The sequence below is a fragment of the Bos taurus genome, chromosome 24, assembly GCF_002263795.3.
Source record: "Bos taurus isolate L1 Dominette 01449 registration number 42190680 breed Hereford chromosome 24, ARS-UCD2.0, whole genome shotgun sequence".
Taxonomy (NCBI): Eukaryota; Metazoa; Chordata; class Mammalia; order Artiodactyla; family Bovidae; genus Bos; species Bos taurus.
The window spans coordinates 41642248-41703195 of NC_037351.1; the positions used below are offsets into that span (position 1 = coordinate 41642248).

Here is a 60948-nt window from a genome sequence, read left to right on the forward strand (position 1 = left end):
AGCAAGGTGACAGTAGCAGATATTAAAGGGAAATACAGAAGTTTACCTTAAAAGTTAGTGCTTGTAATGTTTAGAAGACTGGGTTTTGTTAAGTGAGTCAGTTATTCTGGTAACAGAAAATTTTTGCTGTCCACACAGATTACTTAAAAGGTAAAACAAACACAAACTCTTTCTTTACAATATCTTATAAAGAACAGAAAAATAATTGAAGAGAACTTCTTATCCTTTTAACAGAGGGAAAATCAAATTCTTAATTTTGCACCAGTGAATTTTACTGATAAAACTAATTTTTTTAGAAAAACTTTAGTCCATTTCAGTCTTAGCCTGCTTGACCACATACATTCTGCAGCCTGTGCTGTCCATCCAGGCTCTGTCCCAGATTTTCTCCTCTTTTCTCATCTTGGGACTGCCATTTTACTTCCCTTATCTACTTTCATACTGAGCAGTTACCATCACTGACTTAGTGATTAGAGTTCGTAACCCTTAGAATCCTTAATTCTTAGTGAGCACTACCTTAGCACTAGCATTCTGTGGACTGGCTAGTTAATAATTTTATAATTTCTAGAAGCATATTTATCCTCGTTAAATTTTCCAATGTGGCACAAAACTTGTTTACAGAGAAACCCAAATATCTTTAAAACCAAAAGTGGATAAAAATTTGTTCAGTAATTAATGTGTCAGAATTTTTATCTTATTTGGAAATGATCTAGATATTCAGTGATATCTAATGAATGTCCATCACTTAACTTCTCTCAGTATAACTTTAAGGTTTCAAGTTACCAAAAAGATTTTGGAAATTATTTTTAAGTAGACATACCGGTAAAGTATAAAACTATTGTTGGAAAGTTGATTTATAAACGTTTATCTTACCTCTATTTAATTCACTTGTTCTCAACAATTACGTTCCAGTCATGAAAATTTCACAGGATGTTAAACAGCTAATCATTTTAAGTTATCTTTCTTGCTGACAAATTCTGTAACAGATAACAGCTTATTTTTTAGTAAACCTAGGTAGAATAAAAATACTATATTTTATGCCAATAACTTTAACGACATGCCTGTTTTACTTAAACCAACAGACTTAAACTAGCTTTTATTTACTGAATATTATCCTAGATCATATGAACCTGAAAAACATTTAGGTTAATTTCCATATTTTTGAGAATATGATTTATGTCACACCTGTCTATATAACCTAAATAGAGCTCTTTACAAATTAACTCTGGCAATACCATTTGGAGGTAGACATAAGGAGATACATTGTAAAATTTCTAGAAGAGAACAGAGAGAAAACATTCTCTGACATAAAATCATACCAATGTTTTCTTAGGTCAGTCTTCCAAGGGAATAGAAATAAAAATAGACAAATGGGACTTAGTCTAATTTACAAGCTTCTGCACAGCAAAGGAAACCAATAAACAAAATGAAAAGACAACCTACAAAATGGGAGAAAATATTTGCAAATGATGTGGTCAACAAGGGCTTAATTTCCAAAAGTGTATAATCAGCTCATACAACTCAACAAAAAAACACAAATAATCCTATCCAACAATGGGCAGAAGATCTAAAACAACATTTCTCCAAAGAAGAAACAGATGGGCACTAGGCACATGAGGAGATAGCTCATCATTGTTAACTATGAGAGAAACGGAAATCAAAACTACAGTGAGGTACCTCCTCACAGCAGTCAGAATGGCCATGGTTAACAAGTCTAAAAATGCTGGAGAAGGTGTGGAGAGAAGGGAACCCTCCTACACTGTTGGTAGGGATATAAACTGTCCAGGCACTGTGGAAAACAGTATGGTGGTTCCTTAAAAACTAAAAATATAATTACCATATGATCTAGCAGTCCACTCTTGGGCATATATCCAGACAAAACTGTGATTCAAAAAGATACATACACCTCTATGTTCATAGCAGCACTATTTACAATAGCTAAGACATGACAAGCTAAATGTCCATCAAGAAGAATGGATAAAGATGTGGTACACATATACAATAGAAAATTATTCTGCCATGAAAAGTGAAAGTCGCTCAGTCGTGTCTGACTCTTTGCAACCCCATGGACTACAGAGTCCATGGAATTCTCCAGGCCAGAGTACTGGAGTGGGTAACCGTTCCCTTCTCCAGAGGATCTTCCCAACCCAGGGATCAAACCCAGGTCTCCTTCATTGCAGGTGCGTTCTTTACCACCTGAGCCACAAGGGAAGCCCAAGAATACCGGAATGAATAGACCTATCCCTTCTCCAGCAGATCTTCTCGAACCGGCGTCTCCTGCATTGCAGGCAGATTCTTCACCGAGCTATGAGGAAAGCCCATTAAAACACAAAATAATGCCATTTGCAGCAACATGGATGCAATTAGAGATTATTATAGTAAGTAAGAAAGACAAATATGTTACCACTTACACATATAATCTAAAATATGACACAAATGAATTTATCTATGAAACAGAACAGACATGGTTTCCAAGGGGGAGGGAGCAATTGGGAGGCTGGGATTAGCAGGTGCAAATATTACATACAGGATGGATAAACAAGGTCCTGTGTACAACACAGGGACCTGTATTCAATGTGATAAACCACAGTGGAAAAGAATATTTAAAAGATGAATATATAACTGAATCACTGCTATACAGTAGAGTGTAACAGCCCTAGTCTTCAGAAGCCTCTCCTCTGATGAGAGCTGCTTAGAGAAAGCAGGGAGAGCACTTACAGCCCAGAGGCACAGAGAAAGAATGCAAGTCCCACCGGGGAAGGACTTCCGCTCCCTAAGTCCCTGTCTTTTTGATGTCTGCACGCCTTCTGGGGCGAACAGGGAGGTTTGAGGGCTGGAGAAAAAGCACAGGTGGAGGTTTGGTTTGTTTCTAGAGCCACATTAGTGTTCTTGGGAAGACTCGGTTTGTAAGACAAGTGCAGTTGTTAAATTCTTCCAAGAGATGGGTAATGGTACCAAGGTGCTGCCCACCCTCCCAACTGCATCATCTTCCGTTGGCTTCTTCATATCAGCGAGAAGGTCAGGGTCAGTCAAGATGAAAATCAAAAGCTCCCATGTGCTAGGTTTAGAGCTGTGTATCTTTGCAGAAGGACTTACTAAAACATTCTAAAGGCTTCAGAATGTTTTTCTTTCCCTGTGGGTATACAGTTTCATTCCAGCTTTGGAGAGAAGGCTTACAAAAAGTTCATATTAGGCTATGAATATGAGCTTCTAATTTGGCCAACTTCTGACCATAGAGCTACCTAGAGAAAAAAAACTTTCACATATCTTGTTCAGGTTCGGTAAGTATTCCAACAACCCCATGAATGCAAGGGGTGTCCCCAAAGAGGGTGCAACAGATGCCCCCAAAATCCAGAGCAACCCCTAAAGGGCCCAAAGGAAGAGCTCTTTAGATGATTCCCGAGAGCTGGCGAGTCAGTAGGACCCGAGCAGCAACTGGGGTGCGGCCCTCACTTCTGTCTGATCTCCATCCTGATGGCAACTAAGCCAAGTTCTCAGGACACAAAATGAGACCAGTAAGAAGGTAACATCTGTTCCAGGGAGAGAAAAGATCACCAAGCAGTGGGTGCCTGAAAGCACAGTCACATATCACAGTTAACCACTCAAGTATCACAAGTACTGTCTGCCTGCTGGTCTGGATCTGGAAAGCAGGTGATAACAGAACACTCCCTCCCTCCCCACCAGGTGCTGCGGCGGACGCGGGCGGAGCTGGCTTTGGCAGGATTCTCACCCTGCTGGCTTCTCCAGGTTCCCCAGGGTTCCTTCTGCAGGCCCTGGGACAAGTTGTGTCCGGGGGTGTCTTCCTGGTAAACGGATGCTGTGGAGGAGGAGACAGGAACTCCTTTACGTTACAAGCTCTCCTCTACAGACGCTGATTGAGCATTAACCTGCTTATTCATCCTCAGACCTTTACTCACCTGAGGCCTCAAGGACCCAGCTGAGCCGAAGTCAGACCCGGTTTAACCATGGATGTGGCTGGCTCACAAGTCAGACCCAGTCAAACCTGAACCCAGTCCTGTTTCCAGGTTGACCTAGTCTGACACCAGCTGATTTCCAGGACCCAGACCAGAAGAAGAGATGTTCAGATAGTCTGATAGCTCAGGATGCCAATGCTGTGGGGCCAGTGAGTACCTGTGCCGGGCAGTGTGCTGCTCGCGGAACCATCGCGGGCTCCTCTGGGCCCCACTTCTGATGCCATAACTGTTAAGAATTGGGGCCTAGAAAAACATTTTAAGTTGATTTGAATAAAAGTGACTTGAAGCAGGCGGCACGCACTCTAGCAGCTAAAAGGAGTTCCAAGGAGCAGGAACAGGAAGTGACCTTGGGCTAAAGGTGCGTGGGTTATCGTGAGGTCATCAGCAGACCTGGAGACGTGGTGGGTAAGGAGAATATTGCAATGAAACATGTCACAGGAGGGCTTTGGTTTCCCAGTGCTTATAAAAGTTACGTTTACATTACACTGTAGTCTGTTAAGTGTTCAATAGCATTTTGCATAAAACAACTTACATGCCTTAATTTTTAAAAGTTGCTATTGGATAGACTTGCTTGACTCAAGGTTGCCACAAACTTTCAGTTTGTTAAAGAAAAAAAACAAATTTGCTGAGCACAATGAAATGAGGTGTGTACTTACTTGCCTTTAGGAGATGTCGGGGGTTGTCAGGTGCTTCCTGATTGACTGGCTTGAAGATTCGTTTCTGGGAGAGCTGGCCAGGGCTGTACATAAACCTCTCTCCATCTGGGGCCCAAGTCGAGACTGAGGCACAGAGCCCCTGGGTGTAGCTGCCGGCACCGCACATACCCTGAGTCCGAGAGGGGATGAGCTGGCACCAGCCGACAAACAGGACCCCAACCTCCAACGAGATTGGAACAGCTGGGCGTGGGGGGAAGGGACAAGCATGGTGCTCATCTGAGCCGAGTGTCCCAGGCCTCACAGCTGCAGGCAGCGCTGCACGTCCAGGCTGCAAGTGGAGAAAGCAAGGGCTGCACTCGGGGTTGCAGGGTGGAGGGGGTATTGGCAGCCTTCTGAAGGAGGGCCCACCCCAAACTCCATTGCTTCTCACATGGGGATAAAAAAGTGTATCCTTTACTGCTGTAAGGCTTCAGACCAGGGGCGGCAGTGCGGAAGGGCCTGCGTGTTCTCTGGATGAAACCTTAGCTCAGCTGGTGGCGGGGTGCCCACAACACACACGGTCCACCCCCCTGGGGACAGAGGCCCCGAGCAGAGGTGTGGCTCCCAGTTAGACAACAGTTGACATCGGTTGGCCTTACCAGGAGGCAGCCATGTACACGGACGCCCTGTTACAGTGGAATTTCAGGTCAACCGTGACTAGTATTTGAATGTAAGGTTGTTCCACACTTCATTGGGTGTCCTGTTTTTTTTTCTTTTTTCCTGAGCCTTTTTGCCTAAAGCAGTGACCTCAAAAGCTGTCTTTACTGGCTCTCCTCTCCTTTTCTGTATGTTTATTTTCAGTCTGGCACGCCCTGCCTTACGGGTGCAGGTGGCACTGACGGTGAAGAGCCCGCCTGACAGTGCAGGAGACATTAAGAAATGGGTTCGATCCCTGGGCTGGGAAGATGCCCTGGAGAAGGGAATGGCAGTCCATCCCAGTATTCTTGCCTAGAGAATTCCATGCACAGGGGAGCCTGGCAGGATATGGTCACACAGAGTCGGACAAGACTAAAGCGACTTAGTTCAGTGCTGCCTTAGCGACTGGGCTGATGACCCTGATACAAAAGGGTAAACAGGTCCCTAGCGGTGTGCAGGTCAGAGCTGGCGATACCTGGGGGAGATGGGTTGGGGGAGGTGGGGGGACCCAGTGTAGTGAGTGCAGGAGAGCACGCATGGCCCGCTGACGGCTCGAGCAGGTGGGCCTGGGGGAGCAGAACGGATTATAACTGATTGGGTTTGGCTCTTGGCCTTGTGTGTAAAAGCGTGGGGACACCCACTGAGCAGGCGCACCAGGGCTGATGCTGCCGCCTGGGGGCTGTATTCAGGCACCAGAGAAGCCGCTTTAATAGCAGACATCCTTCCCCTCCGCTCTCACCCCCCGTGCCCGCCGGGCCTGCAGGAGGGCAGCCCTGGGAACCCCGGGCTCTGGGCTCGCCCACCTGCAGCTCACCTCTGCGCTGCCATCGCAGCTGCTGTGGCTGTGACCACCTGTCGCCTGTGGGCGTGACACCCAGAGCATCTCAAAGCACTGACTTGCAACTGAGGAAATAAAATGCAAATGCTGAGTGTGGAACAGTCATTTTGATTCTGTGCTGTTGGGGGTTAAGATAAAGTTATGGAAAGAGTGTTAATCTGGGTAAGGCAAGACCCCACAGCCATGGGGTCCCCCTGCTCTGGTAGGAGCGCTGGCCTCAGGCCCCACCTGGACCGGCTGGGTCACTGGCTGTATTTTCATGGGCTCCAGGGTGACTGAATGCACAGTGGTGTTTGAGCAGCACTGTCCTAAATCACCTACACAAGATACTTGAAAGCCAAAACACACTAAGAGTCCAGAAAAATCTCCAAATGAAGGACCATCAAAGACATGTCAGGTGGCAGCCTCACATGAGCATGTACACACCCACACACTTATACACACACAGCCCCGCATGTACACAGGCATGCACTCTCCACTGTCTTTTTTTCTGTTCTGTCTGAGCCACAGGAAATGCCCTCCGGGCCTGGCACTGCCCGCTGTGAGGCCGTCCTCCCCTGGGCGTCTGCCTGGGGACCAGTCCCCATATCACCCTTTGCCCACCCGCTCTCGCTGGGACACTCCGGGATGAGCCCAGTGCAGGAGCGGCTGATGGCCTCTGCCATGGAGCATCTGAAGACACCAGTCCCCCCAGGAGACGTCTGCAGCCAATCAACCACCACTGCTGACTCCTGAACACGAAACACAGCTGATGAGGGTGAAAGAATCACGTGGTTAGGCTAAAACTGTGTCCGATTTTGTCAAATTTAAACCAGCAAAATGTGCCCTCAAAAAGATTCAGCAGAAATCAAACTATAATAGTGCTGTAAAACGTTCCAGGGACTACAATCTGATCGCTTAGGGTTTTTCTAGGAAAAAAATTAAAAAGAAAATAACTGTCGTAAGATTGGACTAAAACTAGTCGGTTAGTCCTCTACGTAAACATTGTAGAATATTGACTTAGTAGTGTTCACAGAAGAGGCCTTCAACAAAAATGGGTCACAGTAGGAACTCTTGTGTTTATAAATAGTCAAAATGTCCTCAAGGTCAAATCTCCACCGGGTCAAAACCCTCACTTTCAAGCGGTCACAAAACCCCCAGTTTGGAGTTGCTGGTGGAAGGCGAGAGCTGGACCTCCCTCTCCACAGTCACCTACCCCACGTCCAGCTCCGACCTTAGCAGGTCATCGCCCCGCGGGGCTCGACACGTTCACAAAGGCGAAGGCGGGGAGCCTCAAAGGCCTGCTCCCCCACGTCTGCTCCCAGGCTCACCTGCTCTGGGCTGGAGGACCCCCACCATTCTGGAGGCAGGGGCTCGGCTCTGGGCTCCTGGGCGCCTCTGCTTTTTCCTCCTGCTGCCCACTGCTTCCATCTCCTGGAACCTCAGAGAGGGCAGTGCTGGCAGCTGGTGCCTGAGACACAGAGCTTTTCCTGTTGGGCTCAGTTTCACATTGGCTGCTCCCTATCTCCAACACACCACCCCTCGCCACCCCCCAGGGTCCTGGCGCCCATCCCCTGGGGACGGGCTGCCAGGAGCAGGCCCACCCAGTGCCACACAGGGGTGGGAGGGACCCTGTGGGCTGCGTCACCAGGCCAGCTCTGTGACTCAGCCCTCGCCAATTCAGGGTTCCAGCAAGTTCCAGAAAGACTGCAGGGGTCTGGCATCACAAGAGCCTCGGGGGCTTCAAGGGGAAGCTCACAGGCACAAAGGCAAACCCCAAGCCTCCAGGAGTCACAGAGGAGGGCTGGGGGCCTTGGGTGGTAGGTTTCGTTAAGGAGGGACACTCAGGCACTCGGGAGAGGCTCAAGGACGACTCCCCATCGGGGACACAGGGGACCTGGGAGCAGGCCTGGCCGGAGGGAGGCAGGCAACACGGGCTGCAGGAGGGGCGACAATCAAGGACACTGGCCAAGCAGGAGGCTCCAATTTGGAAAAAGCGTTTCCGGTTCACTCGAGTCACTCGGAGTCCCACAGCAGCACGGAATTACTCCCGCGAGGAGCCGCCCAACACTAAATGCCACCAGCACAGATCCTGTTCATTTCTTGTTGTGAAATTAATAGTTTGGGTACTTACCAGATTGTGGTCTCTTTTAGCCTCTGGGGGACCTGGAAGAAGCACGGAGGCGTCAATGTCTGAGTCCGCTGGGTTTCACTGCCCCTGGGGGCCAGTGTCCTCCTGTCCTCAGAGCCTCCACCTGCCGCTCCATTCACCCCTAAGGGTGACTAGAGAAAGCCGCGATCAGGAGCTGACGGGCCAACCTCGCCTTCTCTTGAGCACTGTCCAAGGTGTCCCACGCCGGGAGGCCTTGACCATCACTCAGTGGTGTCCTCCCCTGCCCGCTGTGTGGAGGCCCCTGGAATCCAGCTTAGGACCCTACAGTGAGGACATGGCCCAGTGCCACAGGAGGAGCTGGCTGATGCTCTAGCTGACCCTAAATCCAGGTTCTTTACCCCAAAATGGACTGTTACTCTTGCCACTGCTTAAAAAAAAATGCAGCTACTAGTAGTGTTGTTCAGTCGCTCAGTTATGTCTGCTTCTTTGCCATTACATGGACAGCAGCATGTCAGGCTTCCCTGTCCTTCACCATCTCCCAGAGCTTGCTCAAACTCATGTCCATTGAGTCGGTGATGCCACCCAACCACTTCATCCTCTGTCGTCCCCTTCTCCTCCTGCCTTCAATCTTTCCCAGCATCAGGGTCTTTTCCAATGAGTCAGTTCTTTGCATCAGGTGGCCGATGTATTGGAGCTGCGGTTTCAGCATCAGTCCTTCCAATGAATATTCAGAGTCGATTTCCTTTAGGACTGACTGGTTTGATCTAGTGTAGAATTCTAATTAATTTACGGAACTGAAATGGGGGGGAAGGGACAAAGTATATCTTTATAGCCTAATAGCAGAGAACATGCATCTCAGAAACTAGGCTGACATCAAGAGGCCTTACCTCCTTCCGTCTCTGCTCTTACACTGACTCACAGATGCGTTCCCCTAACGCCTGCCCACCACCCCCATCACTTTTTACTCTGTGGCTCTGCCCTTATTACCTGCGTCACACATTACCTGTGTGTTTACTTTTTTGTTCATCTCCGTGAATCTGTCCACACACGTTCCCAGAGCACAAACATCCGGTTATAATGGAGGAGGAGGAACCAGAGGCTCATCTGTAATGACAAGCGCAGGAAGCAGCCTGTGGATCCCTGAGGTCTGAGGTCACAGTGGGCTCATGACATGCCTGGGGAGTCCCCACCAGCTGAGAAGACAGAACCGAAACCACGGGAGTGCCGCAGCCACTTGAGTGAGCATCTCTCACAGCCTTCACGAAGCTTGTCCACGCGGCGTCTCACTTGCCAGACGCGGGGCGGGCAGGCTTCACCATCCCCTCGCACGCACAGACCTGGGCTCAGAGGCCTTTCCTGGGAGTGAAGACCCCCCCCCAGGTGGTGGGAGGGTGGGGACCGGGGTGCATACTCGCCTTCGGGGGGGAGGCCCCGCTACCAGCCCAGGATGTGCACAAGTTTCAAAGAAGTTACCAAACTAGTTAAAAGACAAATATTTTAATCCAGTTTTCCCATTTTATACTAAAATCATTAATACAGGTCACAAATTGCATTTATTCTAGAAAGCAGTCAGAAGTGTGTCCGTTTCTGTATAGATCTTAGTAATAAATTTTATTTGGACAAGAGAACTTGTGCACAACAGTCCAAGAGCATGATTACAGACTGCGGCCCTCCCCGGGGGCACGGGGTATACAGTATGTGAGACAAGTTGCACCTCAGAGCCGATCATGATCAAGTTAAAAACACCTGACATACAGAATACGTGCTAATAAATTTCCTCCGGGTCATGACCAGCATGAAGAAACCAGGACACAGACGCTCGGCAGACTCTGTGAGTGTGCACAGCAATATGCTGCATTTAAGAGTCACAATCAGCTCCACGTAGTGTTAGCATTGAGCCCTCAGGAGAAATCCAAAAAATATCTCCTCCCCGTTTATGCACGGCTAAACTAGTCACACTTTGGGCTGGACGGGGCGGCGGCCACAGCCCCTGCAGGGCCCTGCCCGGGTGGACACGGCGAGGCCTGGTGCTGGCAGTCTCCACCTTCTGGCTGCGCTTCCGTCTCTCGGAGGTGAGATCAACCAGCGGGAAGCAAAGAGGCCTCGGCGTCGCATCCCTTCCAAGGAGAACGCTGGGCAATTCAAGTTTCGTTCAGTCAGGAAGACGGAAGGATTTAAGGCTTCGGTGACGATTATAATCCTCTGAGAAAAGTGTTTTCCCTTCAAGTCAAGACGAAACAACGGCGTTGACTGTACTTTCTCTTGACTCTGAGAATCCCTGGAATCGGTGTAGGCAACTTGCACCTGCAGCCGAGTGTCGTGGGAGGACGGGCCCCAAGGCTGTCCCGGCCACGCGTGGGCGCCAGTGGGACCTCGGCTCCCTGGGAGCGGGAGGCCCCCGGGACCACGCCAACTAGTAGGTGGAGGAGGCCGTGCTCAGGGCGTCTTCGGAGATCCTGGTGCTGGCCGGGTGGGTGCTGGCGAAGTACTTGACGTCGCTGTCGCGGTCCATCTGCAGGGCCATGATGGTCTGCTCCACGGCTTCCTGGTGACAGCTGGCGGAGGTCAGGAAGTGCTCTGCAAACAGGAAGTGCAGACAATCAGAGTTAGCTTTGTTGGATGACCAACAGTGACCCAGACTGACTCAAGTTCTACGGAAGAAACCCGAATGTAAGAGAATCAAAAATTTACCTTGTTTTTGTAACAGACTAAATCTTTTGAGATCTAATGGCAGCAATGCTAATAAATATATTAAAACTGGTGCTTGTTACAGCCATTACTTGACTTAGGTAGAGGAAAAACTTTTCCAAATACAAACTACCTACACAAAGAGAACCAGAGTCTTCTCCAAGCAGTCAGCGATGAATTCCCAAGGAGAAACAGGGAGCAACGTACAGGCCCCTGTGTCCTATTTCAAAGTTTGTCTACGCAAAACTCTACCTGTCCCCGATCATGAATCCAAACGTTCAAGGGACAGTTATCAGGCCTTTAGGTGGGGGCAATCTAACAGCTTGAGTCTCGAAGGAGGAGCTTACAATCTGCAGCAAAGCAGACACTAAGGGCACGTCCTCCGCCTGACACACACGCGCCTCCAGCCCCGACGGTGAGATGGAAGTCAGGTGGGTGCCGAAGGCATGGTCCTCGCTGGCTACCCAACTGGCCACACTACTGAGTTCAAAGTATGAAGACAAAGTCACGTGGAACAAGCGGGTGAAAGTTCAGCGTCCCTCTCCTCGCCCCGACTCGGTGTCAGACTCTCCTACAGCCCCAGCCCTCCCGCTCAGGCTGCCGGCCCACCTTTCTCCAGCAGAGTCTGTCTCAGTGTCTTCGCGAGCAGCACGCGCACATTGGGAACCCTGTCATTCGCCAAGGTGAGCAGGTGTGGCATCAGCTGCACGGCGAACTGGTCCATGGGCAAGCAGTCGTCCTCGATGACGGTCTGGGGACAGAGACCTGTGTCAGCTGCTGGCTCCATCGACCAGGCCGGAATGTCAGCCGGAGAAGCCCTTCAGAAACCGCTGAAGTGCCTCATAGTCCTGCGACTACCTTTAAACTAATACCCCGGGCACTCAGGAACTCGGCGTGACACAGTAAGTCCCCGGGAGATGCACAGCAGAGGCCTGGCGACATGTTTACCTTCACAGACCCGGGAACTCCACGCACCAATGGCCGCTACTGGGAGCTCGGGGGACAGGGAGCCCAGATAGCAAAGCTCTGCCCTCAGGGACAGGGCGGGAGTAAAGGGGGCCCTCACCTGGCAGACGAAGACGAAGGCCTGCCGCCCGGACCACCGCGGACAGCGGCCGAAGCTCTCCACCAGCTCCTGGATGAGGTCCGCCCCGAAGGTGGGCGGTGCTGCCCGGTGCAGCTTGCGCACCATCTCGCTGACCTGGGGGGACACGCAGGTGAGCCACACCGCTGTCCGACCTCACCGAGGCCGCTGCTCCAGGGCTGTAATAACGCGACCACCTACCAGCTTGTAGGAGATCCAGCGCACGGAGGACACCTTGTCCGCACAGAGGTTCAGGGCAATGGGGCGCAGGTAGTCGTACACATCCCGGGGGCTGTACAGCTCTAGGAGCAAGATGAGTTGTCTGCAGAGTGATGAGAGAGACAAAAACGTAGTCACAACCCCTCAGCCAGCACGAAAGACGGCTGCTCGCCTGCAGCACACGCCGTCCTGCTGGAGTCTGAGAGTGGAACGCACGGTGGGTCATGTGTGCAGTCAGGTAAACAACAAAGTGGCACGCAGACCCCGGGAGAGGTGCCCTGCAGACCCTGTCCAGCCTGGGAGAGTGGAGGAGGCCATGCCCTCGTGAGCAGAAGCCTCAAGCCCCCAACTCCATGGAAAGGCAGCAAAGCCTGTCAGCACCCCACCTGGAAGCTGGCCTGGAAGGCCAGACGGAGCCTCCTGAGCCGAGACCCCTTGTTGATGCCAAGCAAGAGTCTCGTCCTGCTGGAGCGCGGTGGGGAGCACTGCCCAGATGGAGCACAGATCCAGGCAGTGACACGGCCCCAGGGAGGGTGAGGCCTCCCCAGGACTGAGGCCCAACCAAGGGGAGAGAGGGCCTCCCTTTGCCCCGCACTGGGCAGCCTCCACCACGTAGGTGGCAACCCCAGCCCAGGGCTGGGAGAGCTCCAGGTAGAGCCCTCAGCAAAACGCAACGGCAGCCCATGCTGTGTAAAGTGCCCCGGGCACAAAGTTGACATGGAGACACCACCTGATGTGGCGCTGCTGCCTGGACGGACGCCCCGCGTCACACCAGCTGCAGAGAAGGAGGCCGGTGGGACAGAGCCCGGGTCAGTGACCCTGGAATGCGCTGAAATAAATACCCCAACCCCACACCCAGGCAAAGGTGTCTTCTGAAAATGCAGGTGATGCCCAGAATCCAGAATATTTAATAAAGACCTCTGACAATGCCCAGTTGAAAAACAAGCAATGGACTTGAAGAGACATCTCTCCGGAGAACAGGTACAAGTGGCCAACAGCATGTGAGAAGGTGAGCATCACTAATCACTGCGGAAACACACACCAAGGCCTACGGTGCAACTCTACACCTGCTGCGAAACTGGCTACAAGTAGAAAAAGAGGGAAGCGTGGAGAAATGCCCCCCTAACCCGGGCACACCCGTCACTGGTGGGGGTGCAAGAGCCGGCACCCGCTGTGGAAACAGCCACGCGGCTCCTCGATCAAATGAACACACAATCACTGGATGGCCCAGCATGTCCACCTCAAAAAACTGAAACCACCTCCTACCCACAGGTGTTCACAGCAGCAGCGCCCGCACCAGCTGAAACGCAGAACCCACTCAGGTGCAACGGGCTGACCGGTGGTGTGTTCACCAGAGCAGTGCACACGCGTCACAAGGAAGGTCATTCCGACAGCTGCCCCGCGATGAGCACGACAGCACGGCTGTGTGAAGGGGCCGCACACGCGCCTGCGGCTCACGCGGTGCCCCCTGGAGGAGATGCTCTCGAATGTACGGACACGGCGGACTGACTGGGCTGCGGGCGGGCGGGCGGGCGGGCGGGCGGAGGGTGGCCGGGCGTCCTTCTCGGATGAAGAGACGCTCTAAACGGGACGGGGGGACACTGCGCCAGCGGCAAAGGTGCTTGAGTGTATTTTACCACAATTAAAAAACGAAGGTGACAGAGTCTTAAAAAAAAAATCTGTGAGAACCCACTGCCAGTCAGACCCCACATCACAAGCCGCATGAAAAGAGCTGGACACCAGACAGAAATGAAGATCCACGCGGTGACGAGGAAGTAAACCCACGGCAGGCAGAGGGGGAGCAACACCCCCACCCCCCAAACACCCCAAGGGTCGTTCAGTCGTGAGGACTCACTCGGCCAGCTCGGCTCGGAAGCGCCAGTTTCTACTGTTGTCAGTCACCAAGAACTCCTGAAGCTGATACAGATACTCTCTTCTTTTGTCGATGTGAAGAAGCTGAAGAAACAAAATAAGCGCGTTCACGAGGACGAGGCAGAGATAGTTTCCCTCACCTGCTGCTGAGCAACTGTAAACCATGTGCCAGTCCTGGAGGAGGACAGACGCCGTCTCCAGCGCTGGCTGAGGCCCACCTCCCCTGATACGCCACCCACCATCAGGAGGCAGTCTCTGCTGCCTGGCCCAGCGTATGGCCTCCTTTGGCCTCCGCTGCGCGGTGCCCCCACCCCGCCCCCACCCCAGGGCCACCCCGAGGAGGCACCGTGCTCCTGCTCACACATCTGTGCCCAGTGCATGGCACTGTAATGGCACACAGTAGGTGCTCATAAATACTTGAGTGAAAAAAATTAATTTATCCCAATAACTGTTCTGTAAATACTTGAAAGTAGCTTCATAGTCAATGAGGGGCAACCTCTAAAAGTTGATGTGTCTATTAGTCGTTCAGTTGTGCTCGACTCTTTGAGACCCCATGGACTGTAGCCCACCAGGCTCCTCTGTCCATGGGATTCTCCAGGCAAGAATGTTGGAGTGGGTTGTCATGCCCTCCTCCAGGGGATCTTCCTGACCCAGGGATCAAACCTGGGTCTCCTCCATTGCAGGCAGATTCTTTACCATCTGAGCCACAAAGAAACAGTCTAAGCTTAAACTCAGTATTCTGACTCTCTAGCTTCAGGGAGTACATTCTAACGACAGTGTGCTAAAGGAAGTCCTGACCACTATGTGGCTGGTTTCATGTTGACTTATTATTGGAGCAATTCTGAAACTTTTTCATTTGCTCAACTAAATTAGCAAATGACTAAATATGGTAATGATGCTAAAAAACAGAGTTTTTACCACAAGAAAAAGTGTGAAGAAAGGAGAGGAAATGGTACTGGACTGGAAGTGAAGACACCATATAAACTAAATGCCTTTTCAAACCCCCTCCCCAAGCTCTTGTCCCCTAAGAACGAGGGCCTGGAGCTCAGCTCCAGATGCCCAGGCTCCCCAGAAAGGACCAGGGCTGCTGGGTAGACAGGAGAAGCCGGGCCTGAAAGTGAGACGTGCCTGGACATGAAGGGCAGAAAGGACAGAGAAGGTGGCTTCAAGGGCTTTCAGTTGCCAAATTCATGCTTCAAACAAACAACAGAAATGGATTATGTTACACAGAATAAAAAGGTAATTCTGGAGCCCACACTGATACTATTTAAAAAAAAAAAAAAAAAAAACTTCCAAAAGGCAGAGGAAGAGAAGAAAAAGGTTATCTTTACAGGAAATACTAGTAAATACAGAAAGAGTTATAAAAATAGAACACTGGTATTTTACAATCCACACAGTCATAAGTGATTCGGGGGGAGCTGGGTACAGACGCACGAGTGCAGAAGCAGCGGGGAGAGACGCTCAGAGCCTGAACGCACTGCCCACTGAGGAGGCGCCGACCCATGACCAGGAGCCTGGACTCAGCACCACCGGGGCCCCAGGAGCCCACACCGTGTTACCCCTGAGAGGAGACCCGGGACCCATGCAGAGAGGCCGTGCCCCTGCCCGCACCACCTGTGAAACTAAATCTGACTAGTTGACAGCGCTCAGACATTTCAAACTGGGGACATTCGGCAAGATCACCGGCCCAGTCTCTTCAAACAGGCCCAGGCCACTGAAGGTGGGCGTAAGGGAGGCTGATCTGAAGAGACACTTCAATTCAACATGCGATTCCCCACTGGGGTCTGAGTCGAGGGAACAATCCAGGACAGTCTGAGAAACTGTGATTATAATTCTCCTGCACCTCAGACTTAGGACTACGGTAGCTGCCCAGGGCTAAACCATTTATGGTCAGCGCTCTCCTACTGGAGACCACGGTCCACATCAGAGGGTGAGGACAAGGGGGCCTCTCGGAGTTCCCACACACCACAGAAGGCTGAACGTCTACGGGATTTTCTGTGTTCAGTTCGGTAATGTTTGAGAAAAAAATGTACTAATGTTTGTAACCATGATCTAACATCATTTCCAAAGGAAACTCAGTGTGATTTTTAAATTAAACACTAAAGTGACACCAGCAAAACTGATCAGAGTGGGACTATTTTCTCAGTCACCTTTTGCCATCAAGCTCATGGCGACATTTCTCACGGAACACACGGGAACCTATCTTGATGGCAGCGTGGAGTCAAAACTCTAAATCTACAGTGGAAGTCCAGTGTTTTACTGTAAAAGGACTTAAAAGTTACCTTCAGAAAGTCGTGCAAGTGCTTCAGGACACCTATCCTGACTTCATCGAGGTCTTTTAAAAATCCATTAAAAATTGGGACCAGGTCTGCAGCTGTGAGCTGGTCTCCCAGGATGACGGCGAGCTCGTGGATGGAGAAGGCTAACGTTCTTCGAACCTTCCACTGCACGAGTGAAGACAACGGCATTAGTGAGCTGAACACAAAGTCCTGGTGCTTTAGCGTCCGGACAATACACGAAGGCTAATTTATATCTGAACAGTGTTATTAACCTCAAGTGAAATCAAAATAAGATAGTAATAATAGATACCCAGTTTAAAATGCTCACTTTCTATCAAAAACTGGCAGAATAACATCAAGTCCCTCAGAGTATGTATCATTCCCATTTTCACTGAGGAAGGAATACAACGCTTGGCGAGCTCAGTGGAGGGGACCCGACTTCTCAGTGGTGTCCCCCTCCTGACTCCACACGGTCTACCCTGGATTAAAAACAGCCCTAAAACATATTCTTAAGGAACTGGCCATTAAAGAAATACAAGATTGGGGAAATCTCTTGAAGGCAGCCCTGGAAAAGAACCACTGAACAGGAATGCCCTATAGGCAACTTTATGTCAAAAACTTATTTCTCTTCATGTGATCTTAACTTAAAAATTTACTTTGTTATTTTGCTTAAAACTTTACTTGCTGAGAAGCTGGTTAGGACAAGGGGTTTATCCCCATTCCCAAACACCAGGACCTCTTCCTGAGATAGAACGCTGTGCCCACAGCAATGTGCCCCCAAGGAGGAGGACGGGGTGCTCGGAGGAGCCCCCGCCCCGCTCAGAGCCATCCCGTCACTGTCACCACAGCCACTAGAGGCCGGGGAACAAAGGCGGAGAACCGCTCAGACAGGGCCACCAGCCTCTGCTACTGTTTCTGCGGGAAGGGCCTCACTTTCTTAAGAATTAATCTGCACATACATTTCAGACTACAGCGCCAGCACCTCTGTGAGTTGGGGACGTTGGCAGTTCAAATGGGAATCGGATTTTAGGGGTTTAGTCCAAAAGAAGGCGCGATGTGCGAGTGGAGGGAGAGCCTGGACCCGCAGGGAGACCCTCTGCACGCAGCCCCGCGCCCCGGCCCCCAGGTTTGGCCGGCGGCCCCACACCTGCATGTCCGAGGCCAGCGTCTCGTAGGTCTCGCGCAGGCAGTGCCAGTTCTGGCGGCCAAGCGTCAGCGCCACGCCCGGCAGGCTGTAGGCACAGTGCTTGGCAATCTCGGTGTCCACGGTCTGTGCCCGCGAGGGGTCGGTCATGGACAGGTACTGGTCGAGCAGGGCCTGGGGCACCACGTCCTACACGAGACAGGGTGAGACTTTGTAGATTAGGTACGCTCATGTTAAATATCTGGATTTAATGCAGCATCTCATACAGCAGGAAAAACCTGTCTCCACGTCTCTAATAACTGAAAGATGAGAAAACACGCAAAGGGAAATACATGTATCAATGAATAAAAGTACCTCTAGGACAAAGACGACAAACAAGACCTTAAAACAGGAAACAGCTTAGACGACGATGAGAACTGTTGACTAAATTTACAAGACGCCAGAAACAAGAGCAGGTGGTTCAGTGCTGGCAGAGATTACAGAGTCTGGAGTGACCCAGAGACCCAGAGGAAACGGGCCTGCTCCTGCGCCGTCACCAGCCAGCATCTTAAAGCCACCACCACCACCTCCAGAGGGGAGTTTTAGCAAGTATGGAATTGCTTGAAGTGTGGAAGCAATTGGAAACTTGAAGTGTGCACACCTCTAACAACCTGTATGGATGATCTTGGGTGATACAACTTGGCAAGGAGCTGTAAGATAAAGGCACAACTGCTGCCTTGGGTGAAAAACCAAGTGGGTGCTGGAGATAACTGTGAGGGAAGCTCAGTTCTGAACTTGGTAAACCTATTCTCTACTTTTAAAAATAAAGTGGAAATTCATGGAACCAATGAGACAGTCTGTATGTACTGGCTTGGAAAGCGTGCTTTAAAACACTGTGAATGTGGACTCCATTTTTAATCAACAGAACAAACAAAAATCAAGGATTTGCCCCCTCTGGCCCAGGCACCATCATGATGCATGGGCTTCACCTGTAATGTCATTGCACACCTGCACACCCGCCACAGCCCTGCCCACATTGGGGGGGCAGGGGGGTTGTTGTGCTGGGGTTGGGGCGGAGGTGGATCTGTGTTCCTGTGCAAAAGAGCTCAAAGACACGATGTTTTTAAAACGAAAAGAAAAAAAGGCACCACCACACCCCAGCGGTCCCACACTTGAAGCCTCTGCCGCAGGTCACCCTGTGGCCGACGGCACCTCATGGCGGCTCTGGCCCTGTGTCCACGTTCTCCTCTCTGAAACCCAGCTCCACCTTATAAGCCACACAACCCAGGCATGAAGACCAGGCGTGAAAGCCTGTCTGTCTCTGAAAGACAAAGGTGCGCACACATGTGCTCATGTGCCCGCAGACACGCTCTAAGGAAACAGGAGGAGGGTGGCTGTGGTCACCCTGGGGGAAAGGGGTCATGGTGTGAGACCTCTGTCTCTGCTTGTCCTCCACTCCACTGCTTGAATCTTCTCATCAAAAATATGACACACAAGCACTCCTTTCCAAAACATTATCAGAAGGGCAAAATTCGGGGAGAAGTGGGTTGAAAAGCAGAGTGAAAGTAACATGTTTGGGGTCACTGACCTGGACTTTAGCTCTCCTTTCTTCATCGGGGCTGAAGCCACTGCTGGTGCCCGAGTCCGAGTCATTGTGAATGTAGTGGAGGGCAGAGTCCATGGTCTGCTGGGAGAAAAGTCACTTAGACAGCCACCCCTGTCAGGCAGCTCCCTGCTCTTACACCATCTAAACTGCTCACCTTTCATGACCTCCAAAAGACAGGAATGCATATAAAGTCTTCATGCTTTTCAACGTTTATAAACAGATGTAAGACCTCCTAAGAGTTCTCCTGCCTCAAGTCAAAACTTGCAGAATACGCTACTTAAGGTTTAAAAATAAATTCCAGAAGAAATGTAATTGAAAAGCAAATTCAGAAGTAATTTTGAAAAGGCCCAAGTATCTAAAATTAGCAATCAATAAAAACAGTACTTAGACGTACTACAGTCGACTCTTCTACGGTATGTCATGTGCAGTTTTTCTTCTACTGTTTCTATTCCTGGCTATTTCTAATTTCACAAATATACCTTTTTTTCTTGTCACAGATGACACGGTAGCATGGGGAAAGCCAGTGCAGGACACAGGCTGGGGGCCAGCACAGCCCACACCCACTCCTGGCCTCAAGTCCCGATCTTCGCTCAACACCATGCTCGCTGCAGGGAGAGGCCGGTCAGAGACCCAGCGCCTCTCCAGAAAGACACGGGAGGAGTTCGTCACCCCAACAGAGAGCTCTGCCCCCTGCGGTGCCCTCACCTGGGCTGCGGTGGGCAGGTGGGGAGTACGGACCAACTGCTAACTCCAAGTACCAGCAGTGACCCTTGGGTGTCACAGAGATGGCACACGGTGACTTTATGAAGAAGGGGGGCACTAAGTGGCCGGGATGAGCCCCATGGCCACCCGCGAACATGTGCCCGCCCCGCAGCACCCTCACCTCCTCACTGATCAAAGGCCCTGCGGCGTCATGGTCGAGCCGGCAGCTGGGGAGCTCGTCCTGGGGGGCCCTCCGGGGGGCCTCGCCAGCCTCATCACCGGCGTCCAGGCTGGAGGCGCGCAGGGCAGCAGCCAAGACGTCCACCTGTGCTGTGGGCGGAAGGACAGCTGTGAGCAGGGCCGCTGTGCGGGACTCCCCCTGCGCGGACGCTGTTATGAGCTCAACGAGGCGCAGTGTTCTGGGGACACTACCCTCGAGAAGCTGGAGAGACCACTACTGTGGTCAATCATTAGTTTTCCCAGGGAAGAAGTAGAAAACTAATACGCTTTCATGAGATTAAAGTGTTTACCCACTACTGTGCATTATTCTGCGTTAGTATGAGAAGAGGTGCTATCTAGTCAATTTCAAGGTCAGTGAACTATGTTTTGGGGACCATGAGCGGGACTGGCTTACTTACTAAGCCACCTTAGCAGGAGAGCAGTCACACAGACCCTGCCAACATAAAACACGGGAATTACAAAGACGTCTGTGGCAGTCACATTTAAACATCTCACATCTTACTCTGGTTTATTTATATTTTCCTCTAATATTTTTAAGTGAAATCGGTGACTTGCCCCAAACACAGGGATCCCAAACAAGCACTGTCTTGCTCTCGGGAAAGCAAAACAACAGATCACCAAGCAGCAGTGCTCAAGTCTGATACATAGCATTGTCTACAACTTTTGAGTTACATCTTCTGTATAAAAGTTGTTGAAAGCGAAGATAAGCATTCTTCCTCCTCTGCCCCTAACAAATGAGGAATTTAGCAAAAAAAAAAAAAAAAAAAAATTTTTGTTTAGCATTAATTCAAGTAATAATCCACTTGGATGCTCAAAACATAGGAATTTATAAAGTTTAACTGCAAATTTACTTAGTACAAAGATGAGAAAGCGGGCTCCTGCTCTACTTAAAGATGATTAAAAAGCAATCAGCATTTTTTAAGATAGCCTATTACCATGCTACAGCATTTATAAAATTTACTATAAAGTTTCCTGTGAGTTACTGGCAGCAGAGACACAGGAAATGTACAGGATGACGAGCTGACTGAACACATTACACTGAGGTGTCCAATTGTGAAAGCTTACTCGTGGACTGTATCCCCACTCTTCCAGGAATCTCAGCGGCTATCTTTACTAATCCTTTAGTCACTTCTGCTCCCCTTTTAGAATCCTCTGAGTTCCCACAAGGAAACCACTGCAGTAATAAAGGAGGCCAACTGTCCGGTCCATGCTCTGGACTGGGCAAGTGCTCTGTCCCCGGTAGACACGGCAGGGGGGGTCTGTGTCCCTGACCCCCGATGACCCTGTCCCAGGAAGCCTTTCACAGAGCATACCTCACACAGGCAGCCTGCTCCGCAGGGCGCTCTGTACACGCCTGCTAGTCAGCCAATTCTCTAACACCTAATAAACATTAATGGGAATATTGAATATGCTACTTTAAATGCTTTTTAAACAAATAAGCTAAAAGTAATCTGTGTAGTTTGCTTTTTGAAAAGAGCTATACGGACATATGAGTTTCATATGTGTGTTTCCCATCGTCAAACAGTGACTAACACTGTTTGACTTAAAATTTACAGCCTGTAATTGAGATTTTGGTACCAATACTATATTACGATTTATTTATTTCTCTAATTCAGCTCTTAAACCTGCTACAATTTAAATGCGTCATGCCATTCTTTCTGTCCGCAATGCTGATGTTTGATAACAGTTGTTCATCGACTAAATCATCCAGCATCCCTTACCCAGCACCTTGCATGTGCCACGTGAGTCTTCCAGACAGTGACCATATAGTGACAACAGACGCCAAAGCCCAACGAAGACAACTGCTGACCTCACCTCCACTGGTGAAATTTCCCAAGTTTAAATGTAACTAGATTTTGTGTGTTTAGAAGGACACTGAAGGTATGGCTCTGTCTGCTGCAGGGATCTGCTAACACTGGGCAAACTGACAGTTTACAAAGAACAGAGAAGCCCACAGAAGATCTGGAGACTTGCAGCTTGGGGATTTTTCAAAACTGCTTTCTGTTTTACGGTGACATTCCAGATTGCCCTGATGGTTAGCGTGGTCAGGAACCCTGATGATGCTCTGATGTCACCGGCGTCAGATGCCCACGCTCAGACCGTAAACCACTCCCAGTACACACCCCCTGAATGGGGCAGCCTGGGCCCTCTCCCCACACCCCTATTCCACCATGTGAGAGCAGCTTGCTATTTTTACAGTCACACACAGCGACCTTCAAGGCTGCCTTTCACAATGGCAGAACCCAGGTGACACATGTGTAACCCACTGGGAACAAGGGCTGAACTGGGGCACGAAAACGCCAGGGTGACCCTCACCCATGAGCACCGCATCCTGCTTCACAGGAAGACGGGCATCTCATCCCCGCTAACAGGTCACGGGCCTTCCTACACAGTCCTCCTTCTGTAAAACAAAGCACTGTCTATTGAGACCCAGGGCAGATGAGTAGAGGCAGGACTCGAGGTTTAACCCGTAGACCAGTGAGTGTGTGTGAACACATCAGAGCGATCTGTGAACCAGGACACTGGAACCTGCTACATTCAGACAATGACAAGGTCCTCTAAAATTTACTCCCTAAAATGCAGACCAATCATACTCAAGATAAGAATGCATGATGACAATGGTTGATGGCAATTTTTAAAGGGTAATCTTTCTGGCAGAAAAAAATCAGAAAGTAACATTTCATCAGAACAAAGAACCAACTCCCTCCCATACCTTTCACGTCGGGGTCGTCAATGTGTGGCTCCAGGTTTTCTATCATCTCCTCCAGCTCCTTCCTGGTGGCCATGGTGATGCTGGCGGAGCCGGGGGCGGGCACTTCGGGCTCCACATCCAGCCCCTGTGGGCCAGGCTCGCTCCCGGAGCCCTGCTGCAGCTCCACGTCCAGGTCTATCTCAGGGAGAGGAGTCCTCCAGAAGTGGAAGGAGTTGTACAGCTCCTGGTCCAAGGGAGCTGAGTCCTGTGCACCGGTGCCCGCCTCTGGCTGGGACGCTAACCCGCAGGGGCAGGGCTCTTGCTCCTCCTCACTGCCAGCCGCGTCTGGGGGAGGCTCCGGGGACAACCGGAGAGGTGAGGAGCTCTCCGCGGGAGCGCTCAGTTCACCCGGCGGCTGCCTCAGGGTTTCAGCACCTTCCGCCAGTGTCTCTTCCAGGTGGACTCTGGAATCGCCCCCAGTGGGCCTGGCCTCTATGTCCTCTGGAGCATCTGCACCCCTGATCTTTTCACTGCTTCATTTGGGAAAAAGAGAGTCAAAGTATCAAGATAATTCCTGAAGAAAACCAATAAAAGATACTACTTAAAGCTTTTAGAGTTAAAATTAAATATTAAAGACTTTTATTTTTAAAAATATTAACTTTAAACATTAAATACTAAAGATTACAAATTATCCATACAAATTCAGCAGTTTGTGTATATCACTGATGATGCTTCTTTTTCCATCAGGTGTTCTGTGTTCAGAGAAGCAAACATCAGTTAAGTCTAGATATTAAACTACCAGGTATTAGTTGAAGAAGGTAATTAAGAACTGTGATGATACAATACCATGCTAATTTCAATAATAAACTAAAAAGGAACAGTAGGAAGATAAATTCCCACAGGGCATTTTAAGCTAAATACATCTTTTAAATTATCTGATTTTTAGGATTGTTCCAGTGACATACTGACAAGCTGAGAATTAAAACCGCCTTGCCCACACTGAAAAGAAACAAACCCCTCCATGCAGCACTAGAAAAGATCCTTATTTACTATCTTACAAAATACATTCAAGTCCACTTAAGTGTAAATACAGTTAATTCTACTTCTTCTGCACTTTCAGCTCTACTCCCAGATGTTTCCCCCAAGTAGGAGTCATGACCTAATTGGTAGAGAGATGGTACAAGCCACTAAACGTAAAGCTCATTAGTCACTACATCCATCACTGGAGTTAAGTTTATCCCCTAAAGTTTATTTGACTCAATTACATTTAACAAATGTGTACTGAGCACCTACTAGGAGCCAGGAGGTGACATTGTACTGAGGATCTGTGTGTGAATGAGACTCAGGTCCTGCTCCTGAGGTTGTAATTAGAGGCAAAGAGCAACAGAGCAGGTGACCACCGGCAAAGCAGTGCATACAGAAGCATACCCATGATCATAGGAGGTGGGGATGGGAGGAAGGCTTCAGTGGAAACAACAGGAATTGTGTCTGAAGAACAACCAGTCAGCGTTTGCGAGGCTTGAGGGGAAGCGAGCTCAGACGCTTTCATAAAACAGAAATGCGAATGTGATGGCTGAGAGAGGAGACTCTGCCGTCTGCATGGGCCGAGTTGGGATCTACATGCAGTTCCGGGTGGTGACGCCCTGGGAGAGTGGTCAGACCCTGAGCCAGACCAGAGGGGACTCAGGAGGATGAGCGTGGGCTGGGCCTGCGTGTCCACACACCAGGCGTGCAGAGTAACCAAGAGTGCGGCATTCCTCTCGTACAAAAGGGTGCGTGCGGCGCAGGGAGAAAAGTCTGAAGAGATGAAGAACTGGAGATGCAGGAGGCTGATGGAATAGCTGGCAAAGCCACGTCTTTCTCGGGAGGACAGACGGGGGCTGAGAACACAGGCGGGCAGATGAGACAGGTGATGAGACACCTCTCTCTAAGAACCATGACAGGGAGGTGAGGATGGACACATGTCAGGTGAGTGTGTGGGGGAAAATTAAAGGTGCTCCCCTGAAACTCAGACCCTTGAATATACAGAATAAAAGACATTACACAGGAGGCTCCCCGGCCTGCACCCTGGCAGGTGACGGCACCACCTACGTGATACCCTGGCCACCGTGCGTGGTCTCGGGAGGTCACCTCTTCCCGGATTAGGTTTTGTCTTGTAGGAATGTTTACACTGTTTTCAGAAACAATTTTCTGAAAACAGCATGATTATTTTACAAAGCGGTTTTAGATACAGATACAAACATTTTAAAAAGGCATCTGAAAACAGACCACACAGTGACAGCATTTAAAATTCTGGTGCTTCTCCTTCGTTCTGATAAACCATAAACCAGGCCACGTGTACATGCAAGCTGTGTGAGCGCGAGTCTCGCCCTGCACGCACACTGCGGGCTCCACGTGCACACCCTGCTCATAAGGCGAGGGGCTGGCTGTGAGGCCTACAGCACCTGGAGCTCCCCACCAGTCCTCCAAGCCAGTGCTCCCGTGTGTAACAAACGTCCTCCGTGTGCGTATGAATTGCATGACGTTTTTCCAACCATCTTCTCTATTAAAGATATTTTTTCTTTTGTTTTAAAAAATGATTGGGATAATTGGTAATATTTGAATGAAATCTCTAGATGACAGTATTGTATCTATTTTAACTTTTCAATTGTGGTAATGAGACTGTGGTTATGTGTTCACGTCTGTGTGTTTTGAGGAAATACAGAGTGAAATATTTAAGAAAGAATATCATGTCTAAAACTTATCTCAAAGAACTCAGAAAAATAATAAAGCAACTATGGTAAAATCTTAACATTTGAAGAAATCTAGAAGAAGGGTTTATGGGATTCTCTGTGCTATTTTACAGCTTTTTTGATATTATGCAAACTAAATTTTAAAAATCAAAGCAACAGAATGTTGCTTGGTGGGGGTGGGGAGCAAATGACTGAAACTTCAGACGTCATCTGTTATCTGAAGAACTTAATAAATTTCCATTTAAAATTCACAAACAGAACCCAATTCAAAGCCAATTAGTTTGGAAAACTATTCCAAGGGCCTGAAGCTCCTTTATCACTGCCCCATCTTGCATTAAAGTTAAATTTTAACATTCTCAGCAGGAAAAGCAGAGTCACCAGCCAAGTCACTCTATCTGCTAATGAAAAATTACTAATCTGTCCTGACTTCAAACTCCTGCTACAGTTTTCAAGAGAGAAAAACATCTTCCCTCACATGAAATTCTGCAAATTATTAAATTCTGTATGAATACCAGTTGACTCAAACTGTCAAAAATATAAATTCTCTAAATATGCTTTTTCCTGAAGCTGAGTAATAACCAGTGCACCATCAAGCTGCTGAAGATGGTCAGGATTCTGACCTTCCTAACAGTCTTGCAAACACTGCCATACATGCAAACGCCGTTCGGAGAAAGGAGGAGAGGGGTTGGCACAGTGAGCAGAGCACCCAGCTCCTCGGCGCCAGAGGGTCAGCCAGGAATGCGTCTCCACCAGCACCCACGTCCCCTCGGCATCTACACTGGCTGACAGTTAACATCCGTAGGGTCCAGGTGAGCCAAGACCCTGGCCTAGGAAAGTGACTGGGGAACCGCTGGTCCCAGAAGTGCATGGGCATGCGGGGCAACAGCAGACACGGAGTCCACGTGCTCACTTAATGGAGTCTCAACATCAGTGAAATACTTCCAGATTTAAACCAATAACAATCAATTTTACTTACACAAAGTTAGCTTTACACTAAAGGGACAAAGACTACCAAAAACGATTCAGTTACTTAAGGCTTTTGGGATAAAATCCATTACTTTCTTACATTAACTCATTTGAGATTTATCACGTGCTGAGCGCATGCCAGGGCTGGTGATGGTGTGAGAACACAAGATAAACCCAGGCTACTGCGCAGGGGACCTGCAGTCTGTGGATGTCGTGTGCGAGCACAGGATGAGGAGACAGGCCCACATCAGCGCTTGTTCTCCAGCGCTCAAGACAGGATGAAAACGCTCTGGGTTTCCTCCAAGACACTGAGGTCGTCCGTCCAGACAGCTCTCTGTTAAATGAGGTGTGGGCAGAAGAGGATGGCATCCCAGACAGGAAGAGGGAGACCCAAAAGGCAGCAGCATGTGCAGAGAGTAATGTGATATTAATACCTGGTTTAGCTAAATGGAAGACGGGGTGCTCATTTCAGATAACAGTGCAAATCTCAACACTTAACCACTCTGGAAGCACCTTTCTCAACACCTTCAAAGAAGCCCGATCCAGGGAGAGTGAGAGAGAAACCTGGCATTTTATAAAGTCAGGGGTTTATAATCAATACATGCTTCAAAGAGTAGTAAGTGATATTAAGTATCTCCAGGATCAGATGAAACAATACAAACAAAATAAACAGCAGTGGAAATACATTGCCAAAAACTTGTTTTGTAAGACATCTGCTTGAGAAATCTGAATTCTAGGAAACTCAGAGGACCCTGAGAACAAGAACCAAGTCCTGTGTATCTGGCTACAGTCACTGGTTCATAGTAGGTGTTCAATTAAGTTTTGCGAAATCAACCAATCAACCAACCTTAAAAAGCAAAACTAGACTTAAAGCAGCTCAACACGTATTTAAGAGTGGGCCATCCAGCTAATGGCTCTGAGATGAATAATACATGGAACTACATGACGGTTTACAATATCTTACAAAATTCTTTGCAGCCAGGAACTGCCTCCTCCCTCCACCAACGTCATTAACACAAGTCAACAAAGTCTAAAAATATAGCAGAAGTCCAATGCTACAATAGCACTGACCTGACACTAAGACAGACCTCATTACAATGGAAGGGGAGTTAAGGTTTGTAGCCAAAAGATAACTAACAGTCTTTAAACGGCTCTTCCAACAAGATCCTATAGAAGCAGTCCAGCAAAATCACCAGCCATGTTTGGCCACACCAATGTTTTTGTCAATAAAGTTTTATTGGAACACAGTTGAGCCCACACACCACGGACTGTCTGCAAAGACAAGGTGAGTAGTTCTGACAGAGACTTAAAGTATTTACTGCAGGTCTTTTACGGGAAGTCTACTCATCCTTGTCCTATACGATTCTCTGTAAATTTACATTATCATTTCCTAGACTTTTTCCAGATTCATAAATAAATAAAAGCTATGCAACAGTCTTTATACAATTAGTGCCACTAGCGAAAAGGTTGCTGATGTTAACACTGAAGAGTAGAAAACCCCCACCGCCCATCATCACTGAAAAACGTCCTGCAGCAATGGTTTTCAAAAGAAGTGACTTTCCTTGCTAGGAAGACAGCTTTAGGGTGATTCTTCTTCCTTCACAGAGAACAGTACCTTGGGTTTGTTTGACTATTTAGCAGGACAGGAGAAGAACGGGCAAAAAGGTAGAACAAGGCAGCAGAGAAGAAAGGAAGGAGTGCCAAGTCACAACATCAAGAGAGGAAATGCCACAGAACCAAGACCTACAGAAGAAAACGACCATTAGCATTGTGACAAGGGGGACGGGTGCCCAGGGAACTCGGCCCAAGGGCACACCTGTCAGAGTCTGTGTGTGTTTCCCGTGCACTAAGTTAAGTTAGGTCTGGGCTGTTTTCCCCCAAGGATATACTAAATCGTAAAAACTAAAACTCAATTTAAAATTAAATGCAAAAAAAAAAAAAAAACATTTTTAAGTAAAAATCAGAGGTGTCCTCTAAGCTTTAAAATTTGGTTGCCTTATTGTTGTCATTCAATCTCTAAGTCATGTCTGACTCTTTTCCATCCCATGGACTGCAGCATGCCAGGCTCTTCCCTGTCCTTCATCAACTCCCGGAGTTTGTCCAAACTCATGTCCATTGAGTTGGTGATGCCAGCCAACCGTCTCATCCTGTGTCCTCCCTTTCTCCTCCTGCCTTCAATCTTTCCCAGCATCAGGGTCTTTTCCAATCAGTCAGCTGTTTGCATCAGGTGGCCAAAGTACTGGAGTTTCAGCTTCAGCATCAGTTGTTTCAATGAATATTCAGGGTTGATTTCCTTTAAGATTGACTGGTTTGATCTCCTTGCTGTCCAAGGGACTCTCAAGAGTCTTCTCCAGCATGACCACTTGAAAGCATCAGTTCGGTGCTCAGCCTTCTTTAGGGTCCAACTCTCACATCCATACATGACTACTGGAAAAACCATAGCTCTGACTATATGGACCTTTGTCAGTAAAGTGGTGGTCTCTGCTTTTTAATATGCTGTCTAGATTTATCATAACTTCTGCTTCCAAGGAGCAAGCGTCTTTTAATTTCATGGCTGCAGTCACCGTTTGCAGTGATTTTAGAGCCCAAGAAAATAAAATCTGCCACTGTTTCCACTTTTTCCCTTTTATTTGCCATGAAGTGATGAGACCAGATGCCACGATCTTAGTTTTTTGTCTTATTAAATGCTCTTAAAAGTTGATATTTCAGTTAATAAGTACACCCGTGGTACGTGGTTTAGTGGCTAAGTCATGTCTGACTCATATGATCCCATGGACTGCAGCCTACCAGACTGCTTGTCTATGGGATTCTCCAGGCGAGAATACTGGAGTGGATTGCCATTTCCTTCTCCAGAGAATCTTCCCAACCCAGGAATCAAACCCAGGTCTCCTGCATTGCAGGCAGATTCTTTACTGACTGAACTATAAGGGAAGCCCCAGTAAGTACACCAACTTAGAGCTTATCATTAAAATATTTCCCCCTCAATTGACAAATAATTATGATTACTGACATAGTCATTATTCTGCAGACAGAGAATTGAAGATCCAAAAGGAAATTGACTAAAGAGGAAAATAACGGTAAGAAACTGTATAGTAACATATACTCCTAAATTAGGTTTTACTCCTTGAAAAACCAAACCCTTTAAATTGTATAACCATTACTTTATATTCTTTGTTAAGTGTTAACAGATGGTTTACTAGGTAAATTAATTATTAAATAAACTTACTCAAAAATTATCGACTATCACGACAGCTTTCTATGTGCCCAGCACCGAGCTAGTTGTTACATGCATCTTCATCTTCTCATTTCAATACACAATTAACCAAAGAGATGCTTAACAGATGTGTTTAAAATAAGATTCTATAAAAAATAGTTACGAACTTTTATAATGAAGAGAAATAATAAACTCTCCAAAAAGAACATAATAAAAGTAGTGAAAATGAAAAAATTGCTCACAAGCAGTAAAACTTGAAAGCAAAGTTTTTAAAGATCTTACCTATTTTTGTCTTCTACTGATGTATCTTCTGAGCTTTTGTTTTCTTCTTTAAAATACTGGCCCGAGCTAGATGGATTAGCGAACGTAGATATGAAAGGTCCCAGAGACTGGAAAGCTGCTTGCCGAACCTACAGAGGGAAGAAAGGACATGTGCAGACCCTTAGTCTATCCTCAGCTAGGAGTTACAATTCCCCTTCAGTCATTTTCTCCTTTTTACTTTTAAGCTTTTTAATCTTGGCTTGAATATCCAAACTGTGAGGATGTGAATATGAGACCCTACAAAATATTTGCATGGAATAGAAATTTTGTCCTGTTTAAAAAAAACAAAAGTTAATATAGTAGTCCATTGTCTACTCCCAGAAGTATCAGCAGTAACATAACTGATAAATTATTTCTTAAATTATGGGATTAAAATCGTATTTTCTATAACATGCACTGTTTTACAAAAATGATAATTAAACAAAGCCCTACCCAACGTGAAGGATCACTGATCAAATTAATAAAGAGCGCTGACAGTTTAGTCCGTCGAATCTCCTGACACGTGGCACATGAAACGGCCATGAAGCACTCCGCGCAGGCCTTGCGGACGCCCCACACGTTGTCCGAGCAGAGCTGGAAAAACCTGGGCAGCTGGGCGAGAGGGGCCCCGATCGTTAGGCAGACACACGCAGGTTTCAGTTGTTACTTTTACTTCATTTCTCACTTTCCCAGCATTTAAAACATTAGCTTTACAAAATTTAGAAGACTCATTTAATATTAGCTATTAGTAGCTTTAAATAAATCACACCCAATTCATTCCACTACTGACTGTGGAAAAGCAAAGACACTCCTGACAAATACAGCTCGAGTTTGTACTTAATGACTCTGCATAATAGGTGGTTTCCAAAACTCTTCGAGCACATTAACTTGTACTTTAAGCCCTTACATCCCATGAACTAACCATTTAAAAATCACCTGCTGTAAATCTAATTGGTCACTAAAATACTCTAGGATTGCAATAAAATGAAAGATTCATTTGAATAAGTAAGAACTGATTTTATAATAATGGAATTAAAAAGGGATTGATGGTTCTTAACATCTGCACTTTTAACAAACTGTCCTTAAACACAACACAATACAAACACCCAGGTTACAGAAACTTAAACTCTCAAAGTCATACTATCTTTCTGGAACTATGTTAATACAATTTGGGGGCCACTGTATGTATTTCAAACTTCAGGTGCTGCTCTGTGAAGCACTGCTTTCTCCTTGGTTTCTGTCTGCAGGCCTTACCAACATCTCCTCAGTAGCTTGCTGGCCGACGACGCTGCAAATATCTCCAAAATTGGCGGCACAGACCTGACAATGAAAGCATCATTGACATTTCAAAATATTACAGTGTTCTTTAAAAACAATCTTTTCAATTCCACAGATCATACAGTAGCCACGAGAAGAACCCCATATCCTACCACCGCCAGCACAGTACCTTTCGAACATGAAACATCCTGCAGTCACAGCACATCTCACAAAACCGAGGGAGGATCAAACGCTCCGTGATGTCCTTGCCAACCATGGGGGCCATTTTGCACATTATCTAAAATAAATGAGAGTGCAGACATACTGAATGCACCTTCACACCAAGACTTCTGCCAATTTATTAAAAGTATGTAACTTAAGGAAGTATAAAAAATGACATGATGTCCTTATACATCACAGAAAAATTCATCCTATTTGTCCAAGCTGAAGACAGAAAAACAGGTATTAACTACTACCAACAGAATCAGCCCAATGATTATTAAGGTACAATAAACCCAGAGAAAATCCTAAAAATTGCATTTTTACCTATAGTTTCAACCTTATTAATCATTTTGCCCAATAAAAGTAAAAAAAGAAAAGAACTACATTTCCCTGATAAGAGAATAAATGGTGATTGCTCAAAGGAAAGACTATCCATCCACAAGAAGGGTCTGGACGCAGGGCACCGTCACTGCTAAGGAAAGCCTGCACACAGCCAGCCCTCATTGTGCAAAGCACCCACTGTCTCTGAAACTCGCAAACGGGAAGACCACACACTTACTCTGCAACACCAGGGCTCCAGGAAGGCATGGACAGAGGTCTGAGATGCACAGGAATTGGATAACACCATTCCAGGCAAAGTGAGGACTGTTTGAAAACCAGCTCAATGCATTTGAATACCTTCCCCCCCAGAGTTAAAATATAAGGAAACCTGACGGTCTGTCGTCATTATATATTACGTCCACCCCCGGCCCAGGCAAATACTAGGAGGACAGGCAACTGACTGGATAGAAAGGGGACTCTACCCATATGTGCATGACTGTCTACAGACCACACAGCGAGGAACCTACCAAGAAGCCACTGCAACAAACAAGTGAGCTTAAGGAGGTTTGCAGGACATAGGACAGAATGAAAAAAAAAAATGTATTTCTATAAATTATCAATGAACAACCGAAAATGTATAACATTCACAATAATGAAAAACAAACAAACATGAAATTTAACACAGTACATACATGATCTATTGAAAACTACCAAACAATGAGGAGATGAGGGAAAGACCTAAACAAATGGCGAGATCTCTGTGCCCACAGTCAGTCAGGCTGGCCCATCCCTATCAGACCCACGACCCTCAGAGTGAGGGGGGGGGGGGGCGCACACTGACACCCCCCATCCCCTAAAGCAGCATGGTTTCTTGACTCCAGACTGTTTCCAGGCATCTCCAAGCCCGAGCTAATGATGCAAAGATACACAGCATCACCAATCTGGCATAATTAAATTCTTAGGATGAATTATTCCCAAAACAAAACAACCGGGAAGATAGGGAATGCAAAACATAACGGAATAAACGCAAACCACTTGTGAGAGGAGCACACGCTTCTCACTAGCACTGGGTGTAGCCCTGTTATAATTACAATGTTTTACTATTCCACAATCACATCAAAAATTACAACACAGCAAGTTAAACTCTGCTCAATATAAACCAACAGTTACACCAAAATCGATTTCTTTTTCTTGAGAAGTTTGTGAAATTAAAAAAAAAAAATCTATGATTTGGAACTTGACAGAGGTGATACAACACAATGAATGTACTAAATGCTTCTCAATTGTGAACTTTAACATGATTGATTTTATGTTATGTGAATTTCACTCCAATAAAAATGCAATTACTGGAAACTATCTAAATTCATTATTAACTGGTACCTAAGTATCTAAAAATAAAATAATGGAACTTCCAATGAAAGGCACTAGAGAGAAAATATAATTTGTCCTACAAAAGACCCAGAAGCACTATTAAATTATTTCTAGTGTAATTTTATTTCATATCAACACAAACGCCATTGTATTAGGTTTAAACAGCAAATTCTCACTACCTAAATAATTTAAATTAGTTTTCAGATGGATTGATCACTTTTCTATTTTAAGAATTCTTACTTTCTAAACTGAGGAACCACAGATGTGAATGATAAACTGAGGAAACACAGATGTGAATGACAACATACTACCCATGTAACTCAAGCCCAACTTGAGATGGCTCTCAAGTAATCAAACTATTTGCTAACCATGTCCAAAAACCAGAAAACTCACCATATTTGACTTTATTATGTGCATGACGACTTAATCTGTGTGTTTTTCTAGTAATTGTAACATATCATATATTCCTCCCTGCAAAGAGCATGCCATCAAGGACAGGAGCAACAGGCAGCATCACTCTCTTTTCTTACTGCGCACTCACAGTGCCTAGAAAAGTGCTCAACAGCAACTCAAGGAGCTCAAATGCGTCTTCATTCAATACAGCGTTTTTAAAAGGATCCTGGCTATCTTTGCCATCTTACTTTTTCCTTTTGATGAGATGAATTCACAGCTGATTCACTATTTTCTTGCCGTGCATCCTGGCCTCTCTGAGCCTAGCAAGGATCATCATCCCAGGAGCTCCACGCGGCACAAGCCCTCCAGGAAAGACACCTCTGCCCTCCGAAGCCTCTGTCCACTCCGAGCCCAGCATTTATGTTTCAAATTCCGTGACCCGTGGCTACTCTGACACCCAACACGTACCCACCCTAGCACAAGTAATATGGCACCGTGTCTAGCGTCACCTCCTATGGCCACACACCAGTTCATCTCCCTGAACTGAAACCTGAGCTCTACTTACGGCCACAGCCTCCGTCTTCACGTCATCGTTGCTGTCGGGGGCTGTCAGCTCCACGAGGACAGGGCACACCTTGGTCTCCACATCGACGCGCTCGATCAGCTCCTGCTCCAGCAGGGCTAGCAAAGCTGCCTGGCTCGTTTTTCTTACCTGGGAAAAAACAAACACATCAATGAGGCACACACACAGTATGATGAAACCCTAAGGCATGAAGTTCACAACTGTGGAGACTCCTCATCCAACCAAAGGTTCACAACTGGCACAACTTTGCAGACAAAAACTGGTGGCTGCTCTGCAAAGACAGAACTTGGCAGACTGTGTCGTAACAGATCAAGGGGAACAGAAAAGCCACTCCTGGAAAAGAGGTCTCCCTGTGACAAACTTCTGGGGGCCGCCCGGAAGGGTGGCAGATGAGCAGCAGCCACTGGCGCTGTCTGTTGCGGCACTAAGGCGATCTCCTAGGCTCTCCCCATCTTCTCTGAGATGTCATTTTGTCATTCTGAGAAACCAAATGACCAGGTCTAAGTGGAAGGAACACTCTAAGCAGACCACCAGATGGCACACATTTCTGTGGGAACGTGGACAGGGCCCTCCTACCTGGTTATTCTGATCTGCGAGATAGCGAACCACAATGGGCAGCAAGTACTTTGAAAAGGCGTACGGGATTGCTGGCCGGTTTTCTTGGCAGAACAAGGCAATGTGAGGCACCTGCTCCATCAGCTCTGCCCTCACGGTCGGCTCTGCGGGAACAACAGGAAGGTTGAGTGGATGCGTCCTCCCCGCACAGGGTTCTTGCCAGGCGGGCAGTCAGGAGGGCCCCCAGAAGAGCCCCAGACTCTCCTCCCGGCATTGTGAGCGCTCAGGGAACGCGCTCCGCTCTGTGATGCTCTTCACAGACACGGCAAGGTCACCCCCTCCCAGATTCTGTCTTCAGAGCCTGCCTGGAGCCTACGGTCACTCCCTGTGAGGACTTCCACCTGAGTTCAGGTCAACTGTATACGGCATCACCCACAAACTCTGCTCTCTCAGAGCCCCCAGACAGGCTATAAGGACTGGCTCCTCACCTGAATGCAGCCAGCGAGTGCAGAGTTTGTAGTCAGACTTAACTATGACGATAGAGGGTCAGCAAATGCTAAAGGACCGACAGATTAAAAATAACAAGAAAAAAAGGAAAAAAAATAAAAATAACAAGAAAAAAAATCTGAAAAGACCCAAGTGCATATGGCAAATTTAAATGTGACAGCATTTCAAAAAGACCAACTGTCCCCTGAGTAACGGTAAGAAAGCAAGCTGGTTATATGAGGAAAAAAGGTAAGACTCCTACACTGCTCTCTCAATATAAATTCTAGGTGAATCAGAGATCCAAATTAAAAAAAAAAAAAGATCAAAAGCACTAAAAGACAAGATTTTAAGGGATTTTCCTGGTGGTCCAGAGATTAGGAGTACTCACTTCCACTGCAGAGGGGCACAGGTTCAATCCCTGATTGGGGAAATAAGATCTTGTAAGCTGTAGGGCAAGGTCAAAAAAAAAAAGTTGAATCTTGAGGTGGGAAGCCCTTCAAGGCAAATAAAACCCCCAAACGAAGACCAGCTAATTTCACTTTACAAAGACTTCATTAGGGACAAAAGATGTATCTAACAGGAGTTCTGTATTTTGAACCATGTATAAATGTATAAAACATTTTGCTGACAAAGGTCCATATAGTCAAAGCTCTGGTTTTTCCAGTCGTCATGTATGGATGTGAGAGCTGGACTATAAAGAAAGCTGAGCGCTGAAAAATTGATGCTTTTGAACTGTGGTGTTGGAGAAGACTCTTGAGAGTCCCTTGGACTGCAAGGAGATCCAACCAGTCCATCCTAAAGGAAATCAGTCCTGAATATTCATTGGAAGGACTGAAGCTGAAACTCCAATACTCTGGACATCTGATGCAAAGAACTGACTAATTTGAAAAGACCCTGATGCTGGGAAAGATTGAGAGCAGGAGAAGGGGACGACAGAGGATGAGATGGTTGGATGGCATCACTGACTCAACAGACATGAGTTTGAGCAAGCTCTGGGAGATGGTAAAGGACAGGGAAGCCTGGTGTGCTGCAGTCCATGGGGTCACAAAGAGCCAGACACGACTGAGCAACTGAACATCAACAATAAAACATCTACTTAGACAAAAGAAAACTTAAAAAAAATAGGAGTCTGAGGTAGAGGAAACGTAACATTAAGAATATTAAGACCAAAACTTCCTGACATCTGACAGAGAGACTAGAACCCTCAAACTCAAGGAGGCTGAGATAGCGTGGCTCTGACAACCCTCTGACCCTGACACTGCTCCCAGACGACTGCTAACAGTCAGAGGAGCTGCCCAGTAGGCCTTCCTGCCAACCCAGCTTCTCCTCAAGTCAACGCTCTCGGCATTACTGTTTCAAATCACAAGCAGTGTGAACTCTCAGGCCCAAAACAGTATAAATGTTTACAATCTAGCCCTCAGCCCCCTCGCTTAAGCCTAGTTTTTCTAAACTGCAGGATGAGTAAACCCACTGTTGACCAAATGGGCCAGTGTCCTAAGTTCCCCAGACCCCTACACCTCTCCTTTCCTCTCCCCTCTGTACCATCAGACCCAGCTCAGATGCCACCAGCTGTTGGAAGCCAGCCCCAATCCTCCCTGTTACGGCTTACTCTTAGTACGTCAGCTGCACTCACTCAACTGTTAATTTAATGAAAGGAATTCTTATTCATCTTGGTAATGGCTCTAACATTCAATCTAGAACCTGGCATAGAGTATATACTGTTTACACGTATCCAAAGTATAAATGTCAGCAGAGATATTCAGCAGGAACTCAACAACTTGAGATACATTTTAGAACACATACAGGAGAAGGGAATGGCTAGCCACTCCAGTATTCTTGCCTGTGAAATTCCATGAACAGAGGAGCCTGGCGGGCTCTAGTCCATGGGGTTGCAAAGGGTCGGATACGACTGAGCAACTAACACTTTCACTTTCACATATTAAAAAATAGCAGTGCAGTTGGTAAACAAGCAGAAGAAATACAAATTCTGCCTTAAGAAATATTTAGGTCTCTACTAAGAAAGGAATAAATACAATGGAATGCAACAGTACCAAAATTTTAAGTTAAATTGTTTATCTCTGCCAAATCAAAAATAAACTTAAGTAAAAATAATGATGAAGCTAAGCTAAGTTGCTTCAGTCGTGTCCGACTCTGTGTGACCCCATAGACGTCTGGCAGCCCACCAGGCTCCACTGTCCCTAGGATTGTCCAGGCAAGAATACTGGAGTGGGTTGCCATTTCCTTCTCCAATGCATGAAAGAGAAAAGTGAAAGTGAAGTCGCTCAGTCGTGTCCGACTCTTAGCGACCCCATGGACTGCAGCCTACCAGGCTCCTCTGTGCATGGATTTTCCAGGCAAGAGTACTGGAGTGGGTGCCAGCGATGACACTCGCCTAAAACCACTTTGGAACAGGCATATACATGAGCAATTACACAGAACATCATAGGAGATAGTAATAGAATATTAGCGAGCTTACTAACTTTTTTTTCTACAGGAAAATGAAACTATCTAAGTAAGGCTAATGTGAACAGTAAACATATTCCCATAAAAAGAGACGCTCACCAAAAAATGAGCTCATCTAAAAATTAAAGGATGAGAATGCTAACATGCCAGAAAGTTTGACAGAAATGGAAAAATAACCCACTTCAATAAAGAGATCATGGATTTAAGAAAAAATTTTATTTCTGAATTGTTTCTAAAATCAAATATAGGAATATGCTCAAAGCAATATTAGGTTAAAATGGTATATTTTATGTATGTTTTGCCTCAGTGAAAAGTATTTTTTAAAAACGTAATAAACTGTATTCTAAGTCTCAAAACAAGTTTACCTTTTAAGCAGACTCTCCTCCTATCTGCACTTCAGAGACAAACAGCTTTAGTTTTACAATGAATAACATTTTTTAAGTAAGAATGCATTTTTTGACAAAAAAGTTTTACACCCCACTCCATCCCTTTTTACTTATTAAAAAAAGTTTACAATTTTTATTACAGTAATGAGTTATTCTGAATGTACATGATGCAAAACAATGTTCTTAGATTCTTCTGAAAAATTTCCAAAGTCAAACTAAATGGGCCTGGTATATAAAATGTCTGGATCTTAGTAACAGGTTTTTTATTTTCTTGTTACTCCTGGGTTAGATAATTTACTTAGGAAATATTTCCAAGAAACCTCATGTTACACTTAAGTTTTTCATTAGTTTTTAGAAACTTAAATTTGATAAAAGAAACCTTCCCCTGCGTAAACACACACCTGAGTCATCAGCTAATCTGCTGATTCTCTCCAGAACGGCAATGCACTCTCTTTCATCATCGCACACTTCCCTCAGCGTGTCCAGCAGACTCCGGGCCACCATCTGTCTGCACAGAAGAAGATTATACCATGGTCAGTGGCATCCAACAGTTAATATTCAAAATTTGAAAGCCAGAATCCATACAGATTTCAAAAGTTTTTCTTAACACATCTTATAAGTGACAATTTTCTAAGTGACAAATGCTGGTATGGATTTTATTTTAATTAAGATGAGACTGAACATTTATCAGAATGTTTCACCTTTATCAGACAAATTCCTAAGGTCACTGAAAATTTGTTTCAAGTAATTGTTAATACCTTCAATTATCATAGATAGGGGAAAAGTATCATTTTTTATATAAAATGTTATCTTTACATATTTGATTAAATAAGTTTCATACATATACACTCAGAAGATGCTAGAAAGACTTTCCAATTTCCCAGAGAAACTGGGAATTTCCCAGGTGGTCTGGGGGCTGCAGGTGGAGAAACAGTGCAACTGGGGAGAGAGAGCGCACGTCCCTGCCATGCCCCATGCCCCCGCCAGCTAGCACCTGGTCCACGGCAGGGACACACCGCCCCCTGCTGGAGGAATAACAGATTCCTCAGTAGCCACTTCACATGAACGGCAAAATGATGCTTAACAGCAAAAAAGTAGTGGGGTTTTTTGGTTGCTTTTTGCCAAAAAGCCAAGAAAGAGCGCGTTTTCTTACAGGACAGAGGAGTAACGAGTGTAAGGGCGGCCACAGCTGTGACCAGCAGTGAAGCTGGGTGACTCTCACTGCCCGTGGCAGTGACACCTGCTCTAAACTGGGTACTTCTGTGAACTGAAATTCGTGCAATAAAAGCCACCCTCCCGCCTCCCCCAGTGGAGAGCATGTGCACGTACCTGTTAAATACGTTCTCACTCTCAGCATACTTGTCCAGTCTCCCCAGCGGCGTCAGCATGTCATCTTGTGAGACAAAGTCCAGGGCTGAAGGTACAACAATCACATCAGACTCTGAGCTGCAGTCATCCACACCAACTATCAGAGACATGAGAACACTCCTCATACAACTGCGCACGGAGAGGCGCCCGGGCCTCCCAGGCAGCACAGGTCAGCCCGCCCCTCACTGCATCTGGAGGACAAACAGCCACAGGAGAAGCTGGGTCGGAGGCCACGGATGACGAGGGGCTTCCTCTCCTCCTTTGATGGGTGCGTTCTAACCGCCCCAAGAAGCACAGGGGTCAGAGGCTGCAGATGCTCAGTCGTGTGACCAACGAACAAGAGTGACCAGAAAGGAGTGATCCCACAGACCTGAGAACCCACACGTTCAACCAGATCACTGACAACGTGTAAATAAATGAAGTGTCAGACACCGACAGAGTTAATTCTGCCAGGCAGTCAGAGAACTCACACTACATAGAGAAGAACCAAGACTAGAACTACAGCATCCTTCTCATCAGGAAGAACACAAGCCGGAGACAGCAGAGCAGGTCTGAAGGGATTGAAAGCGGAAAAGCCAACCTACACCTCTAGACCTATTAAACAGAAATCATTCAGACATCTTTGAAATTCATGTCTCTTGAACATAAAGAGCCTCTTGATGAAAGTCAAAGAAGTGAAAAGGTTGGCTTAAAGCTCAAAATTCAGAAAACTAAGATCATGGCATCCGGTCCCATCACTTCATGGCAAATAGATGGGGAAACTGTGGAAACAGTGGCTGACTTTATTTTTCTGGGCTCCAAAATCACTGCAGATGGTGATTTTATGCTTACTCCTTGGAAGGAAAGTTATGACCAACCTACACAGCATATTAAAAAGCAGAGACATTACTTTGCCAACAAAGGTCCATCTAGTCAAGGCTATGGTTTTTCCAGTGGTCATGTATGGATGTGAGAGTTGGACTGAGAAGAAAGCTGAGTGCCGAAGAATTGATGCTTTTGAACTGTGGTGTTGGAGAAGACTCTTGAGAATCCCTTGGACTGCAAAGAGATCCAACCAGTCCATCCTAAAGGAGATCAGTCCTGGGTGTTCATTGGTAGGTCTGATGTTGAAGCTGAGACTCCAGTACTTTGGCCACCTGATGCAAAGAGCTGACTCATTTGAAAAGACCCTGATGCTGGGAAAGATTGAGGGCAGGAGGAGACGGGGACGACAGAGGATGAGATGGTTGGATGGCATTGCCGACTAAATGGACATGGGTTTGGGTGAACTCCAGGAGTTGGTGATGGACAGGGAGGCCTGGCGTGCTGTGGTTAATGGGTCGCAAAGAGTTGGACACGACTGAGTGACTGAACTGAACTGAACATAAAGGTGAAATAAAGACTTTTTCTGACATACAAAAGCTGACAGGCATCAGTATCAGCAAACTTACAAGAAATACTGGAAGTCCTTGAAGCAAAAAGAAAATTACACCAGATGGAAATCTGAACCACAAATGAATGAAGACTATCAGAAACGGTGAATATGTGGGCAAACACAAACGCCTCTTCTTCTTGGAAAAAAAAAAACACACTCTTTAAAGATAATTGCTTAGGGAAAAACTATGCACTGTAAAATAAAGAGAAAAAATTTACTGTGAAGTTTATAATATGTGTAGAAGTAAAATATATGACTATATGTACTCAGTTGCTAAGTTGTGTCTGACTCTTTTGTGACCACATGGACTGTAGCCCACCAGGCTCCTCTGTCCACAGAATTTTCCAGGCAAGAATATTGGAGTGGGTTGCCATTTCCTCCTCCAGGGGATCGTCCTGACCCAGGGGCTGAACGCAGGTCTCCTGCATCTGCAGCACTGGCAGGCAGATTCTTTGCCACTGAGCCACCTGGGAAGCCCAAAACATGATCACAACAGCACAAAGGCAGAAAGAGAGTGAGGCATACTGTATACACACACATGAAGCCCGACGGGGATGAGTCAGAGGAGCACAAAGGCAGAAAGAGAGTGAGGCATACTGTATACACACACATGAAGCCCGACGGGGATGAGTCAGAGATCACAAAGGCAGAAAGAGAGTGAGGCATACTGTATACACACACATGAAGCCCGACGGGGATGAGTCAGAGATCACAAAGGCAGAAAGAGAGTGAGGCATACTGTATACACACACATGAAGCCCGACGGGGATGAGTCAGAGGAGCACAAAGGCAGAAAGAGAGTGAGGCATACTGTATACACACACATGAAGCCCGACGGGGATGAGTCAGAGATCACAAAGGCAGAAAGAGAGTGAGGCATACTGTATACACACACATGAAGCCCGACGGGGATGAGTCAGAGGAGCACAAAGGCAGAAAGAGAGTGAGGCATACTGTATACACACACATGAAGCCCGACGGGGATGAGTCAGAGGAGCACAAAGGCAGAAAGAGAGTGAGGCATACTGTATACACACACATGAAGCCCGACGGGGATGAGTCAGAGGAGCACAAAGGCAGAAAGAGAGTGAGGCATACTGTATACACACACATGAAGCCCGACGGGGATGAGTCAGAGGATCACAAAGGCAGAAAGAGAGTGAGGCATACTGTATACACACACATGAAGCCCGACGGGGATGAGTCAGAGGAGCACAAAGGCAGAAAGAGAGTGAGGCATACTGTATACACACACATGAAGCCCGACGGGGATGAGTCAGAGGATCACAAAGGCAGAAAGAGAGTGAGGCATACTGTATACACACACATGAAGCCCGACGGGGATGAGTCAGAGGATCACAAAGGCAGAAAGAGAGTGAGGCATACTGTATACACACACATGAAGCCCGACGGGGATGAGTCAGAGGATCACAGTAATTATAGACTTTGCAGCAGCTATTAAACACCAAAAAACCCCACCTGAAACATACAGCAAGTAAGCCAATAAATGTCATTAAATGGAATCACAGAAAATACTCAGACGAAAAAGAGGATGAAAGGAAGAAAAAACACATGGGACAAACAGGAAACAGCAATATGAGAGGAAAATCAAACCATATCAGTAATCACAGTAAGTGCAAACACTCTAAACACCCCCAATTAAAAGGCAGACACTCAAACTGGACTGAAAATAACACAGAATCTTCTTACACAAAGACTTTACCAGGTTATTCTGATCTACGAGTTACAGCAAAGTACCTCATGCGTTATGAATCAGTTGTAAAACCACCCAGACACTATCATTTGGCCTGTTTCCTCCTCTAGGATTGTTGGCTGGCATGACTTGGAAGGTGCCTTTATGCAGGCTCTAGAATTCTATGACTATGACCAAACTGTTTCATCAGTTGCACACCTGTCAATCTTAAAGATAAACATGAACACTGCAGGTTCTGGTCCCTAAAAAGGCAGGGGCTGTTGGGAAAAGTGCCAGAACTGTGATAGTCACGCATGGCTGTGTTTAGGACAAGCCTGGAGAGCTCACCCTAAAAGGCAGACCCCCCACATCTCATACTCAGACCCTGATTGTGCAGGTGTGGAGTGAGACTCAGAAGCGATCGTTTTTAATAAATACCCCCAACAGGCTTAAACACAGATTGTTGAACAACTATATTTGAGAAACACCAAGAGGGTAACAAACCATATTCTTCCTCCACTTGTATTTCTGCCTATCTTCACATCATGGTTGAGGATCGTCTCTACATGGAAGGGAGTGCTGTGCCCCAGCAGGGCGCTGGGGCAGACGTACGCTCCCCAGCGCTGCAGCCTCCTGCCAGCGCTGGTGGACGCCCCCTGCCTGAACATCCTCTCCAGGGTCAGGACTTCCTCATCAACTCCTGACTGGACTAAGTGGCTCTGGGTCTCCTCTTTATGGAGGCAGCAATGATCTAATTACTGTGGCTACAGACTGCATACTTCAGTCTTTACCTAGCCATCCTGCAAACGCCTGCGCGGGTGACAAGTAGGAGAAGCACACAGATAATCAATAAAGCTTTCACCACTAAAGAGAAATCCTACAGCATAAACGACGGTACAGTCAATAGCATCCTAGATAAAAAAGACAGAACACAGAGCGTGAACGCACCTATACTGCTACAGGACTGTGAATAGCTTATGCAAAGCAGTACGTTAATTTTAAATAGATTATGGTAGATTAAAGATGCCAATTACAATCCTTAGGAGCCCTGGCTCAGACAGTAAAGAGTCTGCCTCCAATGCAGGAAACCTGGGTTCAATCCCTGGGTCAGGAAGATCCCCTGGAGAAGGGAATGGCTACCCACTCCAGTATTCTTGCCTGGAGAATTCCAGGGACACAGGAGCTTAGTGGGCTATAGTCCACGGGGTTGCAAAGAGTCAGACACAACTGTGCGACTAATATTTCCAATTCCAATGTGAAACATGCAAGAAAGGATGGCTAGAAAGCCAACTGGGAATTAAAACAGAATACTAAAAAATACTGAGTTAATATCCCCAAAGAAACTCACAAAAGGAGCAAAAGAGAAAAAAAGACATGAAGAGAAATACACAATCAGATCAATAATTACATTACTTATAAATAGACTAAACATAAGTCAAAAGGTAGAGAATCACAAACTACTAACAAGGTAAAAACTACAGATGTTACTCAACTACAGTCTGTCTATCGGAAATGTATTTTTAAAGTCCAAATTTCAACCCATGGGTTGAAAAGAAAAGGATTAAGAAAAAAAGACATAAAACATGACACAGCACAAGAAAGCCAGAGTGGCCGTTTTAATCATCAGACAAAACAGACAAGGAGCATCTCAGGAGAGGAGAAGGATCTTTCATTGCCTGACCTGTGCTCCAAGGCTGCCCCTCCTTTCTGGATCACTTACTTGATTCTGGATTCTTGGACATTACACAGTAATAGCCCCTTACAGTGCTCACTGCTTTAAACATCCAACTTCCTCCACTGATGAAGTGAAAAAATCATGTTGGCTTTTAATGTCATTTGAAATTTCAAAATGACTGAAAAGCAATGAAAACAATGATCATTCTGAAATGGTTTTTCAAACTGTATCTATACTCCCCAAATTCCAAGGCTCCTCTTCCCCTGTAAACCCGTCCTGGGCAGCTGAAAGGGGACCAGCATGGAAAGGAAAAATGATGACCTGAATGGTCAACATGAGGCAGAATTCCTACACTTGTGCAGGAAACCTTCATTTCTCAAAATTTAATATTTAATTATAAAATAAAGCTTCCATGAAGAAGCTAAATGATACAAGTGTCAACAAAAACTTGTGTTTCTTAGTGAATTCTAACAGAATTCCTTACGGGAAAAGAAACCTCGGATATGAACTGAAGCCCTATCCTTAAGCGTTAGTGCATCTTGCCTCAAGTCAGAGTCAACAGATCCTTCTAGTTCAAATCAGACCAGAATCAAATGTGTTACAGTGTAAACAAAGAGAACATCCAGGAATGGGGGGCAAGAGAAAGAAGCGCTAAGACAAGGGCCTTCATCTTGTTACTTATAAAAGTGAATCGCTCCCCGTGTGTGAATCTAAGGGGCCACACAGCAGAGGTGGCCGTCGACACCCCTGCAGGTCAGGAAGGCTCCGTCTGCTCCGGCCCCACTCGGGCACCAGCAGAAACCCAAACCACAGGAACCAACACCCAACTTCCAGCCGTTTTTAAATTCAAGGAAAATGACGTCTTAAAACTTAAAAATTTTAAAGCTTGACCCATTTGAAATGTTAAAGATGATTAGTCCCTACATGGTTACAGCGAGAGTGATGTGACAAGGACAGAGGCTCTTAAAAGTTAAGACAAATCTGAGTCCAAATCTCAGGTCCTGCTCCTCGTGAACTCTGCCTGTGAACTTGTGCAGGTCATTCACAACTTGGCTGCATTTCCTCACACAAACACGTGTTTGTTGTCAAGACTTTCAGACACACAAAGATAACATCTATCATGCACCTAACACAGTGTCAAGCTGCTGCTGCTGCTAAGTTGCTTCAGTCGTGTCCGACTCTGTGCGACCCCATAGACAGAAGCCCACCAGGCTCCCCCATCCCTGGGATTCTCCAGGGAAGAACACTGGAGTGGGCTGCCATTTCCTTCTCCAATGCAGGAAAGTGAAGAGTGAAAGGGAAGTCGTTCAGTCGTGTCCGACTCTCAGTGACCCCATGGACTACAGCCTACCAGGCTCCTCCGTCCATGGGATTTTCCAGGCAAGAGTACTAGAGTGGGGTGCCATTGCCTTCTCCGAGTGTCAAGCTAGGACATCAATATTCCCTCAAAGCTACAATTCACATGTTTCTGAGACAACCTCAGCATGGTTTCCCTGAGTTTTAAATGTCTTCACTCATCTCATTCAACCAGTAAGCAGGACGCTGTCTCCTGTTTACTTTGAGTGTCAGGCACTCAACAGAGAACACAGATACAAAACCTAAACAGAGTGTGTACACACAGAAGTGTCTATGAGCACAGGTGTGCACAGACACGGACAAAAACATGCTACAAAGAACACACACACAACGTCCTCCTCACTTTACACTGCTAGGTGTGCCCGGAGAACAAGTCCTGGGAGGACACGGGGCTGCCCCACAGGACAGAGGGTGGAAGAGTGGCCTAAGCCAAGAAGCCTGGGGACAGGGTGTCAAGGAAAACCAAGTCACATCAAGACAGATGAGAAGACCTTCAGGGCACAGGGTTCACACAGAAGTGAGGCGGGAGGAAGTGGAGGGGCCTGGATCAACCAGGCCTTCTACATTTCAAAGACTTTGCAAAATCTTCCTACCTGGCTGGAAAACCTGCCTATGAGATTTTCTAAGCAACAACATAGTTAAATTCAACCATTACCTCCTGTGAGCAGTGGGCATATTCAACTATATGAATAAGTGATTTAAATGTGATTTTAAATGATCAATTGTTAATTAAAACCATCTTTTTCATTTGGAAAGAAGCAAAGCTCAGGGTATTCTGAGAGCACCAGAGCCTGAAGACAAAGAAAATCCCTGCTGAAAGGCTGGCATTAGATGATTGGTTGGGGGCACTGTAGGCTGTTCACTGGAGTGGGCATCTTTGCCTAGCTGGGAGTCAGGAAGTTTTGTTGGTGATCATCAGGGGCTTTTGGCAACAGTTACAAAGAGGCTCAGCCAGCTTGAAGGTGACCTTGCTTCTGGGCTCTGATTCTGTGGCCTTGGGGCGAGGCCTCCCACCTGCGGCCTGGGGGCAGGACTCAACATCCCTCATCCCGACAGCCTCCTCTTTAGTTCTTAGATTCTCTGGGAGTACGTACTCCACCTTGAGTATTTCCCACCTTCCTAGACCATCCTTGCTTCTTTCACAACCTTTTGTGTAAGTGGTTTCTCTCCCCCTACTCTGTCCTCATACGGATGCTGTTCACACACACGCCTCTCCTCCCCTGGATAACCCGCAGCTTCAACCACACTCGCAATGCAGAGGACCCCAACGTTCTCCTGTTCTGATCCCCGTGTCCAGGGCTGTAGGTCCTTCAGGGTCTCCGCCTCCATGTCATGTGTTTTCTGAAAACCCAACTGTCCAAATTAGTCTTATACAAAACCAGCTTCTCCTGCAGACTCGCTAATGAACTTCCCCAGGAACCTGAGTTCTCAGGCATGAGGCCTGCAGGTGCTTTTCAAAGCCCCTTTCCTGCCCCCATTATCTAATCGGTCGCTAAGAACTGTGAATTCGACTTCTAAAAAGTCTTCTGTATTCCCATACCTCTCAGTTTCCAATACCCTAACCCAGAGGCTCTGATACCGTCTGCCTCGAACAGACTGAGGTATCTGAACCCCGTAAGGTGAAAGAGGGCTTCCCAGGTGGCACTAGTGGTAAAGAACCTGCCTGCCAATGCAGCAGACTTAAAAGACATGGGTTCGATCCCTGGGTCGGGAAGATTCTCTGGAGAAGGAAATGGCAACCCACTCCAGTATTCTTGCCTGGAGAATCCCACGGACAGAGAAGCCTGGCAGGCTACAGTCCACGTGGTCACAAAGAGTCGGACACTACTGAAGCGACTGAGCACACATACACGCGAGGTACATGAAGTTTTCCCGAGGAGCAAGGCAAGCAGGTAACTTTAAGGGCTATTCTAGACCTATTTCCAGGAATGCTCCATCACAGATATGCACCGAGGGTGTGGACCCACGGTGTTCCCATCCACAATCTCCCACCTCCCTGAGCTCAAGACTGCATGGCCCCCAAGCAAAAACCCTCCACTGCAACCCTCTGACACATGGACGAAAGCATTAAGATACCACCTCTCTGAAGGCTGCAATATCTACTTTCACAAGTCAGGTATTTGTTCCACAATCCTTTACTTTAAAAATAACTGAATGATTGATAGCTCATTAAAAATAATTTTCAGATTTTTGACATGTAAGTTGGAAGAAATTCAAGAAAATTAGTGGCACTACTAGCGAAACTCTTTCCATCCATTTATCTACATCAACAAAATTTCTCTGTGCTTACAGCTCTGAAAATCAAAAGTAAAACTTATGCTAAATATAGTTTCATTCAAGCAATAAATTATATTCACCCATGAATACATAAGTTATTTTTTAAAAGTTCCACTTTATTGAGACGCTTATTCAATAAAATTTTGTTTACCAAGTGTTTATTATAATTTGTAATACATTCTGGTGGATCAACTATTAATAACAAAAACAAAGTTTTAAAGATTTTTATGCCCACAGGAAATTAAAAATTTAAATTTTTCCTTATATCTTTGGTGCCAAAAAAATGTGACAGGGTAATAAAACTTTCAAGCATAAAAATATATTAAGGTAAAATTTTGTTAAGGAAATAGATCAAAGAACAATGGAAAATCCGCAATTTGAAGAGTTTATTCTTGGATTTTGAAAATGGCTAATAGTGTATGTAAGTGCTATATTATTTAAATTCCATTTTTAACAGTGATATGACAGTTTCATTTTGAAAATACCTTTAAACTTAAAAAATGTGAGTTTTCTAAATTATTTTTAGAAGATATCCAGTAGTTAAGTGTGAAGACCACTGCCCTCCACCATCACAATGCTCAACTGTCTACTCGTCTCCTCATTCTAACCAGGCTACCCGGCCTCCCCTCCCCCACCCACCTGGATGCACCCCACCCCCCACAGCCCACGCTGGGGGCTCTTTTCTGCAGGTGCCACAAGCTCTACCCTCCTGAGCTGCTCCTCATCTGCCCTCTTTTTCCTCATCGCAGTTGAAACTCACCTACTCACAGATACCATCCAGGAAGTACTTCCTACTCCTTCTGATAAAGATCTCTTCCTCCCATGAACTGCCCCCAGTCTTGGGGGCGCCAGTGCTTTTCTCCACCAGCAGCTGCAGTGTTTCATTTCCTCTTTTTTCCTTTTGCCCTCCAAACCAAACACAGATAAAGTCCCAGAAGACAAAGCCTGTTTGCTAATCTTTTTGTTAACAAACAAACTCAGATAATGGAGTCTCATGCTCCTGAAGAATGCCTGTTCACTCATAACTGTTCATGAGGAGGTGGTCCGGACACCCGTGAGGGGACAAGGGTCCTTTAAGAGCACTTTACCCCGCCCCCCCCACACATATTCCCAACATCATTAGCCTATCAGCACCTCTGAGAAGCTTGGCACCTGAGACAGCTGATACCTGTATACACCCTAACTTTCTCCAAGCTTCATCAAACACATCCTTCTATCCCCACACAGCCTCTAGGAAGAGCTGCTAAAACAGGAAAAAGCCAATGGTCTGTTCCCCTTCCATCTTCCCCTTGATAATGCTAAGGCCACAATAAACGTGCCCAATTTTGTTGTTTCCCAAGTCCTTTATATCAGAAAATGGATATACAAGACAAACCATATATATAACAAGACAAACCATACAGATTTAATCATTTTTATAAGAGCTACCTTAACATTTGGGGTTTTACACATTTTAACAAATAGACAGAGAGGAAGGGAAAAATCTTCTGAAAAGCAGGAAGCTAGCGAGGAAACGTAACTGATTCAGGTGAGAGTCATCAACACACACTAATGCCAAGAGGTGTGTACAGCTTGCCTGGGAATGGAAAATCCCTGGAGTCAAATCACTGCCCTTACCAGCAACACAAGGAAAAGGAAAGAATCTTAAAGTAGAGAAAGCTGGCAGGCATCACACTTTAACTGAGAGCAGAGAACTGACATCGGGTGCCTTCTGAGACAAGCACTGGGAAAACCAGGGAATTACTTAACATAGCATCTCTGGAAGGGGAGGGAGGGAGGAAGAAGCAAGCAAAACCTGAATTAAATCATGAGGAAACAGAAAACCAAGTTGACTCCTCAAAACTCTCTATAATGAATGATAAAGGCTGAGAATTTTTTCCAAATTAAAGAGACAAAACAACTAAACGCAGCACAGGGGCCTGGAAGGCAAGACAGTTGTTGTAACTAGTATTATTGGACGACTGGTGAGATCCGACAATGAACTACATATTACATAACTGATCAGTGTCAAAGTTACTCTTTCTGAACTTGCTGTCAGAGGAGCCTGGCCTTGCTCTCAGGAGATACAGCCTAATGATTAGGTCTAGACATGGGTGAACTCTGTGAGTTGGTGATGGACAGGGAGGCCTGTCGTGCTGCGATTCATGGGGTTGCAAAGAGTCAGACACGACTGAACAACTGAACTGAACTGAGACAACTTCATCTTAAAAGACGCAACAAAGAAGGTTAAGTATATATTAAAGTTGTGTATCTAATTACAACTGTAGAGAGAAAAAGAAGAGCAAATTGCTCTTTTAACAATGCTGAATGGAGGTGAAGAGTTAAGGAATTAACTCAGTTAATTCCTCACTTAAAGGTGAGGAATTATCTGTGACATCTGTGCAACTTTTGTGTAAATCTGAAAGTTCTCAAAGTAACAAGTAATTGATTTAAAAATAAACCATTTCATTATTTTAGTGCAAGTTAGCTTTACGGCCTTATTCAGCTTGACCAGAAAAATCACGATTTATCTCAGCAAGTGTATACTGAAGTCCTACGGTGTGGTGGGTGCTCTGCGATGGGTGAAGAATTAAAGGCTCCAGATGTAGCTCCTTGAGCACCTGCTATATCCAGTTTCAATTTGTGACACTATAATGCTTATCAGAAATCTTTTCTTCGAATATTAAAGTTCTTAGAAATGATCTTTACTCCTAAGAATAAATCTGTCCTAGAGCATATTTAATTTAACAACTGAATTTAAGCTGGAATAATGTGCTAAAATCAATCCTGAATATTGACTGGAAGGAATGATGCTGAAGCTCCAATACTTTGGCCACATGATGTGAAGAGCCGATTCTCTGGAAAAGACCCTGTGCTGGGAAAGACTGAAGGCAGGAGGAGAAGGGGACAACAGAGGATGAAATGGTTGGATGGTATCACCGACTCAACGGACATGAGTTTGAGCAAGCTCCAGGAGATGGTGATGGACAGGGAAGCCTGGGGTGCTGCAGTCCGTGGGGTGGCAAAGAGTCGGACATGACTCAACGACAACACTGAGCTAAAGTTCAATCTATGAATATTTCAAAAAAACACTTCCCTAAGGTATGCACATAAAAGAGGCAGGGGCGTGTCTACCTGCTCTCCAATTAGGTACCAAAACCTCGCTGTCTGTGCAGCATCTGCAGGTCAGAGACGTGGCACTCGGAGGGCTCGCAGGGGTGGACTCGCATACGTTATAGATGGGGGTTTGTTCCTCCAGGAGCAAACGTGTCACCTGCAGTCGTGCTAACCCAATTACTCGATTAGTGATACTTTTTTTCTGTATGTAATCCAAATGCAAAAGTCGAGCTAATCCAGGGCCAGACTGCCACCAACCCCCATAAATGAAGCACTGAATCTACCTGAGTCTTGAAGTTTATTTCCACCAAAAACTAACTTGATAGATGTAAATGTAAAAATAATTTATATCAAATCTGACTCTGAATACAACTTCCAAGCTGTGTACAAATTTCAATATAAATCCAGCCACAAGAGTTTGGACTGATCGTTTTGATAACCAGACACATCGGATCACACAGCACTCTTCCCACCTCTGCTCCAACGACTGGCTCCCTTACACACGAGTGGGTTAAAATACACAGAAAAAGGGTATACTGTGCCTCCAACATGCCCATGACAGACAGGTGCTACTTGGACAAAAATGATTTTACCCACCAAATACTTGGAACGTGCTATGACCTTCACATCCTCCAGAACCTTCAGGAGGGCAGACGACCTAAATTAGTGATAAATGAAGGGCAGTCACAGCTGGCAGGCAGGAAAGGTACAGTAATAAGGAGTAACACAATAATAAAGACTGTTGGGGTTTAGGAAGATGGGGGGTGGTGAATGGAGAGTAGCATGGAAATATATACACGAACACATGTAAAACAGATAGCCAGTGGGAATTTGCTATATGACTCAGGGCACTCAAACTGGTGCTCTGTGACAACTTAGTGGGGTGGGATGGGGCAGGAGGTGGGAAGGAGGTTCAAGAGGGAGGGGACATGTATACCCATGCCTGATCCATGTTGATGTATAGCAGAAACCAAGACAATATTTTAATTATCCTTCCACTGAAAATAAAGAAAGAAAAAAAGGCATTTGGTGATTGAAAGCAAGATACAACTGCCCTGTGACAAAGGAAAAAAAAAAAAAAAGACTGTCGGCCAGCTGTAGATGGGCCCTAACACTGTCAAGGCAGGTGACTGAGCAAATCACTTAACTGTTCAGATGAGCCTCATCAGGTGCCACTTCCATGGTTAATAATTTGTGGGGCTACACACCTCACAGGTGGAGTGTCAGCAAGGTTACACCACAATGCCCAACACACAATACGACAATACGTGGTGATTTTAAAAATGAACAAAATCCAGAAATTTCTCCCACTTCCCTTCTGCAGCAAGTTAAAGAGCTATGTCAGTGTTATGAGGCAGCTTGGATGGGAGGGGAGTTTGGGGGAGAATGGACATGTGTATGGCTGAGCCCCTTTGCTATGTACCAGAAACTATCACAACATTGCTCATCAGCTCTACGTTAAAAAAAAAAAAAAATTAAACAGCTATGTTAGATGATATTTAGGAAAAGAACTTTTAAAACCTACAAGGTCTGAATTGTAGCTGAAGCTCCAATACTCTGGCCACCTGATGTGAAGAGCTGACTCACTGGAAAAGACCCTGATGCTGGGAAAGATTGCAGGTAGGAGGAGAAGGGGGCGACAGAAGATGAGATGGTTGGATGGCATCATGGACTCAATGGACATGAATCTGAGCAAACTCCGGGAGACAGTGAAGGACAGGGGAGCCTGGCGCGCAGCAGTCCATGGGTTCGCAAAGAGTGGGACGCGACTTATCGACTGAAAGACAACAAAGTCTGCCTCCACACCATCTCTATCTGCAAGAGCTTGGGTCTACACTTTTTCATGCTTGACATGAAAAGAATGAACACACAATCTGCCCTCTAGCTCCTGGTTTCTATAACCCTGGAACCACTGGCTCAGGAGACACACAGCACAACTCACGTCCATGTGATCCTCTGAATGATACTGCAAACCAATTTAAAACATGAAGTTTTACAATATTCTTGTTACCATTGAGGCTGACCCCAAACAGCGAAATGTGCTTATTAGCAAGATAAAAACAAGCAAACAAGCAAGATGTTGCTTCTTTTAATCTGGTAGTCAGTATTTAGATGAAAGTGAATTTAGTAGTTATACAGATGAGCTTTATTACAGTAGAACATGCAAAGAAAATGTCTTAAGAATTTAACCGCTTAAACTTTCATAAATTATCACACCTCACTGCACCCTTAGATGTCATTCTGTCCACAGATTAGAACATCAGACTTGTGAAAGATTTACAGTTATAATAAATGACACCTGGGATGGCCTTAAAGCACTCTACTGCCTCCCCCACAAAAGTTCAGGTGTTAGAGGGTGGATAAGTGAAAGGTGAGTGGTGGGTTTATGATGGTTCGTTTGCTTTTGTGTATTTTTTAAATATCCCGTTAAAAATATTAACATACTTACTTAAAAAAAATGCAATTCATCATATTAAAAGACTAGAGAAAAAATCATAAATGCAGAACAAGCATCTGAGAAAATCCAACATTCAATTCTAATTTCCAAAAAAGTCTCAGGAGACTCAGGGGACTTTCTCAACCTGATAAAGGGCATTTGTGAAAAAATAATACATTGAACATCAAGATTCAAAACTTCCGCTCTTCAAAACACACTGTTAGGACAATGAAAGGAAAATCAAAGAATGGGAAATGGCATTTGCAAATCACGTATCTGAGAAAGGATCGGTCTGGAATATACAAAGAACTCTCAAAACTTAGAAAACAAATAACCCAATAAATAAACGAGCAAAAGATCTGAACAGACACTTCACCAAAAAAGACAGATGCTGAAAGTGCCATGAAAAAAATGAGCACTATCAGACTTGACAGAGATGCAAATTCAAACTGCAAAGAAGTACCAGCGAGGGTGCGGGGCACCTGGGTTCTCCCACACACCGGGGCTGAGGGGAGTGGTGGGGAGACTGCACAGCCGCTCTAGAAAATGGGCTGGCAGCTTTTTATAAAGTTCAGCAGCCAAACCACCCCCAGGTACATACCTGAGAGAAGGAACGGGTATGTCCACAGAGAGACTTGCTCCTGAGTGCTCAGAGCAGTGTGGCGGAGCCAGCCCAAAGCCCAGCAACATTGTGAAGACAGAACACAGCTGAGGAAAGCAGGTGCCCACTCCAGATGGTATGGACAGTGATACAGCGGGTGAAGGTCCCCGGCTGCAGCTGGAGTCGGCTCTGAGCTTTACGATGCCCGGTACTTCTTACCCTACATTCAACTCTAAGCGCAGCATGATAAATGCTCAAAGACTACCCACACTGGTACCAATCAGGCAGGAAAACGAGTCTGCCCCTAGGTCTGGGGAGAAGGGGGCTAAAAAGACCAACTCAGGAGGGGAGGACTGTGGGGAGGTGGCCTGGGGGCCTGTGCTCAAGTCCCCTCTTACAGGCTCCAGGGAGCGCGGGCCTTTCCACCACCTTCCCCAAGGTGCAAGGATGTGTCACCTGCTCTTCTCTCAAAACATTAAAACAGCTGTATGTTCAGATGCAACTTCAAAGCCCAACAACCCCCCAATTCAAGGGTAGGAACTGCCCACCGTATCCTGTAGCTGACAGCAAACATTCTCCGTCATCAGGAGAGAGAAATCCGAAATTCCAAAATATAAGGCACATGTCGTGAAGTAACGACAGTTCAATAAACAAATACAACACCTTTGTTTGGATGAGAGGAAGAAACAAGGCACACGCAGAACAACAAACAGAAATCCCCGCGTTCAGCTGTCTGGGTCCCCTAATCCTGCAGCCACCAGCCCAAGAGGCCGACACGACACGCGTAGTTACAGAAGACAAAGATGACTCTCCCAAGAGGACTCTTTCTTTGAGAAATTCCACAAGCGGGATCATGATGCAAGGCATCATTAACTGATTCCATACGCGCATGGGTGCCACTAACCCCATGTTTAAGCCCCTTTTCTAGGACACCAACTGTATTATCTCCAAATAGAGACTTCTCCTGTCCAGTCTTGTTGGTAGCAGTCGAAACATGCTACAACTCTCATGACTCACTCTCCCAAATCCCCATTTAACAACTCTTCTAAACATTACGGTTTTCAAGGACGCCTTCCTTGGGGTTTGCGACCCACTGGCCGGCCACCTGGGAACACACACTCGGAACTTCCCCAGGCGGTGTGACTCCCAAGAAGCTCATCAATCCCAGTCTCCCTAAGTAGCCGTGGGCACAGAGGCTCCGAAAGGAGTGAGGCAGGGTAGTTACACCCCGTCAGCCCTGGTTCGATCACTAACTGCTTCAAACCGGAAAAACAGCATTGGGGAACAGGATTCCAAAACTTCAACAGGAAAAAGTCATGCTATGGCATATTCCAGAACACAGCTCCAAGGCCCATCCAAGGTGCGCTAGTCATAGCTGAGAGAAATTAACACGAAGACTAGATTAGCTGTATTATGCATGAGCCTCATTCGAATCACCCCTCCCTACCAGGTTAAATTAAACCTTAGGCAGCATGCTACATGTACCTTCAAGGGTATTATTCTAAGTACAGGTTCAAACAAACTGCCTATACTAGCTGGGGCTGCTCGATGGTGCAAACTCAGGAATCTAAAGAAAAAATGGTCTTTAATATAAAAATACTCTAAATATTAGAATCAGGAGATTTGGCTTAAATTCTGGCTGGTACTTAGAGGAGTTTTGTCCCCTGAGAGAATCATTAAGTTTCTATGCATATCAGTTAACTTATTTATTAGTATCAGAACACCAGAGTCTACAAGTCCCATCGATTCTAGGAAGAACTCATGTACGAGAGCAACTGGAAACCACTAACCTGATGTCATCTTTCTTTTAGAATAATATTCTTCAACGTATTACTTGAACCAAAATTTAAATTTTAATCAAACTCCTTCAGTGAAATTATTTTTACAAACACTAACTCATCAAATCCTACTGTATCTGAAGTCCCATCTCACCTACCCTAGAAATCCAGCAACTTAACTGTACACCAGGATTGCGTCTGTGAAGAACTGATGACAGAAACTTAAAATCTCCTCCTCCGAGAGTCTATCTGTAACTCCACACTGGTACCCATCATCCCAGGAACACAAAGGGTTCACCCAGCTTGGAAGTCGCTCTGCTTTCTCTTTGAAATTCAAAGTGCGTCTCATCAGACGGTTAAGTACTGGAAGTATCACTTTAAAGCAAACTGAGTTTTTCAATGGGCTATTCTCCTAAACTTAATAGTACCGTACAAAGATGTTATTTATTTACCGCTGATAAGGAGTCTGCCTGCAATGCAGGAGATTCTGGTTCGATCCCTGGATTGGGAAGATCCCCTGGAGAAAGAACTGGCAACCCACTCCAGTATTCTTGCCTGGAAAATACCACGGACAGAGGAGCCTTGGCCGGCCAGAGTTCATGGCATTGCCAAGGGTCACACACAACGAACAGACTCCACTTGTCTCTCTTCTCTATGACCCTTTGAGGTGTACATACAAGGCACCATTTTTCACACATTAGGGTTTTTTCCCCTCCGAGAGTATCAGTTAAGTCCATCTCTGACCAACCCTTTCCTATTCTACTCACGTTTCTACTGATTCTACACAGAGACTAGAGGCTTAAAATGAAACAAATCAATGAACGACCTGAGACTCTCATCTCAGGATCCGGTGATGGCCCCTTTTCAAGATCTGGATCTCACCTGGGGCCTCCCCCGGGCTCCCCAGCGGCTCATTACTTGTACAACAGCACTGACTCTCTTCTGTCTTAGTCTTAGAAAGGCCACCAAGAATCTGGAGCTCAAGCAGCTGACTCAGCCCTTGGTGCAGCTGAAGGGGTAAGCCCCAAGACAGCCTCCGCCAGCACTGCCCGGGGCAGAAGACCTAGCTCGGAGACATAGTCCAACTGTGCAGGCACCCCAACCTCCACCTCCTCCACCCCAACATGTCTGGTCCACTCCCTTGTCCAGGACATGCCCAGCCTCTCCATTTCCTCCCCAGCCATCTCACCCTGGACCAAGGCCCCAAGGCTGGCTTCCCCTCTCACCGCCCCCCTCCCTTCACAACAGACCCTGAGGGGTCCTTTAACTGGCCATAGGCAGGTTCCAAAATGGCTTGTTCCTAAATATTCTGGGTAAAGGCATCACCTGTAGAAACTGCAACCACTAAGAAAAATAAGCAATTATTCCAGCAAAGACTTCCACCAAACTATAAATATGCAAACAAGCTACCTGTACCTTCTAAGGTCGAACATTTTATCCTAAATTGAAACACACTCGACCACATCGTAGTCACTATTTACCAGGTATTATTCTAAGTGTTTTGTGTGAATTAATTTATGAAAGGCTCTAACAGCTCTCTAAGGTAGCTAACGTTTTTTACACCTATTTACAAATGACCACATTTGGCACTGAGAAGTTCAAGTGAGTTGCAGTCTGCTCAAACTGAGGACGCCAAGGCTGGAACTAAGCAGTCCTGCTCCTAAGCCCAGTGTGTCCACGACTGTATTGGGATGCCCGGACACCTCACTGTAACACTTACATCATCAAAGCTGCTTGGGAACCGCTAGAGGGGCACGGAGGGTGACCGCCCCTGCTGCTCTACCCTCAGCAGTCTGGAGAGTCCTAAAGAAATCAGGCCGAGTTCCATACTGGTGGGCTGCCCCTTCCAGACCGTGCTCCTTAAGGGTGAAGGAGAAAACTGCAGCTCATCTCATAGGCTTTGATTGCCCAGGGCAGCCAAGTGACAGTAAATGAATGAGACAGTCCTCGACACCTGCTGCAGAGGGGCGTCTTCCACCGAGAAAAAGCCTTGGACCTAAACACACGCCTGAGAAGGCCCCGCATGGGGACAGTCCTTAGTCAACTCTCCAACGCTAACCCTGCAGGAGCCCCAGAGCTGCGGTAACCGACACCTGAAACTTATCAGCAGGTGCGCGCGTCCTAGCGGACAGCACGAAAGGAGATGGAAGAGCCGGCCTTCACTACATGAGCACCGCTGCCTACAGGGAGCCTTTTTACTGAAGAAAAAAAAAAAAGCACGTAAACCCAGACTGCACCAAACACGAGTTTACGTATGGTTCATTCACTTTAGAAATATTTTTTTCTAAAAGCTCCTTATAAAGAGTCAATTTCCCTCACGTCACTCAAAACACCCAGTAATTTAAAAACTGAGCTTAATTTGGGCAAGGAAACCACATTAGACAACGCTAGGGATCAGCTCCCGGCACCTACAGGAGCGACGCTCAGATACAGCCCCCGGGGGACCCCCGAGGCGGTCCGGACCACCTCACGGTTCCCGGAACCCCCACGTCCCCGTAAGCCGCCCCCGCCGGAGCCGCCTCCCAGCTCCCTTCCGACTCCGGAGCAGAGCACGCGAGCGGGACGCCTCCTTCCCGACGCTCCTCCGGGAACAATGTCAAACTTTTTGTTTTTCCTGAAGCACAAGATTCCTCCACTCGGAAACTTCACGGTCCCCAGGAAGCCAGGCGTGGAGGCGCGGGAAGGCCCGGCCGAGCCGCCAGCCTTTGCACCGAAGAAAGGCGGTCGATGCTTGCGGGCCTGTCCCGCCTGGGCCGCCCCTTCCGCCTCCGCGGCCCCGGGCCCCCCGGACCCCGCAGCCCGGGCTCCGGACCCGGGCCGGCGGCCTCGGCAGGGCTCCGGGCGGCGGGCGGCGCCCCAACCCCTGACTGCCGCGGCCCCGGCCCCACCGACCAGCCGCCGCGTTCCCGCTTCCGCCGCCGCGGCTCCGCCCGAACGGCAGCCCCGAGCCGCCGAGGCCTGGGCTCCCCGCCGCCCGCGCCCTGCCTCCCGCCCGCCCGGCCGGCACTCACATCCGTCCGCGTCCTCCGGCAGGTCCTCCTGCAGCAGCGACAGGTCTGCGCCGAGGGAGACAAGAAAGGCCGTGAGCCCGCCGCCCGCCGCCCCGCGCCCTCGCGTCCCCGCCCGCCGCCCGCCGCGGGGCCCGTACCCGCCATCTTGCGGCGCCCCCTCCTCCGCCGTCGCCCGGGGACCCGGGGCTCCAGGGGCGGCGCGCGCGGCGGCCGGTGGACGCGCGCGGGGGGCGGTGCCGCGGGGGCGCGGGGGGCGGTGCCGCGGGGACGCGCGGGGCGGGCCGAGGGCGGCGGGCCGGGGGCGGCTCCGGACGCCGGGCGGACCCGGTCCGCCCCGCCCACCTGCGCGCCGCTCCGCCTCCCGCCTCGCTCGCTCCGCCCGTCGGCGCGCTCTCGGCTCGGCCGGCCCCTTGGTGAGCCGAGTCCGCGGCGCGGCTGCTACTGTCGCCATAGCCGGGGCTCCGCGCCGTGTGCCGGGCTCGCCGGGCGGGGCCTCCCGCGCGCTTTGTTGGGTCACTGGCGCCGCCCGTCGGCCCGCGGGCCCCGGTCCCGGCACCTGCCCGCCCGTCTGCTCGGCCGCGCGCCGGGGCCACCTCCGGGCGTGAAGCGCCGCCTCCGCGCCGGCCGCCGGGTGCGGCGAACAAAGCCGCGGGGACGGCCCGCTCCCGCGCTGACCCCGGCCCGGCGGTGGGCGTGCGGCCCGGTTGCAGGAGGACCAACGAACCTCGCCCCCGGGATCGTTGGGACTAAGGAAGAACGACAGGAACCGAGCACCGAGTACTGGGCATCCCGCAGGTGCTGGGGAACGGCGCCTCGCCTTAGCTTTTGTCTGTAAATAATTTGAATAATTGTGGTAGCACTCGAGGCACTGGGCTGAAATTTGCAGCACGCGTTCTGTTACTTTCCACAAGTGCTCAGGGATGCACGCAACCGCCCAGTATGGAGTTGGGGCCCAGCCCCAGTTCCCTGGCCCACTGGCCTCTGTCCAGGACTCAAGCCCACCTCCCGGTCCCCCAAGGCCTCCAGGATGGTCATGTCCTGAATGACCATTACACAGGGACGTGTGTAAGTGATGCCACTTTGGGGGTCTGGCCTCGGGGGAGGAGACGGAATTCCAAATGGTCTGCACGATGATCTTAACCAAGGACAGTGTATTACATTTAATGCCGTGAAAGAGTCAGAGCCTCTGAAATACGTAATTCTGGATAATAAAATGGGTCCCACGTAGCTATTCAAAATACTTCTCTCTCAGATGTTACAGGTTGCAATGAGGATTTCATGAAGTCAAAGTCGCTCAGTCCTGACCCGACTCTTTGCAACCCCATGGACTGTAGCCTGCCAGGGTCCTCTGTCCATGGAAATCTCCAGGCCAGAATACTGGAGTGGGTTCCTCCTTCTCTTCTCCAGGGGATCTTCCCAACCCAGGAATCAAACCCAGGTCTCCTGCATTGCAGGCGGATTCTTTATGGATTCTTTACCGTCTGAACCACTGGGGAAGCATGCATTCCATAGTATGTATTATTAATGTTTTCTGAGAGTGAGAAAAACTGGAATAGCATCTCTAACTCTAGTGTCTAGTTTTCTAGTGTGTCTAGTTTAACAAAATAATTAAAACTAAAAGCCAAATGGCCACCATCTAGTTCTCTCCTTCCTTGCAGAACACTCTTATGTGAATTCAGCTGATACTCTCAAAATGACAAGGAGTTAGAAATTCACAACTGTCACTTGACTCAGTCCATGAGAGCTTTGCCCTGCTAATGCTACCACTTTAGTAATCCTGGGTGGACAGGGGAGGGCAGGGCACTGGGGTCTTTCCACTAGCTTGGGGTCTCCCTGCAGCAGCACAGAATCTAATGCCAGCTAGGCTTTGGCCCCCAGTCACACATGGAGGTGAAGGGGACCATCTAGGCGATCTACCCACTAGAGTAAGACTCAGTGATGGTGATAAAACAGATGTTATGTTACAAATACTTTGGCCACCTGATGCGAAGAGGTGACGACTCATTGGAAGACACCCTGATGCTGGGAAGGATTGAGGGCAGGAGGAGAAGGGGTTGACAGGATGAGATGGTTGGATGGCATCACTGACTCAATGGACATGATTTTGAGCAAACTCCGAGAGACAGAGTGAAGGACAGAGGAACCTGGCGTGCTGCAGTCCATGTCAGCAAAGAGTCGGACTTGACTGAGCAAGTGAACAACACCCAAATGCTAGCCTGGGATATATAGGTCTACTAAACCTCTGCCTTGGGTAAG

General features: G+C 47.1%; 1 protein-coding gene across 5 annotated transcripts; it reads right to left on the minus strand.

Moving 5' to 3' along the window:
* Positions 1-9713: 9713 nt before the first annotated feature.
* PPP4R1 (protein phosphatase 4 regulatory subunit 1) lies at positions 9714-58904 on the minus strand. Of its 5 annotated transcripts, none has more exons than XM_024984603.2 (20): positions 58830-58904; positions 58693-58737; positions 39316-39400; positions 38388-38494; positions 34673-34815; positions 34079-34225; positions 31397-31504; positions 31204-31269; positions 30403-30561; positions 29932-30059; positions 22759-23270; positions 19987-20135; positions 19086-19181; positions 17522-17707; positions 16378-16539; positions 14079-14179; positions 12206-12326; positions 11987-12121; positions 11530-11671; positions 9714-10809 (listed from the first exon to the last, which is right to left on the minus strand). In XM_024984603.2, the coding sequence occupies exons 1-20, from the start codon at positions 58834-58836 to the stop codon at positions 10646-10648; spliced, it is 2763 nt and encodes a 920-aa protein (XP_024840371.1). In that variant the 5' UTR covers positions 58837-58904; the 3' UTR covers positions 9714-10645. The 5 variants fall into 5 exon arrangements, with proteins under 5 accessions (XP_024840371.1, XP_059737030.1, XP_024840368.1 ...); XM_059881047.1 differs by having other exon boundaries at positions 22759-23267; positions 39316-39451; XM_024984600.2 differs by having other exon boundaries at positions 39316-39451.
* Positions 58905-60948: the final 2044 nt, after the last annotated feature.

Coding starts and splice junctions, on each gene's coding strand:
- PPP4R1 (XM_024984600.2), bottom strand. Junction 30,060..30,402: donor TCAGTGATCCTTCACGTTGG/GTAGGGCTTTGT, acceptor TTCCCTCTGTAG/GTTCGGCAAGCAGCTTTCCA. Junction 10,810..11,529: donor ACAGACTCTGCTGGAGAAAG/GTGGGCCGGCAG, acceptor TCCTGTTTGCAG/AGCACTTCCTGACCTCCGCC.